The sequence below is a fragment of the Rana temporaria genome, chromosome 5, assembly GCF_905171775.1.
Source record: "Rana temporaria chromosome 5, aRanTem1.1, whole genome shotgun sequence".
Classification (NCBI taxonomy): domain Eukaryota; kingdom Metazoa; phylum Chordata; class Amphibia; order Anura; family Ranidae; genus Rana; species Rana temporaria.
Window position 1 is genome coordinate 48,742,592 of NC_053493.1, and position 58,019 is coordinate 48,800,610.

Sequence of the window (58,019 nt, forward strand, 5' to 3'; positions counted from 1 at the left end):
TCATATATGTGTGATTATTTATATATTTTACTGACTGGCCATACAAGGATCAATTGCTTGGTAATCAACGAATATTTGATACATAAACTGATACATTATATATAGCTATAGATAGATATACCTTTCTATCTATCTATCTATCTATCTATCTATCTATCTATCTATCTATCTATCTATCTATATATATATATATATATATATATATATATATATACATATCTTTATAGATAGATAGATACATAGATAGATAGATAGATATCTTTATATATATATATATATATATATATATATATATATATATATATATATATATATATATATATATATTTATATATAAAATAAATGTAATAAATATAATAAATGATATATAGATAGATAGATATTTTTATATGTATATATATATATATATATATATATATATATATATATATATACATATAAAAATATCTATCTATCTATCTATCTATATCTATATCTATCTATATATATATCTATCTATATATATATATCTATATATATATATATATATATATATATATATATATATATATATATATATATATATATAAAAACGTCATAAAATGTCATATATGTGTGATTATTTATATATGTTACTGACTGGCCATACAAGGATCAATTGCTTGGTAATCAACGAATATTTGATACATAAACTGATACATTATATATAGCTATATATAGATAGCTATACCTTTCTTTCTATCTATATATCTATCTATCTATATATATATACATATCTTTATAGATAGATAGATATCTTTATATGTATATATATATAATAAATGATATATGATAGATAGATAGCTTTTTTAAGGCTAGTCTGTTACGTAGATATACATTGTATGAGAATAGAGAGAAGTATGTATGAAATTAGCGAATATTTCATATATATTATCTGTATTTATAATTCATGTACGATTTATTTATCAAAGACATATGAAGAAGCAATCATTTTAAAACACACACACACAGTATAAATAGCCATATTCTGGGCCATAGAGAAGCTTCTAAAGTGTTGCTGTGTGTTTTTCAGGCACTAATAGGGTGAATAAAATTATTAAAATAGTAAACAATATTCACATAATTCAGCTAATAAAAAGAAGCAACTCTCCCTCTGAATACAAAACAATACAATCTGATAGGGCAATCGCCTTTAGATTTACTATCAGCTGTGTAGTGCAAGAGCCTGTCTGATTTAATACAAATTGGGGTGTTATTAGTAAAGGCAAATAGTCTGTGCACTTTGCAAGAGGTCTTTGAAAATAGAGCAATCTCTGCTGACTTCCATCATCCAATCATGTGCAAGCAAAAATGCTGTTTTTTGTTTTTATTATTTATTCTTCTTGCATGTGATTGGGTATTCTTTGCAAAGTGAAGCTTCACCTCATTTACTAAGCTCTGGTGCAGAATGCACAGTCTATTTGCCTTTAGTAAATGAACCCTATTGAATAGATTTTTTTTAGGAGTATCCTATTGGCATCTCTATAGATATTGTACAGTCAGACAGTGTATGGGCAGCTTTGAATGATTTTTGGATACATGTGACTGGATGATAGAAGTGATGATAGCATCACCTATTCATAGGGTTCCATACTCTGCTTCTACAGGTCTGGAATTACTTTGGGTATAGGCAAAGGTTTTAGTAAATCAATGGGGTAAATTCACTAAAGGCAAATAGACTGTACACTTTGCAAAGCTCTACAGCTTAGTAAGTGAGCATTTTTTTTTCGTTGCACGTGATTGGGTATTCTTTGCAAAGTAAAGTTTTACCTTATTTACTAAGCTGTGGAGCAAATGCCCTTTGCAAAGATTTTGGGGAACTGGAGAAAGTGCAGAGAAGGGCAACCAAAGTGATAAGAGGCATGGAGGAGCTCAGCTATGAGGAAATATTAGAGGAATGGAATTCATTTATATAAGGTGTCCATATAGGGAACTTGATGTTGAGTTATTCACTTTACAATCATCACAGAGGACAAGGGGGCACTCTTTACACCTAGCGGAAAATAGATTTAGGGCCGAATTCATGAAGACTTACGACGGGCGTATCAGTAGATACGCCGTTGTAAGTCCGAAACCCCGCCATCGTATATTTAAGCGTATTCTCAAGCTGAGATACGCTTAAATATTGCTAAGATATGACCGGCGTAAGTCTCCTACGCCGTTGTATCTTAACTGCATATTAACGCTGGCCACTAGGGGCGTGTACGCTGATTTACGCCTAGAATATGTAAATCAGCTAGATACGCCTATTCACGAACGTACGCCCGGCCGTCGCAGTACAGATACGCCGTTTCCGTAAGGCTTTTTCCGGCGTAAAGTTACCCCTGCTATATGAGGCGCAGCCAATGTTAAGTATGGACGTCGGGACCGCGTCAAATTTTCCGTCGATTACGTCGTTTGCGTAAGTCGTTCGCGAATAGGGCTGTGCGTAATTTACGTTCACGTCGAAAGCATTGAAATTTTGCGGGTTAATTTGGAGCATGCGCACTGGGATACTTTCACGGACGGCATGCGCCGTTCGTAAAAAGCGTCATTTACGTGGGGCCACGATGATTTTGCATAAAACACGCCCACATCTTACAGATTTGAATTAGGCGGGCTTACGCCGGCCAATTTACGCAACGCCGCCGCAACTTATGGACCAAGTGCTTTGTGAAAAATGTACTTGCCTGTCAAAGTTGCGGAGGCGTAGCGTAAATAGGATACGTTACGCCCGCAAACAAATACGCGCTCCCTACCTGAATCTACCCCTTAATCTCCAAATACGGAAAGGTTTCTTCACAGTAAGAGCTGTGGAAATGTGGAAATGTAGAATAGACTCCCCCAAGAGCTGCTTCTGGTCAGTTTAGTAGATTGCAATAAAATATGTGTCTGGAATATTTCCTAAATGTACATAATATAACTGGGTACTATTATTTATAGTTTACGTTGATCCAGGGAATGTCTAATTGCCTCTTGGGGGATCAGGAAGGATTCTTCTCCTGCTGGAGGAAATTGGATCATGCTCTGCTGTTTTTTTTTTGCCTTCCTCTGGATCAACTAGGCATAGGATTGTGTATATAAGATTGTAAATTGTTTCCCCATTTTAATGGTTGCACTAGATCAGGGGTCTCCAAACTTTCTAAACAAAGGGCCGTATTGACTGTCTTTCAGACTTTAGGGGGGCCAGACTGTGGCCATCAGGAGTAGAAAAAGTCTTCAACATCAGTGGGAAAGAACAATGCCCCATCTAAGGTGTCAGTGCAAGGAATTGTGCCCCATCGTTGGTGTCATTGGGAGAAATTGTTCCCCATCATTGGGGCCATTGGGGCAAAATTGTGCCCATCATTGGTGTCATTGGGTTTACTTGTCGGTGTTACTGGGAGAAATGGTGCCCCATCATTGGTGTTATTGGGCCCCATTGTTGGCATAATTGGGAGAAAATGTGCCTGACATTGGTGTCATTGTGAGAAATTGTGCCCCATTGTTGGTGTCAGGTGGAGGAATTGTGCCCCTTAATTGGTGTCAGTGTGGGGTAATTATGCCCCATTGCTGGTATCAGTGGATGAAACAGTGCTCCAAGGGCCGGATAAAAGCAAGCATAGGGCCTGCATCTGGCCCCCGGGCCGTAGTTTGGAGACCACTGCACTAGATGGACTTGTGTCTTTTTTGAACCAGACTATGTAACTATATATTTGCGTTTAGTAAATGAACCCCTATGTATTATATATTTGTTATGAAAGGAAATTAGGGGGTCAGCAGTACTAATGGAAGGTTTCCTGTGATTAATCACTATACAGATGTCGGGGTACTAGTAGAATAAGCGTGTTATGGGACTCAGAAGGGGACTTGCTGTGACATTGCATTGTCTCTGGCTGTGTCTATGCAGTGTGCTGTAGGCTGCTGTCCACATGGAGTGTCCTGATTATGGGCGGCTGACACCATGATTTGTGCCCATTGTCCCCCTACAAGCCCATGCTGGCCGCCCCCCTTGTGCTGGTCGCCCCCCCCTTGCGCTGGGAAGACTTGGCAGCTGGGCGACCCATTACCTGTGTGAGAAGCAGCGAGGGGGCGTGTCTGCCCGCCTGGCACCTGTAGGTGTTTGCAGGGAGGGGAGCGAGGAGCGAGGAGCTCGCTGATTGGCGGAGGGCTGACGGTCCAGGCACGCGTCTCTGGATGTTCTTATAAGAATCCCGGCGAGTCCCCATCTAGCAGTATTGCAGGGACCCCCGACATGGACACAGTGCTGGAACAGTTTACAGGGCTGGAGTCCTTCCCATCCCCTTACTTCGATGAGGAAGACTTCTTCACCGACCAGTCCTCCAGGGACCACCTGGACGCCGAGGACTTCCTGGAGGACGACGTTGACTTCTTGACCGGCCAGATCCAGGACTATTACAAGGACAGCCGCATCCTGCACGGGGAAGACTACTGCGACGCCGGTAACTTCTCCTTCTCGTCCACCTCGTCCTCCGGGGGCTTCCACTATGACTGCGGGGAGGTCGGCTGCGACCTGTCCCCGGGTATGAAGGGCTCCAGCTGTGGGGCGATGAAGAGGAGGAGGAGGATGAGGTCTGATACTGAGATGCAGCAACTCAGGCAGGCGGCCAATGTCCGGGAGCGCAGGAGGATGCAGTCCATCAATGATGCCTTCGAGGGGCTCCGGACCCACATCCCCACCCTGCCCTATGAGAAGAGGCTCTCCAAGGTGGACACCCTGAGGCTGGCCATAGGCTACATCAACTTCCTCAGCGAGCTGGTGCAGTCTGATCTTCCCCTGAGGAACCAAAATAATGAGAGCTCCATGCAACCCAAGAAGGTCATCATCTGCCACAGAGGAACAAGTGAGTGCTCACCTGGGGATGGGAGACCTCAACTTCTGGGGACATGGAGGCTGTAGACCTAAACTTCTGCACATGGGGGTTGTAGACCAAAACTTCTGCACATAGGGGTTGTAGACCTAAACTTCTGCACATGGGGGTTGTAGACCTACACTTCTGCACATGGGGGTTGTAGACCTACACTTCTGCACATGGGGGTTGTAGACCTACACTTCTGCACAAGGGGGATGTAGACCTACACTTCTGCACATGGGGGTGGTAGACCTACACTTCTGCACAAGGGGGATGTAGACCTACACTTCTGCACAAGGGGGTTGTACACCTACACTTCTGCACAAGGGGGTTGTAGACCTACACTTCTGCACATGGAGGTTGTAGACCTACACTTCTGCACAAGGGGGATGTAGACCTACACTTCTGCACAAGGGGGTTGTACACCTACACTTCTGCACAAGGGGGTTGTACACCTACACTTCTCCACATGGGGGTGGTAGACCTACACTTCTGCACATGGGGGTTGTAGACCAAAACTTCTGCACATAGGGGTTGTAGACCTAAACTTCTGCACATGGGGGTTGTAGACCTACACTTCTGCACATGGGGGTTGTAGACCTACACTTCTGCACATGGGGGTTGTAGACCTACACTTCTGCACAAGGGGGATGTAGACCTACACTTCTGCACATGGGGGTGGTAGACCTACACTTCTGCACAAGGGGGATGTAGACCTACACTTCTGCACAAGGGGGTTGTACACCTACACTTCTGCACAAGGGGGTTGTAGACCTACACTTCTGCACATGGAGGTTGTAGACCTACACTTCTGCACAAGGGGGATGTAGACCTACACTTCTGCACAAGGGGGTTGTACACCTACACTTCTGCACAAGGGGGTTGTACACCTACACTTCTCCACATGGGGGTGGTAGACCTACACTTCTGCACATGGGGGTTGTAGACCTACACTTCTGCACATGGGGGTTGTAGACCTACACTTCTGCACATGGGGGTTGTAGACCTACACTTCTGCACATAGGGGCTGTAGACCTAAACTTCTGCACATGGGGGTTGTAGACCTAAACTTCTGCACATGGGGGTTGTAGACCTACACTTCTGCACATGGGGGTTGTAGACCTAAACTTCTGCACATGGGGGTTGTAGACCTAAACTTCTGCACATAGGGGTTGTAGACCTAAACTTCTGCACATGGGGGTTGTAGACCTACACTTCTGCACATGGGGGCTGTAGACCTAAACTTCTGCACAAGGGGGTTGTAGACCTAAACTTCTGCACATGGGGGTTGTAGACCTACACTTCTGCACACATGGGGGTTGTAGACCTATACTTCTGCACATGGGGGTTGTAGACCTACACTTCTGCACACATGGGGGCTGTAGACCTAAACTTCTGCACATAGGGGTTGTAGACCTTAACTTCCAGGGACCTGAGGGTTGTAGACCTAAACTTCTGCACACCTGGGGGTTGTAGACCTAAACTTCCAGGGACCTGAGGGTTGTAGACCTAAACTTCTGTACACCTGGGTACCTGGGGGTTATAGACCTACACTTCTCCAGGTGATGGAGGGCAGCAGGTGCTAAAGGGACCTTAAGCTAGATACTGAACTCTGTAGTTGCAGAAGAACCGTTCCAGCATTAGTTCAAATCTGGGCACAGAGAGGGGACAACGAATCTGAGATGGTCTACATCAGTGGTTCACAGCCTCAGTCCCTAAATACCCCCAACAGACCATGTATTAGAAATTTCACTTAGATAAATAGTTGTCATAAATAGCAAGCCATTGACATTGATTTAAAGCAAACGTGCATGAAAACATGACCTGTTGGGGGTACTTGAGGACTGAGGTTGGGAACCATTGGTCTACACCAGCAGACATTAAAGTCCTGGTACAGATTTGGAAAGTGACATGGAGAGGAGTGGGGCTTTGCTCTCTGGTTAGATGTTACAAGTAGTAGGTGTTCAGGAGTCAGGACTTAGGAAGGACCTTGGAGTCGCTTTAATGTCCTTAACTGGAGTCTGTTGGGTTGATTTACTAAAACTTGGGGAGTTTTGTCAAAGCTTAATTGAACAAGCTGAAGTTAGAAGCTGATTGGTTACCATGCACAGATGCACCAGATTTTGAACTCTCCAGTTTTAGTAAATCAACCCCTGTGAGTTTGTCCAATAAGCCCCAAATGGTGGTCACCCCAGCATGTACAGAAGTTTACATTTCCACAGCAGATGTAGGGCAACTATCTGTCAGAGTTATGTGCACCTGCTCGCTCCTAGTTCTTGTGGCACTACTGGTCCCAGCTTGCCCTGAAGGAGCATGTTTGGATTAATAGTTCCCCATCATTTTGTATAAAATCCTTATTAGTGAATATTCTGTTCAGTCTGATCAACTCTGCTAGTTCAGTCATTGTAGCTGAAATTATTGTTTCCAATCAATGATTCCAATTGTGTCAAATCGTTGGCTGCCCGAGGCTAGTGTCACCCCAGCTAAAGAATAGAAACGTCAATGTAGTGGGACTGATTTACTAAAGGAAAGAATGTACATTATGCAAAGTAATTGTTTACTTATCTTAGTAGATCAGATGAAGCTGTGTTCACTTTAATCATCTGATCATGTCAAGAACATATTTCCATTGTATACGATTGGTTGTTCAAACCTAACGCAACTTAGTAAACCATCCACAATGAGTGGAAACAGATTGTAGAAAATACATAGTTGTCCAGCTAGTTATTCCCCTAGGAAGGGACAACAACCCGGGACATTTGTGAGACAATTCCCAATGACATTGATCCATTTTGCATATAAAAAAAATCTCCATATTTCCTATTATATGATAAATTACATGTAGTAGCAAAAGGGAAACATTAAACATAAAGGAAAACAGTACAATAGTTTCTACATTGTAATGAAAATAGTTACAGTTCAATAGTTGTAGAAAAAAGGAGGGTTGCCATCCGGGACCCTGGGGACCTCTGGGCCCTTTAATAATAATAATAATAATAATAATAATAATAATAATAATAATAATAAATATATATATATATATATATATATATATATATATATATATATATATATATATATATATATATATATATATATATAAATAACATTTTATAAAAAAATAAATAAAAAAAGAGGGGGGTTGTCATCCGGGCCTCTGGGGACCTCCAGGCCCCTTACAGGTGTACTGCCTGTACCCCCATGATGACGGCCCTGCCTGCAGACAAGTTTTGCTGACCGTAACTGAGTTTTTCTTGCAATGTGATTGATAGCTTCACTACCACTAATTAGGCTATTTTGACAGTGACCAGCTTTAAGGGATTTTCCACCATGCTGGATGGTCATTATGATTTATCATAGACCATTCTTCATTTTGATTATGGTCAGCTCCTGTAGTTACTTATAGGGTTTGCCCAAGTGGTGCCAAAATTAAAGGAACCCTGTTTGTAATAAAAATGTGGAGACTGCCACTGCTAACCACCAAAATACAAGCTCCCTGCCTGTCAGGATGACCCTCTTACTTCAATCATTTGAGTCACTGACCTGGAGCAAGTTTTCAGATCTGCATTTTCAACTTACTGCATGCTGGTTTCTGGTTAGTAAATTAAAGTACTGAATCCAGAAACCAGGCAGCTTGCATTCTCAGTGCTCAGCATTATCAGCATATATATTGTTTCAGTGCAGGTTTTTCTTATAGTACCCAAAAACATTCAATTATTATTAGGGTCCATTCATGCTTAAGGGTTTCATTGTGGTGTGTTAATGCACATGTGTTTTAGCATGCCTCACAGCAATGCATAGGTGTGAATGGGCACTATTTCTCCTGAGTGTGGGCATCGATACATACATATCTTACTGAGAAAAATGGGTGTGGAGATGGAGATGGAAATGATGACATTGGCACTAATCATACCTTGAGCTTTCATTCTTCTATAGAATGATGGATATAGCCTGTTCCATCATGATGGCAAATCTCCTGGTGGTGCCAAGCACCTTCAACCACCAAAGATTTTTTTGGATTCCCATTGTATCCTATGGTCTGAGAACTGTATAACTTGAAGCTTGTCATGTGCTTATTTGTGACAGAGTTGTGCATTTTTGTGATCTATAGACTTCAATGGAAGCCCCTGAAAAACATATTTTTAGGGAAATTTCTTGCCTCTCCTTTTCCTAGTCATTAGCTTTCCATTGGCTAAAACAAAAATGCTGATGCCTAAAGTCATGTGTACTAATGTGCATAAAAAATGCTTGAAAAACACCTAAAAAAGCTTAAGTGCGAACCTATGGGGCAATAATTACAGCCTAGGGATGATTCTCCTATTCTATAGAATGTTGTATGACCAGCAATAACTAGGAGAAACAAGCCTATCTCTCCCTAACCTATATCTTTTTGTCTCTTCTTTAGGATCTCCATCTCCAAGTGACCCAGATTATGGTCTTCCCCCTCTAGCCGGCCATTCGTTATCCTGGACTGATGAGAAACAACTCCGGGACCAGAACATTGTCCGGACAGCAAAAGTCTGGACCCCGGAAGACCCCAGAAAACTAAACAAATCATCTCTTAACAACATTGAAAATGAGCCACCCCTGACACTGTGTCTGGACATTTGAAGTGGACTTGCACTTTATTGACACTTTTGTAAATATTTATTTGTGTGTGTGTGTATATATTTGTACATAGCTCACTCTGTGCAATGTAATTTATCATATCTGTACAAATCCAATGGCAATCAAGTTAATATTTATATATTTATTACAATTTGTTTCGGTAAACCTGGAAATTGAATGTATAATTTATATTTAATTTAATCTGATATATGCAAAAAATGATGAAACACTTGTTAATAATTTGGAGAAAAGTGAATATAATTTATTTTTTAATATTTCTCCTTTTTGAATAAAAGTTTTTTATACAGTATCCTGGTTTGTGTTGGAAGTAAACCATACTTACTAAAGTAATATGGCAGAGAATAGGCTTGCTGAGTGTGAGTTTATACAGCTGTAGTCAGGCAGGATATAGGCCTTCTGGGTCAGTGTATTATTCATGCCCACCCCCACCCCCACCCCCCCCTCTTCCTATGTGGGAGTCCTGGTAGTATGAGGACATGTCAACTCTTAGACCCCATACACACTATTAGATTTTCTGCCAATTTTCGTCTTCAGATTTACCAAAACCATGTAGTGCAAGGGCCTGCCTGATTGCATACACATTGAAACGCTTAAGGTTTGGTCTCATATTATATGGTTTTGGTAAATCTGAAGCCAAAAAACTGCAGAAAATCAAATAGTGTCTATGGGGTCTTAGGCTTGGTTCACATATGTGCGAATTGGATGCATTTGAAACTGGCTCACATGCATAGGCATGCGCACAGGGTGTGCCAGGTGTGAATGTGCACACCCTAATCACCCTTCGCTGCTTAGCTGCAAGGAAAAGGGATCGGGAATTTCTGTCCTCAAGTCCCTTTCTTTTTCTCCAAAGTGAGACGTCATGGGTCTGTTTAGACTCCTGATATTTCACCAAAGCCCCCCCGATGGGGCTCAGAAAAAATAAATAAAAAAATATTGTAAAAAAAATTGCAAAAAAAGTAATAAAAAAAAGAAACTACCGACACCAACCTTTGCCCTACTGACACTGTACATTGCCCTGCTGCCCTAATTATATTTACACACATGCACGTATGTTTGAGCTTTGGTGTGCACACCCTAATGCAATAGACTGCGCACACCTTTGCTCACATGGTTCACACATGTCCGTGGCGGCTGCGGTGCAGTTTAAAAAAAGGGTCCTGTGCCTTTTTGGGTCTGGTTCAGTTTAAAATTTAGGTAAAAATTTGCACCTGAATCTCACCTGAAACGGTGAACAGGAACGTACCGGACAGAACCCCAGACTGCAAACCGCAGCCGCACATATAAGAACCCAGCCTAAGACACTAGTCACAAGAACAGGTGACCCATTGGAACATTTCCACTCTTTTCCTGTTTTTGTGATGATTCAAAATTTTGTGTGCAGTGGGTAGGATTGTGGTCAGGGTGCTGTGTGCAGTGGGTAGGATTGTGGTCAGGGTGCTGTTTGCGGTGGGTAGGATGGTGGTCAGGGTGCTGTGTGCCGTGGGTAGATTTGTCGCCAGGGTGCTGTGTGCGGTGGGAAGGATGGTGGTCAGGGTGCTGTGTGCGGTGGGTAGGATTGTGGTCAGGGTGCTGTGTGCAGTGGGTAGGATTGTGGTCAGGGTGCTGTTTGCGGTGGGTAGGATGGTGGTCAGGGTGCTGTGTGCCGTGGGTAGATTTGTCGCCAGGGTGCTGTGTGCGGTGGGAAGGATGGTGGTCAGGGTGCTGTGTGCGGTGGGTAGGATTGTGGTCAGGGTGGGTAGGATTGTGGTCAGGGTACTGTGTGCAGTGGGTAGGATTGTGGTCAGGGTGCTGTGTGCGGTGGTTAGGATGGTGGTGAGGGTGCTGTGTGCGGTGGGTAGGATTGTGGTCAGGGTGCTGTGTGCGGTGGGTAGGATGGTGGTCGGAGTGCTGTGTGCGGTGGGTAGGATTGTGGTCAGGGTGCTGTGTGCGGTGGGTAGGATGGTGGTCAGGGTGCTGTGTGCGGTGGGTAGGATTGTGGTCAGGGTGCTGTGTGCGGTGGGTAGGATTGTGGTCAGGGTGCTGTGTGCGGTGGGTAGGATTGTGGTCAGGGTGCTGTGTGCGGTGGGTAGGATGGTGGTCAGGGTGCTGTATGCGGTGGGCAGCAGGGCTGATCCTAGGCAGGGTGCGCAGGGTGCTTTGCACCCAGGCGCCTGCAGAGGTTGGGGAGCCAAGGGCCCAGATTCACAAAGAGCAAGGCGCACATTACACCGCCGTAGAGTAACCACTGTACGCTACGCCAACGCAGCGCAGAGAGGCAAGCATTGCATTCAGCAAGCCAGTGCTCCCAACGCTGCGCCAGCATGGCGTGGGTTTCGAAGGCGCACGTCGGCGTAGGTGGAAGTGGGCGTGAACCCATGCAAATGATGAGCCAACCGCTCTAGCGCACAGATACGAAGGCGCACATTTGCACTTACGTCTGCGTGACTTGTTATACGTCGGCGTAAGTGCTTTGTGAATCTGGGCCAATGTGTATACACACGCTAAAGTGCCTCAAAAGAAGCTACTTGCAGGACATTTTTGGACATCCTGCCAGCGCATCACTCCAGTGTGAAAGCATCTCCTGTACTATGTCTGCAGTCTCTGACCATCTCCTGTACTATGTCTGCAGTCTCTGATCATCTCCTGTACTATGTCTGCAGTCTCTGACCATATTGTGTATCATGTCTGCAGTCTCTGACCATCTCTTGTATCATGTCTGCAGTCTCTGACCATCTCTTGTATCATGTCTGCAGTTTCTAACCATCTCCTATATCACGTCTGCAGTCTCTGACCATCTCCTGTACTATGTCTGTAGTCTCCAATCATCTCCTGTACTATGTCAGCAGTCTCTAGTCATCTCCTATATCATGTCTGCAGTCTCTAATCATCTCCTATATCATGTCTGCAGTCTCTGACCACCTCCTATATCATGTCTGCAGTCTCTGATCATCTCCTGTACAGGGCCGGACTGGGATACCGGGAGATATCCCGGTAGGCTGCCTGTTCTGAGGCCGGATTGAGCTAAGTCACGGCTGCCCCACTCCTCTCCCGCCTCCTGTCACACACTGCTGGCACTGAGGCGCGGGGTTCATTGTGAAAAGTTCGGCCGTGCTGCCTGTGACAAAAGTCCCGCCCTCCTCCTAGACCAGCTCATGTCATAGACGCAGTGTTCTGTCAATCACAAGAGCTGGTCTAGAAGGAGGGCGGGACTTTTGTCGAGAAGGGAGAAGGTCGAGATAGCGGCATAGTCGCCGGGAGACGGTCAGAGGTAGGTCCCTATCCCTCGGCAACAGGCCACTTTCCTAAGTGGCAGCAACAACTTTAAACCGAGGGAGAGGCATCCGCGGGTCAGAGCACCAGCAAAGCCCGCCCCCTCCCTCCCTGCACACAGACTCGCCCACCTATGTGTCTACACTGCCACCTTCACCTGCTTCCCATCACTGCAGCAGAGCGCCCTCATAGGCAGTGGCGGTGCAGCGCATGGAGGAGAGGGTGGGGGCAATATTAACTTGCCAAAGGTGGAAGATCTGTTGTGACAGCAAGTCATTCAGAGAGTGGCTTGTTTATGAGATATTTGGATTTTTTATTTTTTATTATTATATATTTATGCGTGTATTTATTTATTTTTGTATATATTTATTTGGATTTATTTATGTGTGACTTTTATTTATTTATGTGTGTATTTATTTATTTTTGTATATATTTATTTGGATTTATTTATGTGTGACTTTTATTTATTTATGTGTGTATTTATTTATTTTTGTATATATTTATTTGGATTTATTTATGTGTGACTTTTATTTATTTATGTGTGTATTTATTTATTTTTGTATGTATTTATTTTTATTTATTTATGTATTTATTTATTTTTCTAAGGACAAACCCAACTGTCTGTGTAGTACACCGATGAAAAGAACTTGGGGTGTCCTCACACACAATTTAATAAACAATTAATTTATTTACTGTACAGGATTTATAATTTCATCAACAGTTTGCGCAGCACTTTACACCAATGAGGGCAGACAGGACAATCATTATACAATTCGACCCAGATTCACAGCGAGCGGGCGCACATTACGCCGCCGTAGTGCAAATAATATATGCTACGCCGACGTAGCTGGGTTTCGAAGGCGTAAGTCGGCGTAGGTGGAAGTGGGCGTGAGCCATGCAAATGAGGCGTGACCCCATGCAAATGATGGGCCGAGCACCAGACAGATACGTATCACCAAATGCGCATGCGCCAAGACGAGGACGCATCCCTCTGCGCATGCTCATAACCACGTCGGAACAACTGCCTAAAATACGCCGGATCACTGCCTACGGCGTGAACGCAACCTACGCCCAGCCACACACACGTCCAACGTAAACTCCGTGAAATACGCCGGCTTGTGTTCCCTGGTGCAGACCTTTGCATGTCTGCTGCTGGGTTACACCTCCTTAATGGGGCTTAACTTTACGCCGGACGTACAACTTACGCGCACATCGCGTAGCCTGCGTAGGGCGCACATACATTCGTGAATCGCCGTATTTGCCTCATTTGCATATTTGAATAGAAAATCAATGGGAGCGCCACATGCGCCACATGCGTCCAGCCCAAATATGCGCCCACGCTACGCCGGCATAGGCAAGTTACGTTGGCGGGATGAAGCCTGTTTTTAGGCGTATCTTAGTCTTAGACGGCGCACATTTGCACTTTCACGGCGTATCTTGAGATACGTTGGCGCAGGTGCTTTGTGAATCCGGGCCTTCATGCGCAGCACCGCCACTGCCTATGTGGGCACTCCAGTGATGGGAAGCAGGTGAAGGTGGCTGTGTAGACACATAGGTGGGCGAGTCTGTGTGCAGGGAGGGAGGGGGCAGGGCTTTGCAGGTGCTTTGACCCGCGGACGCGTTCAGGTGGTACAAAAGGTAATTACTGGGGAATGAACTGATGGAGAAAATGGAATTGAGTGATCGTGCGACTCTGTTCCCAAACAAAATGTATGCCCTTTTTTTGCAAAAATAGAGCTTTCTTTTGGTGGTATTTGATCACCACTACGTTTTTTATTTTTTGCGCTATAAGCAAAAAAAGAGCGACAATTTTGTAAAAAAACATAATTTTTTACTTTCTGCTATAAAACATACCAACAAAAAATGTCTTCATCAATTTAGGCCAATATGTATTCTGCTACATATTTTTGGTAAAAAATAAAATACAAAAAGCATAAATTGATTGGTTTGCGCATAAGTTATAGTGTCTACAAACTATGGGATATTTATTTTTTGTTGCCAATTGTTTTTGCTGCAATTGTGGACACGGTAAGGCTGCAATGGGCATGGTAAACGCCCCTGAACACATTTAATGTTATCCTATGTGTCCATGCACACAGTCACGTTTTTCTGCGTTTTTCGGCAGTCGTGTTTATTCTCGTTTTTTCAGAAGCAAACAAATTGGTTCAGACGCAAAAGTTTTCGTGTTTCAGACGCAAAACGCAGCTAAACACGGCAAAACGCAGTACCGGCGTTTTGCTGCGATTTCGTTTATAGGTGTTTTTAAAGGTGACCTATTTTTTTACATTAGAAATCTCAAAAACGATGGCAAATGATGTAAAACCATTAAAAAAACATAAAAAATGTAATTGCTTGCATTGCATTGTGGACAATCCACAACTTGTGGCAGGTGATGTGGCCAGGTGATGTGGAAAGTGGACAATCCACAACTTGTGGTAGGTGACATGGCCAGGTGATGTGGCAGGTGACGTGGCCAGGTCACGTGGCCAGTGGACAATCCACAACTTGTGGCAGGTGACATGGCCAGGTCACGTGGCAGGTGATGTGGCCAGTGGACAATCCACAACTTGTGGCAGGTGACGTGGCAAGTAACGTGGCCAGGTGATGTGGCAAGTGAACAATCCACAACTTGTGGCAGGTGACGTGGCCAGTGGACAATCCACAACTTGTGGCCAGGTGACGTGCCAGGTGATGTGAACAGGTGACGTGGCAGGTGACATGGCCAGGTAACATGGCCAGGTGACATGGCAAGTGGACAATCTGCAACTTGTGGCAGGTGACGTGGCAAGTGGACAATCCACAACTTGTGGCAGGTGACGTGGCCAGATGACATTGCCAGGTGATGTGGCCAATGGACAATCAACAACTTGTGGCCAGGTGACGTGGCCAGGTGATGTGGCAAGTGGACAATCCACAACTTGTGGCCAGGTGATGTGGCTAGGTGATGTGGCCAGGTGATGTGGCCAGTGGACAATCCACAACTTGTGGCAGGTGACATGGCCAGGTGACATAGCAGGTGACATGGCCAGGTGATGTGGCAAGTGAACAATCCACAACTTGTGGCAGGTGACGTGGCCAGGTGAAGTGGCAGGTGATGTGGCCAGGTGACATGGTCTGGTGACGTGGCAAGTGGACAATCCACAACTTGTGGCAGGTGATGTGGCAAGTGACGTGCCAGGTGCTGTGGAAAGTGAACAATCCACAACTTGTGGCAGGTGATGTGCCAGGTGATGTGAACAGGTGATGTGGCAGGTGACGCGGCCAGGTGACATGGCCAGGTGATGTGGCAAGTGAACAATCCGCAACTTGTGGCAGGTGACGTGGCCAGGTGATTTGGCAAGTGGATAATCCACAACTTGTGGCAGGTGACGTGGCCAGGTGACATGGCCAGGTGACGTGGCAAGTGGACAATCCACAACTTATGGCAGGTGCCGTGGTCAGGTGACGTGGCAAGTGGACAATCCACAACTTGTGGCAGGTGACATGGACAATCCACAATCTGTGGCAGGTGATGTGGCCAGGTGATGTGGCAGGTGGACAATCCACAACTTGTGGCAGGTGACGTGGCCAGGTGACGTGGCCAGGTGACATGGCAGGTGACGTGGCCAATGGACAATCCACAACTTGTGGCAGGTGACGTGGCCAGGTGATTTGGCAAGTGGATAATCCACTTGTGGCAGGTGACGTGGCAAGTGGACAATCCACAACTTGTGGCAGGTGTCGTGGTCAGGTGACGTGGCAAGTGGACAATCCACAACTTGTGGCAGGTGACGTGGCCAGTTGACGTGGCAGGTTACGTGGCCAGTGGACAATCCACAACTTGTGGCAGGTGACGTGGCCAGTTGACGTGGCAGGTGACGTGGCCAGTGGACAATCCACAACTTGTGGCAGGTGACGTGGCCAGGTGACGTGGCAGGTGACGTGGCAAGTGGACAATCCACAACTTGTGGCAGGTGACGTGGCCAGTTGACGTGGCAGGTTACGTGGCCAGTGGACAATCCACAACTTGCGGCAGGTGACGTGGCCAGTTGACGTGGCCAGGTGACGTGGCAGGTGACGTGGCAAGTGGACAATCCACAACTTGTGGCAGGTGACGTGGCCAGGTGACGTGGCAGGTGACATGGCCAGGTGACGTGGCAGGTGCTGTGGCAAGTGGACAATCCACAACTTGTGGCAGGTGACGTGGCCAGGTGACATGGCAGGTGACGTGGCCAGTGGACAATCCACAACTTGTGGCAGGTGGCGTGGCCAGGTGACGTGGCGGATAATGTGGCAAGTGGACAATTCACAACTTGTGGCAGGTGACCTGGCAAGTGGACAATCCGCAGCTTGTGGCAGATGATGTGGCAAGTGACATGCTAAATACAAGTACACTGCTGCTCTCTCAGCTGCTACTCACTCTGGTCTCCCAAAATGGCTGAAATGGTTAAATAATACTGTTTTTTGAGCTTAGGGAGGGTCTTATGATGTTTCTTAACTAAACGCTTATAAACGCAAACGCGGTAAAACGCAGCAAAATTCGCAGCAAAACGGGTGTTTTAAACACCGGTCTTTGCGTTTGAAAACGTGTATTTAGATGAGTTTTCATCTGCGCCTCGTGTGCATGGGGCCTAAGGCTGCAATTATGGGCACGGCGAGGCTTCAATGATGATGGACATGGTGAGGCTGCAATTATGGGCACGGTGGGGCTGCAATGATGGGCACAGTAAGGCTGCAATGATGGGCATAGTGAGGCTGCAATGATGGGCACTGCGAGGCTGCATTAATGGGTAAAGTGAGACTGCAATGATGGGCACAGTAAGGCTGCAATGGTGGGCACAGTGAGGCTGCAATGGTGAGCACAGTGAGGCTGCATTGATGGGCACAGTGAGGCTGCAATGATCAGCACAGTGAGGCTGCATTGATGAGCACAGTGAGGCTGCAATGATGGGTACAGTGAGGCTACATTGTTGGGCACAGTGAGGCTGCCATGATGGGCACATTGAGATTGCCATGATGGGCACAGTGAGGCTGCATTGATGGGTACAGTGAGGCTGCATTGATGGGCACAGTGAGGCTGCATTGATGAGCACAGTGAGACTGCGTGGACTGGCAGAGAGGCTGCATTGATGGGCACAGTGAGGCTGCATTGATGGGCACTGGTGAAGCTGAATTGATCTACTGTACCATGCCCGCAGTCTCCGACATCTCCTGTACCATGTCCGCAGCCTCTGACATCTTGACATCTCCAGTACCATGCCTGCAGCCTCTGACATCTGTACCATGCCCACAGCCTCTGACATCTGTACCATGCCCGCAGCCTCCGACATCTCCTGTACCATGCCCGCAGCCTCCGACATCTCCTGTACCATGCCCGCAGCCTCCGACATCTCCTGTACCATGCCCGCAGCCTCTGACATCTTGACATCTCCTGTACTATGCCCGCAGCCTCTAACCATCTCTTGTATCATGTCCGGTACCTCTGACCATCTTGTCTTATATCATGTCTGCAGTCTCTGAGGGAGTCTGGGGTGGGTAGGATGGTGGTCAGGGTGCTGTGTGCGGTGGGTAGGATGGTGGTCAGGGTGCTGTGAGCGGTGGGTAGAATGGTGGTCAGGGTGCTGTGTGCTGTGGGCAGGATGGTGGTCAGGGTGCTGTGTGCGTTGGGTAGGATGGTGGTCAGTGTGCTGTGTGCGGTGGGTAGGATGGTGGTCAGGGTGCTGTGTGCGGTGGGTAGGATTGTGGTCAGGGTGCTGTATGCGGTGGGCAAGATGGTGGTCAGGGTGCTGTGTGCGGTGGGTAGGATGGTGGTCAGGGTGCTGTGTGCGGTGGGTAGGATTGTGGTCAGGGCGCTGTGTGCGGTGGTTAGGATTGTGGTCAGGGTGCTGTGTGCGGTGGGTAGGATGGTTGGTGGGTAGGATGGTGGTCAGGGTGCTGTGTGCGGTGGGTAGGATTGTGGTCAGGGTGCTGTGTGCGTTGGGTAGGATGGTTGTCAGGGTGCTGTGTGCGGTGGGTAGGATTGTGGTCAGGGTGCTGTGTGCGGTGGGTAGGATGGTGGTCAGGGTGCTGTGTGCGGTGGGTGGAATGGTGGTCAGGGTGCTGTGTGCGGTGGGTAGAATGGTGGTCAGGGTGCTGTGTGCAGTGGGTGAAATGGTGGTCAGGGTGCTGTGTGCGGTGGGTGGGATGGTGGTCAGGGTGCTATGTGCGGTGGTTAGGATTGTGGTCAGGGTGCTGTGTGCGGTGGGTAGGATGGTGGTCAGGGTGCTGTGTACGGTGGGTAGGATGGTTGGTGGGTAGGATGGTGGTCAGGGTGCTGTGTGCGGTGGGTAGGATGGTGGTCAGGGTGCTGTGTGCGGTGGGTGGAATGGTGGTCAGGGTGCTGTGTACGGTGGGTAGGATGGTTGGTGGGTAGGATGGTGGTCAGGGTGCTGTGTGCGGTGGGTGGAATGGTGGTCAGGGTGCTGTGTGCGGTGGGTAGGATGGTGGTCAGGGTGCAGTCTGCGGTGGGTAGGATGGTTGGTGGGTAGGATTGTGGTCAGGGTGCTGTGTGCGGTGGGTAGGATGGTGGTCAGGGTGCTGTGTGCGGTGGGTGGAATGGTGGTCAGGGTGCTGTGTGCGGTGGGTAGGATTGTGGTCAGGGTGCTGTGTGCGGTGGGTAGGATAGTTGGTGGGTAGGATGGTGGTCAGGGTGCTGTGTGCGGTGGGTACTGGGTAGGATTGTGGTCAGGGTGCTGTGTGCAGTGGGTAGGATGGTTGGTGGGTAGGATTGTAGTCAGGGTGCTGTGTGCGGTGGGTAGGATGGTGGTCAGGGTGCTGTGTGCGTTGGGTAGGATGGTGGTCAGGGTGCTGTGTGCGGTGGGTAGGATGGTGGTCAGGGTGCTGTGTGCGGTGGGTAGGATTGTGGTCAGGGTGCTGTGTGCGGTGGGTAGGATGGTGGTCAGGGTGCTGTGTGCAGTGGGTAGGATGGTGGTCAGGGTGCTGTGTGCGGTGGGTAGGATTGTGGTCAGGGTGCTGTGTGCAGAGGGTAGGATTGTGGTCAGGGTGCTGTGTGCGGTGGGTAGGATGGTGGTCAGGGTGCTGTGTGCGGTGGTTAGGATTGTGGTCAGGGTGCTGTGTGCGGTGGGTAGGATGGTTGGTGGGCAGGATTATGGTCAGGGTGCTGTGTGCGGTGGGTAGGATGGTGGTCAGGGTGCAGTCTGCGGTGGGTAGGATGGTTGGTAGGTAGGATGGTGGTCAGGGTGCTGTTTGCGGTGGGTAGGATGGTGGTCAGGGTGCTGTGTACGGTGGGTGGAATGGTGGTCAGGGTGCTGTGTGCGGTGGGTAGGATTGTGGTCAGGGTGCTGTGTGCGGTGGGTAGGATGGTTGGTGGGCAGGATTATGGTCAGGGTGCTGTGTGCGGTGGGTAGGATGGTGGTCAGGGTGCAGTCCGCGGTGGGTAGGATGGTTGGTAGGTAGGATGGTGGTCAGGGTGCTGTTTGCGGTGGGTAGGATGGTGGTCAGGGTGCTGTGTGCGGTGGGTGGAATGGTGGTCAGGGTGCTGTGTGCGGTGGGTAGGATGGTTGGTGGGTAGGATTGTGGTCAGGGTGCTGTGTGCGGTGGGTAGAATGGTGGTCAGGGTGCTGTGTGCGGTGGGTAGGATGGTGGTCAGGGTGCTGTGTGCGGTGGGTGGAATGGTGGTCAGGGTACTGTGTGCGGTGGGTGGAATGGTGGTCAGGGTGCTGTGTGCGGTGGGTGGAATGGTGGTCAGGGTGCTGTGTGCGGTGGGTGGAATGGTGGTCAGGGTGCTGTGTGCGGTGGGTAGGATGGTTGGTGGGTAGGGTTGTGGTCAGGGTGCTGTGTGCGGTGGGTAGGATGGTGGTCAGGGTGCTGTGTGCGGTGGGTAGGATGGTGGTCAGGGTGCTGTGTGCGGTGGGTGGAATGGTGGTCAGGGTGCTGTGTGCGGTGGGTAGGATGGTGGTCAGGGTGCTGTGTGCGGTGGGTGGAATGGTGGTCAGGGTGCTGTGTGCGGTGGGTAGGATGGTTGGTGGGTAGGATTGTGGTCAGGGTGCTGTGTGCGGTGGGTAGAATGGTGGTCAGGGTGCTGTGTGCGGTGGGTAGAATGGTGGTCAGAGTGCTGTGTGCGGTGGGTAGAATGGTGGTCAGAGTGCTGTGTGCGGTGGGTAGGATGGTGGTCAGGGTGCTGTGTGCGGTGGGTGGAATGGTGGTCAGGGTGCGGTGGGTGGAATGGTGGTCAGGGTGCTGTGTGCGGTGGGTAGGATGGTTGGTGGGTAGGATGGTGGTCAGGGTGCTGTGTGCGGTGGGTAGGATGGTTGGTGGGTAGGATGGTGGTCAGGGTTCTGTGTGCGGTGGATAGGATGGTTGGTGGGTAGGATGGTGGTCAGGGTGCTGTGTGCGGTGGGTAGGATGGTTGGTGGGTAGGATGGTGGTCAGGGTGCTGTGTGCGGTGGGTAGGATGGTGGTCAGGGTGCTGTGTGCGGTGGGTAGGATGGTGGTCAGGGTGCTGTGTGCGGTGGGTGGAATGGTGGTCAGGGTACTGTGTGCGGTGGGTGGAATGGTGGTCAGGGTGCTGTGTGCGGTGGGTGGAATGGTGGTCAGGGTGCTGTGTGCGGTGGGTGGAATGGTGGTCAGGGTGCTGTGTGCGGTGGGTAGGATGGTTGGTGGGTAGGATTGTGGTCAGGGTGCTGTGTGCGGTGGGTAGGATGGTGGTCAGGGTGCTGTGTGCGGTGGGTAGGATGGTGGTCAGGGTGCTGTGTGCGGTGGGTGGAATGGTGGTCAGGGTGCTGTGTGCGGTGGGTAGGATGGTGGTCAGGGTGCTGTGTGCGGTGGGTGGAATGGTGGTCAGGGTGCTGTGTGCGGTGGGTAGGATGGTTGGTGGGTAGGATGGTGGTCAGGGTGCTGTGTGCGGTGGGTAGGATGGTTGGTGGGTAGGATGGTGGTCAGGGTTCTGTGTGCGGTGGATAGGATGGTGGTCAGGGTGCTGTGTGCGGTGGGTAGGATGGTGGTCAGGGTGCTGTGTGCGGTGGGTGGAATGGTGGTCAGGGTACTGTGTGCGGTGGGTGGAATGGTGGTCAGGGTGCTGTGTGCGGTGGGTGGAATGGTGGTCAGGGTGCTGTGTGCGGTGGGTGGAATGGTGGTCAGGGTGCTGTGTGCGGTGGGTAGGATGGTTGGTGGGTAGGATTGTGGTCAGGGTGCTGTGTGCGGTGGGTAGGATGGTGGTCAGGGTGCTGTGTGCGGTGGGTAGGATGGTGGTCAGGGTGCTGTGGGCGGTGGGTGGAATGGTGGTCAGGGTGCTGTGTGCGGTGGGTAGGATGGTGGTCAGGGTGCTGTGTGCGGTGGGTGGAATGGTGGTCAGGGTGCTGTGTGCGGTGGGTAGGATGGTTGGTGGGTAGGATTGTGGTCAGGGTGCTGTGTGCGGTGGGTAGAATGGTGGTCAGGGTGCTGTGTGCGGTGGGTAGAATGGTGGTCAGAGTGCTGTGTGCGGTGGGTAGAATGGTGGTCAGAGTGCTGTGTGCGGTGGGTAGGATGGTGGTCAGGGTGCTGTGTGCGGTGGGTGGAATGGTGGTCAGGGTGCTGTGTGCGGTGGGTAGGATGGTTGGTGGGTAGGATTGTGGTCAGGGTGCTGTGTGCGGTGGGTAGGATGGTGGTCAGGGTGCTGTGTGCGGTGGGTAGGATGGTGGTCAGGGTGCTGTGTGCGGTGGGTGGAATGGTGGTCAGGGTGCTGTGTGCGGTGGGTAGGATGGTGGTCAGGGTGCTGTGTGCGGTGGGTGGAATGGTGGTCAGGGTGCTGTGTGCGGTGGGTAGGATGGTTGGTGGGTAGGATTGTGGTCAGGGTGCTGTGTGCGGTGGGTAGAATGGTGGTCAGGGTGCTGTGTGCGGTGGGTAGAATGGTGGTCAGAGTGCTGTGTGCGGTGGGTAGAATGGTGGTCAGAGTGCTGTGTGCGGTGGGTAGGATGGTGGTCAGGGTGCTGTGTGCGGTGGGTGGAATGGTGGTCAGGGTGCTGTGTGCGGTGGGTGGAATGGTGGTCAGGGTGCTGTGTGCGGTGGGTAGGATGGTTGGTGGGTAGGATGGTGGTCAGGGTGCTGTGTGTGGTGGGTGGAATGGTTGGTGGGTAGGATTATGGTCAGGCTGCTCTGCTTTGTAAATATAGGCTATTGATCGCTATAAGAAGAGATTACTGGGAAACATGTGAAGATGCTATAAGATTTGGCAGAGTGTGAGGTCGGTGCTCTCAGATCCCACACACTAGCTAAGAGGAAAGAAGAATCTGAAATAACAGTTCGTGATGCAGTTGTTGCTTGTGCATCCCATGTGTACTGTGTGCACTATGCCAGCCTCATAGCCCAGCACTAAAGCCGGCCATATCTCAGCACTGATCTCAGCCCCAGCCGAGTCTCGCACGACCCCTCCGCTTCCCCCGCTAATTGAGACCAAGTTCAACTGTGACTTCTTGGAGTTGAGCTAAACTCTAATTCGATTGCTCCATACATTAGGCGCTCATTAAACACAGTAAGCCGCTTCTGTACAACTGCTTCCATCAGGCATGAAATCTCATTACACTCATTACAAAGTCAAATGTTACTTAGTCGGAGTTCATCACACTACATGGAGGTGTTCCCTGGGTATAAATCAGCTGGCTGGACCTCCCTTTCCCCAGCTGGCCTGAATAGTGGCCATTTAACTCCCAATACAATGGTGCTGCAATCCCAGTATATCAGCAGCAGCACACAGACTTATATTGTACGACTATAGATTTAGGGGTGCCTTGCATGCTGATATTTATAGTTCCCCAGCAGCTGGACAGCTACAGATTCACCTTCTTAAAGTGATTGTAAACGATTACCGTGTAAAACAACCCATTGAGTTTACAATTGAAATGAAAGGCAAACTTTTGTGTATAGATATAAAAAAAATTATAAAATCTTTTTGTCCCCCTTTTTTTAATAAGTGATCACATACTCTCTGTTTCCGCTGATCTCAGCCACATGAGAGATGGGGGAGGAGAAGCAACAGTACACTGATCTGCACAGTGAAAGGTCTGATCATTGGAGGACAGTACACTGAGGGCCAGATTCACAAAAGGGATACGACGGCGTATCTGCTGATACGCCGTCGTATCTCTGTTTCTATCTATGCGGCTGATTCATAGAATCAGTTACGCATAGATATCCCTAAGATCCGACAGGTGTAATAGTTTTACACTGTCGAATCTTAGGATGCAGTACCGCGGCCGCCGCTGGGGGGAGTTTGCGTCGTAAACCAGCGTCGGGTATGCAAATTAGCAGTTACGGCGATCCACAAAACTTTTTCCCGTCGTTACGTCGCCACAAGTGTTAGTTTGCCGTCGCAAAGATAGGGCACCTTTTACAAAGTGTAAAATTACTACACCATGTAAAAGTATACCCGTCTTTCCCGCGTCGCTTTTGAATTTTTTTTTAAAAATTTTTTTTCCAGACGCAAGTCTTTTTTTCACGTCGCGATTCACAAAACGTTGGCGCGTCGTAATTTCGCGCAAAGCACGTCGGGAAATTTGCGTCAGGCGCACACGCAGTATGTCCGGCGCGGGAGTGCGCCTAATTTAAATGGTACCCGCCCCATTCGAATTGGCCCGCCTTGCACGGACGGATTTAGGATACACCGCCGCAAATTTCCAGGTAAGTGCTTTGTGGATCGGGCACTTAGACAGAAAATTTGCGGCGGTGTAACCTAAATCGGTTACGTTATGCTGCGCCCGGGCTACGTGAATCTGGCCCTGAGTTCCCAGCACAGCTAGGGAATGGACCACAGTGAGCTCTCCTGCCTAGTGTGGTCAGTTTCGAACAGGAAAGCAGGGGGACTGACAGGAACACCGGGGATTTCACATAATGGAAGAAAAAAAAAACAGGATATTTTTTCATACAAGTACAGCAGAAAAATGAAATGCTGGGGCAACAAACACTTTAGGACAACAGCTGTACAACTTTACAGAAAAGTTTGCCTATTTTTATTTTTTTATAGAACATTTTCACAATTTACTTTCCTGCTGAGCCATATTATAAAGATAGATTTCCTATACAAATATGTAGGCCAGACAGTACAATCAGCATCCTTGTTGAACAACTGCTGGGATTAAATCAATTACAGATAAGACACATATGGATTGATTTAGTAAAACTGGAGAGTGCAAAAACTGGTGGAGCTGTGCATGGTGGCCAATCAGCTTCTAACTTCAGCTTGTTCAATTAAAGCGGAGTTCCACCCTAAAGTGGAACTTCCACTCATCTGATTCCCCCCTCCCCTCCGGTGCCACAATCGGCACCTTTCGGGGGGAGGGGGACAGGATACCTGTCTTTGACAGGTACTTTGACAGGTATCCTTTCCCACTTCCGGGAGCCTCAACCGCGGATATTGACGTCACGGCTGGGGCTCGCTCCTCCTCCCTCCCCCGGCCGCCGGGCCAGTAGGAGAGAGGAGCAGGCCTCACACATGCGCAGTAGGGTTCCCGGCGTGAAGCCGAAAGGCTATACTGCCGGGTACCCCTATTCGCAATGGCGGCGGCAGCACCCGACAGCTGGTGGAAACATTGGCTGCGGGTGCCAACATCGCTGGACTCCAGGAGAGGTAAGTGTCTTATTATTAGTGTGTCTTATTATTAAATGCCAGCAGTATGTGTAGCTGCTGGTTTTTATTATTATTTTTTTGACAATAAAACCTGGAGGCTGATTGGTTTATTTGCAGAGCTGCACCAGATTTTGCACTCTTCAGTTTTAGTAAATCAACCCCATTGCAGCATTAGTATTAAATCATTTTGGCTCTATGTAGCCATGAACTGGCCAATATAAAAATATAAATGCACATTTATAAGACCATTTGCATTGGGCTGGTCACATGTACATACACCTCACTCACTATCTCACCACATTTTAGAAAGCTATAGATAGATTCCCTTTAAATAGAGTAAGCTGGGAATTAAAATGTGACTACTCTGCCCCCCAATTGTGCTCCCTGCCCTGCTCCCGGCAAGGGAAGCCAGCTAGCTCTGCAGCATATGTCAAGGCTTGCTATGTGCCAGTTGGTATGTTCTTCTGGGCACAGCCAGACAGGGCTTGGGTGTCAACACTACGCTATTCAATTATCCCTAATCACACTGCCCATTCTTCTGCCAACACCAAATATTCCTCTACCAGGCTATGAAAAGATCAGTGTCAGGGCACTCTGCTGTAAGACACCAACCACTGTGCAGAGGCATGGGGTACAAAACACATGATGACATTACAAGTAGAACATCATTAAACGGTTTTGTATATAAATACATTGGACATTCTTATGGTTTATTTGTCGCATTTATCATCTCCTCTATAGGAAACCTAATAATAACAATTTTGTTAAAACATATTTTGTATCAGTTTATGCATTCTATATAAGTAAATATTATGATAAAAAGTGTAGAAATCAAAACAATAATAAAAGGTATTGAAAGCATCCGTGCACTAACTTGCAACATTCATTATCCTAATGGCATAGTAAAAAATAAATACAATTATATATATGTGTGTAAAGTATGTATGTGTGTGTGTATATATATATATATATATATATATATATATATATATATATATATATTATATATATATATATATAGTTATAGTTATAGTTGTAGTTATATATTGTTAAAAGCATCCATGCACTAACTTGCAACATTCATTATCCTAATGGCATAGTAAAAAATAAATACAAATAATAATAATAATAATAATAATAATAATAATAATAATAATAACAATATATATGTGTGTATATATATATATAGTTATATATTGTTAAAATCATCCATGCACTAACTTGCAACATTCATTATCCTAATGGCATAGTAACAATAAAAATAATATATATATATATATATATATATATATATATATATATATATATATATATATATATATATATATATATATATATGTGTGTGTGTGTGTATATATAGATAGATAGATCTATCTATCGATATATATATATATATATATATATATATATATATATATATATATATATATATATATATATATATATATATATATATATTTTTTTTTTTTTTTTGCACAGGGCATCTTCAGCTATGCTACAAAACTTGTCACTGCCTGCTATGACTGATGACCTCCAAATCGCCTGATTCTTCCAATTTACACTTATAAAGTCAACTGCTATGTATGAATAGGATATATTCCTATAGACAATCAATGTGAATTTGAGTAATAGCTGAATCATGGATCCCCCCCCCCCTTCTATCCCTATCCTAATTAAAATAAAGATCCTGCTAATAGCAACCAATCAGGTCATAGCTAGCATTCTGTAAAGCCCATTGGAAAAATGACAGATGGCACCTCATTGGATGCTGCTGGCAATGCACTCAGCACCAACAGCTCCAGTGAGCTTTATAACCTAAAGTAGTCATGAAATGCAGGAACCCTTGGATGCCAAAAGTCATCACCTTAAAGGGCTCTCAGTGACTTTTTGCTATAGGTGGATATTATTGAGTTGAGTTTATTGAGCCAGTCCTAATGCTGAAAGATAATAATCTTTTATTAAGTTGAGTTTATTGAGCCAGTCCTAGTGCTGAAAGATGATACAGACTTCACCATTTTAACACCATTCCATAAATGTTTCCTTCAATGACACAAGGTCAATTGATCATCCATGACCTGTAAGGCCACCTATGGGGCGCAGAGACCTACAGCATTTACAAACCTGCTGCATCCTCAGGACATAAGGTGACCCAGTATGTCGCCGACAACAGCAGAAGCGGTGTACAGTACATGAGCCTTTTGGCGCAGAGCTGTCAGAGTGAGAAGCTGCCCCATTCTGCTTCCCATGCCTTCTAATCTGCCAATAGTGGAGGATTAATCATATAGGGTGTGAAACCTGCTAATTCCATGAACTCATCCTATTTTCATTAATGTATCCTTGTGTGCCACCGACTACCAGCTGCCAACTTGAACAAACACCAGTTGAATCCACTCTAGGAAAAAGAGAGAGGGAGAGAGAGAGAGGACAACAAGCTTTGGAGGGTAAATCTCTTCTATCCAAATGGCTTTTTTTTTTTTTTTTTTTCCTGCTGGGGGGGGCTCTAAATAATTCCACTCTGGATATCTGGAATCAGAGGGGGTGAACGATTCCCACGGCGGTTTGTGATGTCTGGCCAACAGGTGTTAGGATCTGGCTGAGCAAGATTGAGTCTTGTAGGGGCAGAGCCAAGGGCTAGGGCTTTGCCAGAGTCACCCTACCCAGGCGCCTGTGTGCTCTTTACATGGCGTGCAATCCCTACACAATCAAAATGATATCTTTATAGCTAGGTTCATGTCCTGGGCTATAACATATCAATCCCTGTCTTTGCTGCTCTGGGATGCACCTGGTATTCACCAACTTGTCCTTTTTGTTTTATTTTTCTGCAGCTGCCCTAATAGAAAAGGGGGCCCTTACAATGTCTCCAAGAAGTGTTGGCATGGGCTGCCACCTCTTTAATGTACCATCCACCATTGTCCTGGACACAATATGGGAACTGTAAAGCATTATAATAAAACACATTTTCAATGATACACTTTAGACTGGGAGCCTGGGTAGCAAGTAAACAACAAAAAAAAGCCAATGGTTTTTGTTGTTTTTTTTTTTGTCTGGCTTGCAGCAATTAAACTTCAGCCAATTAAATTTTATGTGCCTTTTAATTTTTTTTTTTTTTTTAAAGTCTGGGGTGTTTTGGAAATAGAGACACATTGATTTTCCTCTGCTATCACCTGCCGTTCAGAATGTACTTCCATTTATCAAGAGCAGCTAAGTCAGACGTTACTTGGAGGGACTCAACAGCAAACATAAGGCTCTCTCCATTGTCTGGCCTTGTTAATAACTCATTACCAGGATTTAACAAATCAACCATTACATATGTTTTCTGTCTCCATATTTTGATCCGTACGATTAAGCAGATGTTACGATTGAGATTTGTGAAAAGTCCAAGGCTGTTCCAAGCTTAAAGAAGAAAAGGGAGGGCAAGGCTTAATGACAGCCAAGGGAACATTTACAACCCAAAAAAAAAAAAAGACTCCAACCTGCTCCATTTCAAGCATTGTGTTGTTTTTGAATAATTAAGTTTAATAGGGGACTTAAAAAAAAAAAAAAAAAAAAGAGGTGGGTAGACTTTTCAATGTCAAGACCACAGGTGCAGGGTTGACATGCTGAATGGTTCTCTTGATTTTTGCCAAGCTCAAGGGTCCTTCTCTTGGACTTTCAAGCAGATAGAAAATATTGTCATTTCTCTAATTCACGGCATTACTTTCAGCCAGAACAAAGGCAGCCGATGAAAAGCTGATGCTGTAATGAAACACACTATGTGGTGGCTGGTGGGGGCTTCCCCCCCGAATAGAAAGAGCCAACTCAATGGCGCAATGCGTTCATGCGCAAGTGCTCTCCCTCTTCTAACCACACAAAAGTCCCCTTTCTGGGCTATAATGACTTCATTTTTTATCTTTTCAAGCCCATACAGCTTTATTCAGGGAGCATACGGTGCTCCAGCAGCTTTCATTTGCATTGCCGAAGGCTGCAGACCTGCCTGGTGTCGGGGGAAAAACTTGCTTGACTTTGGCAAACTTTTCGCACCTTCTTCTGGCACTGGAGGACAAGAGTGCGCACGCGTAAGGCACTGCTTTGACAGCCAAAAAAAGTCTGATTTGGGCATTTTATGGCTCTGACAAGGGCTCCTGCTGGTGCTTTTGGCCCCTGGGGAAATTTAGATTTGGCCACTGAAGGGTTAACAGCGATGTGATCCTTGCAGTGGAGGGACACAATGGTCTTGTGCAAAGAGTGCTGATTACGCATGAATAGGCTACAGGCACTTGTGGCTGCAGAGGCTGGAGAGCACTGGGGGAGTGACAGGTAATGCTGGCACTTAAAGGGTTACCTGTAGTTCTATGCCTCTCATGTATCATTGGGGCTCCAAAACGTCATACAGCTTTCAATGAACTCTGGCATGCAAGATGTGACCTGCTGATGGAATGGCTTGTCACGCAAAGATGACAATTAAACCTGGAGATTTTAGTTTTGCTTCCAATAAAAAAAATAAACTTTTTATTTAGTCTGATGTACAGTGTGTCGTTTTCTTTTATCCTCCAGCAGGTATAAATGTATTACAAAGCTGCATGAGAAGTCATAGCTCATTTGGAGGGACTGTTCTTTTTTTGGAAGACTCTGTCCTTTTTTTTCTTCTTTAGTTGTCCCTGTTTTAGCTTGAAGCTTGTCATGCAAAGATCATTGATCAAATCTGGAGATTTTAGTTTTGCTTCCAATTAAAAAAAATAAACTTTTTATTTATTCTGGTGTACAGTGTGGCTTTGTTTTACCCTCCAGCAGGTATGAATGCATTACAAAGGCTGCATGAGAAGTCATAGTTCATTTGGAGGGACTGTTCTTTTTTTTTTTACTACTCTGTCCTTTTTTTTCTTCTGTTGTCCCTGTTTTTAGCTTGAAGCTTGTCATGCAAATATCATTGATCAAATCTGGAGATTTTAGTTTTGCTTCCAATAAAATAAATAAACTTCTGCTTAGTCTGGTGTACAGTGTGGCTTTGTTTTATCCTCCAGCAGGTATGAATGCATTACAAAGCCTGCATGAGAAGCCATAGCTAATTTGGAGGGACTATTCTTTTTTTTTTTTTTTACTACTCTGTCCTTTTCTTTCTTCTGTTGTCCATGTTTTTAGCTTGAAGCTTGTCATGCAAAGATCATTGATCAAATCTGGAGATTTTAGTTTTGCTTCTAATTAAAAAAAATAGTCTGATGTACAGTGTGTCTTTGTTTTACCCTCCAGCAGGCATGAATGCATTACAAAGGCTGCATGAGAAGTCATAGCTCATTTGGAGGGACTGTTGCTCTTTTGGAAGGAAATCCCTCTGTCCCACTTTCTTGTTTAGTTGTCCCTGTTTTTTTAGCATCCATAAAAAAAACCTCTATAAAAATGTTTTAACCTCCAGCAGGCATGCATGCATTTCAAAGGCTGCATGAGAAGCCATAGCTCATTTGGAGGGACTGTTCTTTCTTTGGAAGACCCTCTGTCCTTTTTTCTTCTTTAGTTGTCCCTGTTTTAGCTTGAAGCTTGTCATGCAAAGATCATTGATCAAATCTGGAGATTTTAGTTTTGCTTCCAATTAAAAAAAAAATAAACTTCTGCTTTAGTCTGGTGTACAGTGTGGCTTTGTTTTACCCTCCAGCAGATATGATTGCATTACAAAGCTGCATGAGAAGTCATAGCTCATTTGGAGGGACTGTTCTTTTTTTGGAAGACTCTGTCCTTTTTTTTTCTTCTGTTGTCCCTGTTTTAGCTTGAAGCTTGTCATGCAAAGATCATTGATCAAATCTGGAGATTTTAGTTTTGCTTCCAATTAAAAAATAAACTTCTGCTTTAGTCTGATGTACAGTGTGGCTTTGTTTCAACCTCCAGCAGGTATGAATGCACTACAAAGCTGCATGAGAAGTCATAGCTCATTTGGAGGGACTGTTCTTTTTTTTTTTTTTTTACTACTTTTTTCTTCTGTTGTCCCTGTTTTTAGCTTGAAGCTTGTCATGCAAAGATTATTGATCAAATCTGGAGATTTTAGTTTTGCTTCTAATTAAAAAAATAAACTTTTTATTTAGTCTGGTGTACAGTGTGGCTTTGTTTTACCCTCCAGCAGGTATGAATGCATTACAAAGCTGCATGAAAAGTCATAGCTCATTTGAAGGGACTGTTGCTCTTTTGGAAGGAAATCCCTCTGTCCCACTTTCTAGCTCAGTTGTCCCTGTTTTTTTTAGCATCCATAAAAAAACCTCTATAAAAATGTTTTAACCTCCAGCAGGCATGATTGCATTACAAATGCTGCATGAGAAGCCATAGCTCATTTAGAGGGACTGTTATTCTTTTGGAAGACCCTCTGTCTTTCTTTCTTCTTCAGTTGTCCCTGTTTTAGCCTTATGCCGCGTACACACGATCGGTCAAACCGATGAGAACGGTCTGATGGACCGTTTTCTTTAGACCAAACCGATCGTGTGGGGGGCCCCATCGGTTATTTATCCATAGGTTAAAAAAAGCAATCTTGTTTTAAATTTAACCGATGGATACCTAACCGAAGAAAAAAAACGATCGTTAGTAGGCACAACCATCGGTTAAAAATCCATGCATTCTCAGAATCAAGTCGGCGCAGCATTGAACTTCGTTTTTTTAAAGCGTCGTCGTTGTGTTTTACGTCACCGCGTTCTGACACAATCGTTTTTTAACCGATGGTGTGTGGGCACGACTGACCATCAGTCAGCTTCATCGGTTAACCGATGAAAACTGTCCATCAGACCGTTCTCATCGGATGGACCGATCGTGTGCATTAGGCTTGTCACACAAAGATCATTGATCAAACCTGGAGATTTAGTTTTGCTTAAAATTAAAAAAAAAACTTCTGCTTTAGTCTGGTGTACAGTGTGGCTTTGTTTTAACCTCCAGCAGATATGATTGCATTACAAAGACTGGATGAGAAGCCATAGCTCATTTGGAGAGACTGTGTGGTTGACTTACTAAGGCTGGGTTCACACTTGTGCGATCATAGACATCGCATGTGATTTGCATTGCATTGCTGTGAAGATCACATGTGATGTCTGTGCGATGCAAATTCAGCCATACAAACTGTATGGCTGAAATCGCATCGCATTTGCACCAAAATGATGCAGGACCCTTTTTTAGATGCACTGGAACCAGTTTACATGGATGTTCACATCTATGCCATCCAATTCCTGCACCATTTTACAGTTTGCGCTACGATCTGCAATCCGATTTTGGGGTGTCATTAACCTTACATTGATACCCGCTGCGTTTCGCAGATGTCAGTGTGAACCGCTGGAGATTCAGGTGCGATGCGGGAACCCGCACAGGATTTGCAGAGTTTCCCGCATCTCACCAGTGTGAACCCAGCCTTAAACTGTAGTGTGCAAAATCTGGTGCAGCTGTGGCTGGTAGCCAATCAGCTTCTAATTTCAGTTAGTTCAATTAAAGGGACACTAAAGGTTCATTTTTTTTTATAAATAACAAACATGTCATACTTACCTCCACTGTGCAGTTTGTTTTGCACAGAGTGGCCCTGAATGTCCTCTTCTGGGGTCCCACGGTGGCTGTCTCGGCTCCTCCCCGCAAGAGCTAACCCTCTCTTGGAAGCTCGCTCCCGAGGGGGTTACCTTGCGGGTGCACTCCCATGTTATACACCTGTCGTGCATAGCCGCTGAGTGTATAACTCGGCGCCGCCCCCTGATGGTCATGTCATTGGATTTGGCCATTCAGACATTGAGAGAACGAAGCGGGATCGCCCCCATGGAGATTCAGGGCTCTGGCAAGTAAAATGGGGGCTTGGGGTGGCCGGAGAGTGCAAGGTATTTCTTCACCTTAATGGATAGGATCCATTAAGGTGAAAAAACACAAAGCTTTACAACCCCTTTAACTCCCTGAGCGGTAATCCCCAGTCTGGCTCGGGGTGAAATTTCAGGACCAAAAGCGGTAACCCCGAGCCAGACTCGGGATCGCCTCGCAGTGTCCACAGGCACAAGTTACTTACCTTGTCTCTGGATCCTGCGATGCCTCCCCGCTGTGTGATCGAGCGGTGTCCTCCTCGCTCGATTCACAGTGCCTGTGTGCCACCGATCTCCGCTCCCTGCGATGTTACGACGCACGGGGGCGGAGATCGGCGCCAAATTTTAAAAAGTAAATAAACACAGTACATACAGTATACTGTAATCTTATACATTACCTTGGGTACATAGCCGCTGAGTGTATGACTCGGCCCCACCCCCTGGCTGCCATGTCATTGGATTTGATTGACAGCAGCGGGAGCCAATGGCTGCGCTGCTATCAATCTATCCAATGAAGAGCCGAGAAGCCATGGGGAGAATGACGCGGGATCATGCCCATGGAAGTTTGGGGCTCAGGTAAGTAAAACGGGGGCGGACAATGCAACGTGTTTTTTCACTTTAATTCATAGGATGCATTAAGGTAAAAAAACGCGAGGCTTTACAACCTCTTTCAGCTGAAACATAACACATGTGTCAGGTGCAAAAACAAAAAAGTGATATATAAAACATTGTTTTAACAAAAGTGAAAAAAGTGCAGACAGAAAAATGGCTTTCAAAAAGTATTCTTGATAACTACCAGTACCTCCTACCAAGGGTAAAGTAATAAATTAAAACATTAGTTCAGTTTTTTTAGTAGTTATGCGGCATTTGTGCTTCAAGTGCAACAGGTCCAATTTTAGATACAAGTAACTTTTCTGTGATTCAATATATATATTTGCGCAACACTATAAAAACCATAAAACCATAATATCCAGAACCTAAAAGGGTGAAATCACTAGTCATCGATGCACCCTAGTTTTGCCAGTATCCTTAATGCCACGATTTTTTTTGCTTGCTCATACTTGTCAGTTAGAATGAGTTTGTCACCAATCAACCAGGTATATCCAGTAAATGGCTCTTGATTTGGTAAACTGGCTGACCTTGGCCGAGTTGGTCACAGATGAGGCAAAGGCACTCCACACCACTGGGTGCAGGCTCCACATTCAAGCTCATTTGAGGAACACTGAAATAAAGCCCTGTACACACGGGCCAGAATCTCGTCAGGAAAAAAAAACGTTGTTTTCCCTGACGAGATTCTTGGCAAGAATCTCTTGCCGCCCGAGTGTACAGACTCTCTTTTCAAAAGAACCGCGGTTCTCTTGAAAGGCAAGAATGCAGTGACGTTATCGCGTTCAACGAGCATGCGCTCGTCACATTTGATGCCGTCGTCGCCATCTTGCTGCACCCTACCTATGCCTAGGAAGCTACCGCGCTATCGAGAATGCGTGGGTTTCCACTGCGACAGGTAAGTATACACACTCTCGGGTTTCTCGGCAGGAAAACTGCAGAGAATCTGACGACGAGAAAAATAGAGAACATGTTCTCTATTTTTCTCGTCTAGATTCTGGGCAGTTTTAATGCCGAGAAACCTGAAAGCCTCGTACACACGCACGGTATACTCAGCAAGAAAGCTCTGCCAGCAATTTTCTTGCTGGTTCTTGCCGAGTAAACCAAGCGTGTGTACGAGGCTTAAAGGATCACTAAAGGAAAAAAAAATTTTTGCTGAAATGACTGTTTACAGGGTATAGAGACATTAAAGTTAACTGATTCCATTTAAAAATGATTAAAAATAGATAAAAATCAACCATATAATGTGCCTGTAGTATCATCGTTTTTAAACTGGTTTCATGTTTATGTGAAGTAAAGAGACACACAGAACAAAAACAAACAAATCCAGGGCAGTGTTTTGTTTTTAAAATGAATCTGATTGGTTCTGTTAAGTTTTAGACACACAGTAATGACAGCTTAGACCACCGTGAGAAAGCTCCCAGTACTGTGGTTATAAGGAGCCAGACAAGCAGGAAGTGTGGAGATCAGAGCAGTTTTACAGCAACTTCAAAGCAAAAACGAGCAATGAGGACATGAAACCAGGACTGCAGTAAGGTAAAGGAAGCTATTTAGCTAAAAATTCCTTTAGTGACCCTTTAAGGCTTTAAAAGGGTCCTGAAATACAATTTTTTCTTTATTAAGTTCTTTATCAAGTTTACCTGGATATGACAACCAAAGAGTAAATGGGAACACACAATTCTATTTGCTATGGTGGCAGCTCGGTGGGAACTGTATTTCAAGATTGCAAGATTTTTCATGTTAGGGCTAGCGAAGAGAGATACTTTCTCCAGGTCAACAGTCAGGCCTCGTACACACGACCGAGTTTCTCGGCAAAAACCAGCAAGAAACCTGCTGGGAGGTATTTTTTTGCAGAGGAAACCGGTCGTGTGTACATTTTCGTCGAGGAAACTGTCGAGAAACTCGACGAGCCAAAAAGAGAGCATGTTCTCTATTTCCTTGATGGGAATGGAGAAAATTGGCTTGTCGAGGTCCTCGACAGCCTAACAAGGAACTCGACGAGGAAAATGATGTGTTTCGCCCGTCGAGTTTCTCGGTCGTGTGTACGAGGCTTCACTTCATTCAGGACACTGGTAAAGAAGACTTTGTCTGAGGCACATGGCAAACCATCCAGCTCCAGATTACATTTTTCAATGCTTTTGCAGACTCCAATCTTGCACCCAAGTAGAATTTCATATTCATGAAACATGGAGACCGGTAGCTCTGTATGGTGCACGGTGGTATATGGGGCAAAACCAAACCCTCGATTAAGTCCACTAAAAGTCATCATAAGACGAAACCCATACAATATTCCAGCAGTCTGAAAAAGTTGAATTATTTTATCTTCATAGATTTGAGGTAGATTGTTAAAAAAAAATTCTGTCCCAAATGGAGGAGCTTTTCCAACCCAGCCTGCAGGATGGTCGCCATATTTCCTCTGACCATTAACCTGCACAAGATTAAAGGGGTTGTAAATTTTTTTTTTTAAATAACAAACATGTTATACTTACCTCCACTGTGCAGCTCGTTTTGCACAGAGTGGCCCCGAACCTGGTCTTCTGGGGTCCCTCGGCTTCTGTCTCGTGTCCTCCCCGCAGGAACTAACCCCCTTCATGCAAGCTCTCTTCCATGGGGGTTAGTTCTTGTGGGCTCGCTCCCGTGATACAGCCGGCGGCCATAGCCGCAGACTGTATCACTTGGCCCCGCCGCGCCATTGAAGCCAGCACGTTCACGGCACAGGACTTTCGAGGGGTCAGGTAAGTAAACGGGGGGGCTGGGGGGCCACTAATCCTCAGATGTTTTTTCACCTTAATGCATAGAATGCATTAAAGCGGATGTCCGGCCAAAAAAAAATATTAAAAGCCAGCAGCTACAAATACTGCAGCTGCTGACTTTTAATATTAGGACACTTACCTGTCCTGGAGTCCAGCGGCGTCCGCAGCAGAGGACGAGCGATCGCTCGTCACTCTGCTGCCCCCCCCCCCGACATTCACTGTGAGGGAACCAGGAAGTGAAGCGCTCCGGCTTCACTGCCTGGTTCCCTACGGCGCATGCGCGAGTCGCGCTGTGCCCGCCGATTGGCTCCCGCTGTGTGCTGGGAGCCGAGTGTTCCCAGCACACAACGGGGGGGGGGGGCGACGGGATGTGATGCACCCCCCTCCCCCCTGAAAGGTGTCAAATGTGAGACCGGAGAGGGGGAGGGTTCCAATCAGCGCAAGTTCCACTTTAGGGTGGAGCTCCGCTTTAAGGTGAAAAAACATGTGTCTTTACAACCACTTTAATACTACACTTTTCCATCCACTCCAGAAGGGAAGCTTTATTGTCTTTATTCAGAGAATTAATCCAAGCCTTGCTGTCAGTGTTCATCATGTTGTTGTCCATCATAGACAAATCTGCTCTTTCCATGTGACTGAGCTCTGCTAGCTCTTTGGAGCTTATTTATCAAAGGAATTCTAATTGTCATGGGGCATGCCATGAACACAGGTATTGTGCAAACCATAAATGATGCCCTCAATTTAAAGCATCACTTGTGATTATTGGGTTATTGTGAGTTACCTAAGTGGCAAAAGTGATCACTTGTGGTGGTTGGAGGGGCTTATTATCACAATCGGATGGTGTATAACCTGTTTAAAAACCTCACATAAGTGTGGCCACGGTTTTCAGCCTGAGGTCCAGTGTGTTCCTATTCACCGGTTCAGGTTGCGATTTAGATCTGAATTTTGCCTGAATTCGCACCTGAACCAGACCCAAAAATGCACAGGACCCTTTTGGAATTCGCACCACGGCCACTCTGGACATGCGTGTGAACCGGAGAGTCGATCACACTCGCATGTCATGAGAATTGGATGCAGTGAAAACAGCATCTAAGGCCCCATGCACACAGGACGCCGGTGCAAACTCTACTAAACACACGTTTTTAAAGGCTAAAACCGGCGTGTAAAAACGCCCATTTTGCCGCGTTTGCGTTTATAAGCGTTTATAAGCGTTTAGTTAAGAAACATCATAAGACCCTCCCTAAGCTCATAAAACAGTATTATTTAACCATTTCAGCCATTTTGTGAGACCAGAGTGAGTAGCAGCTGAGAGAGCAGCAGTGTACTTGTATTTAGTGTGTCACTTGCCACAAGCTGCGGATTGTCCACTTGCCACGTCACCTGCCACAAGTTGTGAATTGTCCACTTGTCACGTCACCTGGCCACGCCACCTGCCACAAGTTGTGGATTGTCCACTGGCCACGTCACCTGGCCACGTCACCTGCCATGTCACCTGGCCACGTCACCTGCCACAAGTTGTGGATTGTCCACTTGCCATGTTACCTGGCCATGTCACCTGGCATGTCACCTGGCACGTCACCTGGCAACGTCACCTGGTCACGTCACCTGCCACAAGTTGTGGATTGTCCACTGGCCACGTCACCTTTCACGTCAACTGGCCACGTCACCTGCCACAAGTTGTGGATTGTCCACTTGCCACGTCACCTGACCACGTCACCTGCCACAAGTTGTGGATTGTCCACTTGCCACGTCACCTGACCACGACATCTGCCACAAGTTGTGGATTGTCCACTTGCCAAATCACCTGGCCACGTCACCTGCCACAAGTTGTGGATTGTCCACTTGCCACGTCATCTGTCACAAGTTGCGGATTGTCCACTTGCCACGTCACCTGGCCACGTCATCTGCCACGTCACCTGTTCACATCACCTGGCACGTCACCTGGCCACAAGTTGTGGATTGTCCACTGACCACATCACCTGGCCACGTCACCTGCCACAAGTTGTGGATTGTTTACTTGCCACAACACCTGGCCACGTCACCTGCCATGTCACCTGGCCATGTCACCTGCCACAAGTTGTGGATTTTCCACTTGCCACGTCACCTGGCCACAAGTTGTGGATTGTCCTCTGGCCACATGACCTGGCAATGTCATCTGGCCACATCACCTGCCACAAGTTGTGGATTGTCCACTTGCCACGTCACCTGGCCATGTGACCTGGCCACGTCACCTCTTCACATCACCTGGCACATCACCTGGCCACAGGTTGTGGATTGTTCACTTGCCACATCACCTGGCCACGTTACTTGCCACGTCACCTGCCACAAGTTGTATATTGTCCACTTGCCACGTCACCAGGACATGTCACCTGGCCACATCACCTGCCACAAGTTGTGGATTGTCCACTTGCCACATAACCTGGCCGCGTCACCTGCCACATCACCTGGCCATGTCACCTGCCACAAGTTGTGGATTGTCCACTTGCCACGTCACCTGGCCATGTCACCTGCCACAAGTTGTGGATTATCCACTTGCCACATCACCTGGCAATGTCATCTGGCCACGTCACCTGCCACAAGTTACGGATTGTTCACTTGCCACATCACCTGGCCACTTCACCTGCCATGTCACCTGGCCATGTCACCTGCCACAAGTTGTGGATTTTCCACTTGCCACGTCACCTGGCCACAAGTTGTGGATTGTCCTCTGGCCATATCACCTGGCAATGTCATCTGGCCACGTCACCTGCCACATTACCTGCCACAAGTTGTGGATTGTCCACTTGCCACGTCACCTGGCCATGTCACCTGGCCACGTCACCTGCCACGTCACCTCTTCACATCACCTGGCACATCACCTGGCCACAAGTTGTGGATTGTCCACTGGCCACGTCAACTGCCAAACGTTGTCGATTGTTCACTTGCCACATCACCTGGCCATGTTACTTGCCACGTCACCTGCCACAAGTTGTGGATTGTCCACTTGCCACGTCACCTGGCCATGTCACCTGCCACAAGTTGTGGATTATCCACCTGGCACATCACGTCGGAACAAGCGTATATTTTTTCGCCGTTTACGTAAGTCGTACGTGAATGGGGCTGGACGTAGGTCACGTTCGCGTCGTTACCATTGAGCCGTCGTATTTTAGGGCGTAAATTCGACATGATTCTGAGCATGCGCAAGCATTCGCCGTTCGATCGGCGCATAATTTACATGGGGTCACGATTCATTTCAATACAACATGCCCACTGCCAGTCTACTTTGAATTAGGCAGGCTTACGCCGGCCCATTTATGCTACGCCGCCGTAACTTAGGGAGCAATTGCTTTGTGAGAACTGTACTTGCCTCTCTCTGTTACGTCGGCATAGCGCATATGAGATGCGCTACACCCGCACAGAGATACGCCGATCTCTGTGAATCTGGCCCCTCGGTTTTTTCTTTTCCTATACATTTTGATCATCATCATCATATAGGAACAGCCTAAACATATATATTAAGTTTACATCTTCCAGACCTAAATATTGAATTTTCAATTGATAGGGTAAAATACTAGTGATGACGAAAAACTCTGTACAAGGCATACCCCACTTTTAAGTACACAATGGGGTTTATTTACTAAGGTCCCTTTCACACTGAGGAGTTTTTCAGGCGGTACAGCGTTAAAAATAGCGCCTAAATACCGCCTGAAAAACTCCTGCCAGGCTTCTCAATGTAAAAGCCCGAGGGCTTTCACACTGAGGTGATGCGCTGGCAGGAGAGAAAAAAATCTCCTGTCAGCAGCATCTTTGGAGCGGTGAGAGGAGCGGTATGTATACTGCTCCTTCACCGCTCCTTCCCGTTTAAAACAATGGGAAACCGCGGTAATACCGCCTGCAATGTGCCTCTGTAGAGGCGCATTACAGGCGGTATTAACCCTTTATCGGCCGCTAGCGGGGGGTAATACCGCACCGCTAGCGGCCGAATCCCGTGGCAATTCCAACAGTATAGCGCCGCCCCAGTGTGAAAGGGGCCTAAAGCTGGAAAGTGCAAAATCAGATTCACTTCTGCACAGAAACCAATGAGCTTCCAGGTTTTATTACCAAAGCTTTATTGAACAAGCTGAGGTTAAAGCTCATTGGTTTCTATACAGAAGTGAGACAGATTGTGCACTTTCCCATCACTCTCTAGATAATTGTCTCATTCATTAGATAAAAAAACTAGGCTAATGCTCAAATCTTTCAGGTGACCACGTCACTGCCTGGTGACATGGACACCTCCCATTGGGTACACTGATGGGGGACATTAAAAAGTCCCTGAAGACTTCATGATGTCACAAAGAGGGGTGGTGCCAAGTGGACTGCAGCAATGGAACACTATTTTCCTGGTTCCCAGAGGAGGCATCATGGAGGTTGATGTGACAGCAGATTTAGGTAAGCGAAAAAAATCCTAGGAAAGTTTATTTTTTTTAAGAAATTGCCAAAGAGTGGGAGAGGTTTAAGTACATGAGTTGTAATGAGGCTGCCACTTTTGCCCAGGGATGTCTGCCGGTTACACTGATCCTCTGGCTTCAGTTCTGCAGTGAACAAGTATACAAATCAGTAAAGTCAGAAGTCCTTTTCTGCATACTTATTCCAGATTAGTGACTCAAAGCCCTGAAAGAAGAGGGGAAAAGCATGACAGTCAGGCATCTGGTATTTTGCAGTGCACCATGGTTTTCTCATGGTTTCTTTTACACAAATTTTTCATGTAGTTTTTCGCTAGCAGAATTGTATAGCTTTCTAAATAAATTATTTATCGCTAAATTTCCTGAAGTAAGCCTATAATTAAAATGTAACATATGGCTGTGTAATGGGAATTAAACCTTACAATTTAATGTGATAAAGCAATTAATAAAAATGTGTCTTCAGCATTATTCCTGATTAGAAACAGAAAAGCACATATCACCGTACCTAGGCCCCCTCCATTTGTCCAGCCCTGTAGGTACCTGGGAGGCCTTGGACATCATATCCCATTCACTCAAGTCGATGATTACTGTATCACACAATGGTATCGTCGGGAGGTGGATCTAAAAACAGGAGAGCTGCCCAGTGATAATACTCACAGCAAGTCAGCAACAAAAAAAAAAGTTGTGGAATAGATAAAAAAGTGTGCCTAGGCAAAAGAAGAGTTCTTTGTCTCTTCCAAGTGATCTGTCTTACACAGTTGAAGGCAGGGCCGCCATCAGGGGGGTACAGGCAGTACACCTGTAAGGGGCCCGGAGGTCCCCAGGGGCCCGGATGGCAACCCCCTTTTTTTTAGGGGTTCGCAGGTTCCCAGGGGCCCGGAGGCCCACAGGGCCCCAGATGGCAACCCCCCTTTTTTTTATAAAAAAAAAAATATTTTTTTTTATATATTTTTATTTTATTTTTTATTAAAGGGCAATTTTTTTTTTTAGGGGTCTGGAGGTCCCCAGGGGCCCGGAGATCCCCAGGGCCCTAGATGACAACCCCCCTTTTTTCTAAAAAAAATATATTTTTTTATATATTTTATTTCTTTTATTTTTTATATATATTATAATATTATTATTATTATTATTATTATTATTATTATTATTATTATTATTAATAAAGGGCCCAGAGGGCCCCGGATGGCAACCCCCCTTTTTTTATAAAAAAAATGTATTTATTTTTTATATTATTTTATTTCTTTTATATATATATATATATATATATATATATATATATATATATATATATATATATATATTTTTTTTTTAATTAAAGGGCTCAGAGGTCCCCAGGGCCCCATGTGGCAAACCCCCCTTTTTTTTTTTTTTTTTATTAAAGGGCCCAGAGGTCCCCAGGGCCCTGGATGGCAACCCCCCCTTTTTTTTAATAAATGTTTATTTTTATTTTTTTTTTATATTTTTTATTAAAGGGCCCAGAGGTTTCTTTTTTTTATTAAAGGACCCAGAGGTCCCGGATGGCAACCCCCCTTTTTTTTGTAATTTTGCAATTTTGTAATGGGGAAATCTTTTTTATGTATATTCACATATGGTTGCTAGAAGTTGGGGTAGATGTTTGTAGATGACCGGTATATACAAGCAATGCCATATTCAAGTATTATTAATGCATGGGTTATGCATGATCATCAGAGAATATCGAACGCTAAAGAGCATTGGAAGGTTTTGGTATTGCATTAAGAGATGCAAGAGATTTTCATTAATTGTTGGAGAACCTCTGCACAGACGAGAACTGGTCATTCTATTCTCTTTGAAAGCAAGGGAATGACCTGCTCTACACCTACTCCTGGCTAGGTTGAAGAAAGGATTGAGGTGGATCCTCACAGTTCAGTGTGAGGATAGACAGATCCCACCAACCATGTGGCCTATTTCTAAAAAAAAAATATTAAAAGGTTAGAGTAAAATAACAAGAGTAAGTTATCAGTTGGCAATATTAAAGTCTACCATCTTGGAGGCAACTAGATTATATGTCTATAGAATGGAATAACACATATATTTGAGCTGCTGGTGCTGCACACCCTAAAATGTTATACAAAATGGAAAATTCCCTCACAGGGTTTTTTTTAGCAGCCAAGAAAAGTATTCAATAATTTTTCAATTCAAATTCTTTTATTTTATCAAAAGGCAATTTACAATTTCATTAAAGTTGTAAAAAATGAGCGCTGGCATTTACATGAAAATAACATTACCTACCCATCAATCATGATAAAACTACACATTTATATGGAATATGTTATCAGTATTCCACTGCAACGTGGTCATCCACATGAAACCCCAACACGCTTCGACCCTTCTTATTATGGTCTTCTTCAAGGGGGATTTGTGTTCTATGCGGGGAAGGAAAAATAAAATTTTCATATTAAATCATCATTTTAGATTATATTATACTATATTAAATGTCAGGCAAGTTAGTAAGAATAAATGAAAAAAAATAGCATATAGAAGATTCCAGGAAAAGGGATCCATAGCTGACAGAGAAGAGTATAAAAATAGACAAAAGGAGGCCAAACACATTATCAGTGTTGCCAAAGCACAGAAAGAGGAAGAAATTGCTAAATCTATTAAGAAAGGAGATAAAACCTTTTTTTATGTACATTAGTGATAGTAGGAAAAAATACAATGGGGTCACTAAAATGAAAACTGGGCACAACAGATTTCTTGAGGGAGACCTGGATGTAGCAAACCATGTAAACAATAACTTCTGTTCACTCTTCTCAGAAATAAATTGCACTAATAATAACAAGTTGGGGAATCATATTGGTTCTAGTAATGATGGTCCATTTTTAGGATTTCTGGAGACAAAGGTAGCAGGGGAACTGTCTCAGTTAAAGCTCAATAAAGCAATGGGCCCTGATGGTATTCATCACAGAGTTCTAAGAGAACTCTTGTTGTATAGTAGAGTATAGAGTATAGTTGTTGGAATATTATCGGATCTTTTTAATCAATCGCTTTTAACAGGAGAAGTTCCCCATGACTGTCGCACAGTTAATATTGTACCTATCCACAGAAAGGACAGCAAGGTAGAAGCTGGCAATTACAGACCAGTCAGTTTAACATCAGTTGTAGTCAAGTTAATGGAATCACTCCTGAAAAGAACGACCATTGATCCCCTAAAAATACACAACTTTCTGGACCCAAGGCTTTACTGACTATATTACCAATGTTTTGGACCAGGGTCGTACTGTGGACATAGCATATCTTGATTTCAGCAAGGCATTTGATACAGTTCCACATCATGATATAATGCAAAAGTTGTACTTCACCCATGGGTGGTTCAGTGGATATGCAGTTGGTTAAATGATAGATACCAGAGTGTGGTTGTAAATGGGGTTCACTCACAACAGAGACCCGTCACTAGTGGGGTACCACAGGGCTCTGCACTGGGCCCTGTTCTATTTAAAGGAGTTGTAAAGGAAAATGTTTTTTCCCCTTAATGCAATCTATGCATTAAGGTGAAAAAACATCTGCTGCTGCCGGCCCCCCCTGAGCCGCCGTTATACTTACCTGACCCCTCAAAAGTCCTGCGCGGTCCCGATATCCTCTTCGTCGCTCAGCCTGGCCGCTGATTGGCTAGAGCGGATGGATTGAGAGCAGCGCAGCCATTGGCTGGCGCTGCTGTCAATCACATCCAGTGACGCGGAGCGCCGAGGGGCGGGGCCGAGTGACCACCATGCGAGCTCTCGCATGACTGTGGTGACTAATTGCGGGGAGGACCAGAGACAGCCGCCGAGGGACCCCAGAAGACATGGATCGGGGCCACTCTGTGCAAAACGAACTGCACAGTGGAGGCAAGTATAACATGTTTTTTTTTTTTTTAAAAAAAACGTTTTTTTCCTTCAGTGACCCTTTAATCCATATGTAAGTGATATAACTAACGGTTTGTTGGGTAAGGTATGTCTTTTTGCTGATAACACAAAGGTGTGTAATAGAGTTGATATCCCTGGAGGTGTCTGTAACATGGAACATGATTTGGCATTGCTGGAAGATTGGTCAAAGCAGTGGAGACTGCAGCTCAATGTTCCTAAATGTAAAAAAATGCACCTAGGGAAAAGGAATCCTTGAGGAATCCTTGAGAGAGTACAACATTGGGTGTACAGTGTTGGCCAGCACTACATAAGAAAAAGATTTGGGGGCAGGGCTCAAGTCCTGCAGGAACGCGGAGTTCCTGCACTTTTTTCACAGCAGAAACTCAGTTCCCTTTGCAGCACTAGAGCAGTCGAGAGCAGCCGAGGCGCCCGAGCCAATCCTTCACTAAGCGTCGATGCCCTGCTTGAGTCACTGTCAGGGGCAGGCGAACCTTAGTAATCCTTTATGTTACTGGCCACTTCCTGTATATGGATTCATCAGATAGTGTGCGGGTTTTCCGTCACTTCCTCGATGCCGCAATGTCTCCTGGGAGCTTTTGTCATTGTTCCCAGGAGACATTGCGGAGGTCTGCCGTGAGTTATCGCGGGATTTAGAAAGAACTTGTGGTTTAGTAATTATGCATATGGATCTTGGGTGGGAGTTCCCACACGTTTTTCCCTGGGACTTGACCCCTGTTTGGGGGTACTTATTTCAGATGATTGCAAAATGAGCACACAGTGTAATCAGGCAATGGAAAAGCGAATAGCAATTTAGGATGCATCACTAGAGGGATCACCAGCAGGAGGAAGGAGGTTCTGATTCCCCTGTATAGATCTTTAGTGAGACTTCATTTAGAATACTGTGTCCAGTTCTGGAGACCTCACTTACAGAAAGATATTGATAAGATAGAACGAGTTCAGAGACAAGTGACAAAAAGGGTCTGGGGGAAAAAAACATATGAAGAGCGACTTCATGAACTTAATATGTACAGTCTGGAGGAAAGAAGGGAATAGGGATACATGATTAAAATCTTTAAATACATCAAGGGGGTGAATAAGGTTCAGGAAGGCAGTTTTTTCAACATGAAACCAAAATCAAGAACACAGGGCCTAATCCTCAAAAACCTGGCACAACGTAACTTTTTCCATTTAAGTTACACCGCCGCAAAATCTCGAACTAAGTGCCCGATCCACAAAGCACTTACCTAGAAATTTTGAGCGGTGTAACTTAAATCCGGCCGGCGCAAGGGGGCGATTACCATTTAAATGAGGCGCGCTCCTGCGCCGGCCGTACTGCGCATGCTTGTGACGTCATTTTCCCGACGTGCATAGCGCGAAATTACATTATGTCGGGCTTTGTGGATTGCGACGGGACAATAAAGTTGCGTCGGGTAAAAAAAAAGATACGGCGGCAAATTTTTTTTTTTTTCATTTTAAAAAAATCGCGTCACGAGCAAGAAAGGTCTGTTTTTACAAGGTGTAAACAGTTTACACCTTGTAAAAGCAGCCCTAATTTTGCGTTTGCAAAATAAAACTTACGGAGAAAAAAAGAAGCTGAAAAGCTTCGTGGATCTCCGGAAGTCCTAATTTGCATACCCGAGACGGCATTTCGACGCGAAATGCCCCCAGCGGCGGATGCGGTACTGCATCCTAAGATCCGACAGTGTAATTCAATTACACATGTCGGATCTTCGTCCTAACTATGGGAAACTGATTCTGTGGATCAGTTCCATAGTTAGGACCAGGGATACGACGGAGTAACAGCAGTTACTTCGTCGTATCTCTTTTGAGGATTTGGCCCACAGAGACTAACTGGAGGAAAGTTAAAAACTAATCTTACAAAGTTTTATTTTACTGAATGGGTAGTTGATACTTGGAATAAACCACCAACAGAGGTAGTGAGGCAGTCAACAGTAAATGGCTTAAAACATGCTTGGGATAAACATAGATCTACAGGTGATACTCGAAAAATTTGAATATCGTGCAAAAGTTCATTTATTTCACTAATGCAACTTAAAAGGTGAGACTAATATATGAGATAGACTCATTACATGCAAAGCAAGATAGTTCAAGCTGTGATGTGTCATAATTGTGATGATTATGCCTTACAGCTCATGAAAACCCCAAATCCACAATCTCAGAAAATTAGAATATTGTGAAAAGGTGGAATATTCTAGGCTCAAAGTGTCCCACTCTAATCAGCTAATTAAGCCATAACACATGCAAAGGGTTCCTGAGCCTTTAAGGGCTCTTTCACACGTCCGTTCAGTTCGTCCGTTTTTTGGACGTCCGTTAACGGACCGCAATGCTTCCCTATGGGCTAGCGTCCGTTAGCGGATGAGCATCCGCTAACGTCCGTTAGCATCCGTCTGCGTTCAGTTCCGTTTTTTTGGACGGAAGAAAACCCTATTTTTCTTCCGTCTAAAAAACGGAACGGACGAAAAACGGACGTTAACGGATGATCCGTTTATCATCCGTTCCGCTAACATCCGTTTTTCTATGTAAAAAGCCCCCCCAAAAAAAAAAAAAAAACGGATGGAAAAACTGATGCAAAAACTGATGCAAAAACGGATGAAAAACGGATGAAAAACTGACGAAAAACTGACGAAAAACTGATGGAAAAACGGATCAACTGATGAAAAAAAAACTGATCTGAAAAACTGAACGGATGTGTGAAAGAGCCCTTAATGGTCTCTCAGTCTGGTTCAGTAGGAATCACAATCAAGGGAAAGACTGCTCACCTGACAGTTGTGCAGAAAACCATCAATGACACCCTCCATAAGGAGGGAAAGCCTCAAAAGGTAATTGCAGAAGAAGTTGGATGTTCCCAAAGTGCTGTATGAAAGCACATTATTAGAAAGTTATGTGGAAGGGAAAACTGTGGAAGTAAAAGGTGCACAAGCAGCAGGGATGACCGCAGCTTGGAGAGGATTGTCAGGAAAAGGTCATTCAAAAGTGATGGGGACTTTCACACGGAGTGGACTGAGGCTGGAGTCAGTGCATCAAAAGCCACCACACACAGACGGATTCGGGACATGGGCTTCAAATGTCGTATTCCTCTTGTCAAGCCTCTCCTGAACAACAAACGTCAGAAGCGTCTTACCTGGGCTAAAGAAAAACAGACCTGGTCTGTTGCTCAGTGGTCCAAAGTCCTCTTTTCTGATTAGAGCAAATTTTGCATCTCATTTGGAAACCAAGGACCCAGAGTATGGAGAAAGAATGGAGAGGCACACACTGCAAGATGCTTGAAGTCCAGTGTGAAGTTTCCACAGTATGTGATGATTTGGGGAACCATGTCATCTGCTGGTGTTGGTCCACTGTGCTTCATAGTCCAGGGTCACCGCAGCCGTCTACCGAGAGATTTCAGAGCACTTCATGCTTCCTTCCGCAGACGAGCTCTATGGGGATGCTGACTTCATTTTCCAGCAGGACTTGCCACCTCCCCCACACTGCCAAAAGCACCAAAACCTGGTTCAATAAAACCAAAACCTGTTTTTTTCGTTCAACCCAATAGTGGTGTGTACCAGGCTTAACCTCCCTAGCGGTATGATTATTTCAGATTTTAGGTGCTGAAAGCGGTACAATTATTTTGCAAGGGAATTTGGTGTTTTACATTGTAGGCCTGTAATTCTTAGGAATAACTCACTTAAATCTGTCCAAACAAGAGTCTAGTAGGCATCCCGGGTATGATAAAGTTTGAAAAACAAAATCATAAATTATAATATAATAAATAATTATAAATAATTATAACAAATAATAATATAATTATAATAAAAATTATTCAATAATGTAATCAACTCAAAATCACTGAAATTTGCTCAGTTTCAGAATTGTCGCTGTCATTACTTTTATTTTTTTATGACGAATTTCCCCACAAATCGCTATCGCTCAATTCTGCAAGTGATCATAATTTATTATCACTGTTTTCTAGCTGCTCTAAAACCTTTTTTGACATAAAGGGACACTTTTGGTTACTATGGACAATCTACAGTTTGCAGGCAGAAAGAACAGTTTTTATTATATAAATGTACATGTAGGGCACTGGACAGACCACTAGGGACAAGGGAGGGGGTGTGTATTTTTTACATACAGTACTGTAATCTATAAGATTACAGTATACTGTATGTATAGTGTTTGTTTACTTTTTTGAATTTGGCGCCGTTCTCCGCCCCCGTACGTCGTAACGTTGTAGGGAATGGAGATCGGCGGCACACAGGGACACTGTGTGAATCGAGCGAGGAGACACCGCTCGCTCACACAGCGGGGAGGCATCGCAGGATCCAGGGACAAGGTAAGTAACTTTGTCTGTGGCTGCAGCGAGGCGAGCCCGAGTCTGGCTCGGGGATACCGGTTTTGGTACAAAAATCTCACCCCGAGCCAGACTCGGGAATACCGCCAGGGGGGTTAAGGTTCGACTTAGCTAAGAAAACACCTCCTCCCCTCCTCCAGATGAAATAAAAAAAATGCTCCAGACTCCTGGGATGTATGACATTATTTTGGCCTAAGCCAGAAACCAGGAAGCAACTGAAGAAATGTAAATAAAAAGGGTAAAACAAGTAAATATAATATACCTTCCTATCTGTTTACTAGGGCTAGCAGCATAAGGATTAAACATAGTTGATTGAGAGTGTTTAGATCAGCTTTAACTAAGCAAGGATTATCTTCTCTTTTAGTAAATAATCACTGGGGATAAGTGAAATTATTTGGCAACGTTGATCTTAGCACCATAATGACCAATTTTGGCTTTCTTTTTATTCTGGGAGGAGGGGTTGGTTGGTGAGCATATAGTTAGGGTAGTTTAGCTTATTTGATTTAAAGTTCTTTGTAGTGCCCCCTTTGTTGTGTATTTGATCATTATTTGTACAAGGAATTAATATTAAAATACTGCGCTATACACATAAATAAACAATAGCCGCCAGCACTAGAATCTTAACAAAAATTGTGTGAATGAATAAAGTGAAAACAGTGCAGCACTAAGAGCCGGTTCACACACAGGGGCGTCACAACTTTGGGGGCGACTCGGCAAGGCGATCTCAAGACGACTTGAGAGGCAACTAGCAAAATTACTTCTGTATTGAAGTCAATGCAGGTCGCCCCGCGTTGCCCCCAAAGTCGTACAAGAACCTTTTTCTAAGTCGGAGCGACTTGCGTCCCTCCTATTAGAACGGTTCCATTGAAGAGAGCGGTCCGCGATTTGTCAGGCGGGTGAGTCGCCTGACAGGTTGCCCCTGTGAGAACCGGCTCTGAGAATCTAATATTGATAATTGACATATCAACATACTGTGATATACAAAATAAATTGTGATTATCATATACAAAAAACTCTAATGCCGTTTTTCGGGTTGTAAAAACTATCATGTGTGGGCTCCAGAGCATTTTTCACGATGTAAAAAATGGGCATTAAAAATTTAGAACATGCTCAAATTTTTCACGACTTTTTTAACGTTGTCGTTTTTAACGTCGTAAAAAATGGTCATGTGTGGGCTTTAACCTCCCTGGCGGTATCCCCGAGCGTGACTCGGGGTGGGTTTTTCTTGCTGCGATCGGTATCCCCGAGTCACGCTCGGGGAAGACATGCAGAGCCTGCAGCGTGCGCTGGCTTACCTTCTCCTGGATCCTGCGATGCCTCCCCGCTGTGTGAGCGAGCGGGACCTCGCTCGATTCACACAGCGTCCTCCTGTGCCGCCGATCTCCGTTCCCTGCGACGTTACGACGCACGGGAGCGGAGATCGGCGCCAAATTCAAAAAAGTAAACAAACACTATACATACAGTATACTGTAATCTTATAGATTACAGTACTGTATGTACAAAAAACACACACCCCCTTGTCCCTAGTGGTCTGCCCAGTGTCCTACATGTTCTTTTATATGATAAAAACCTTTCTTTCTGCCTGAAAACTGTAGATTGTCCATAGCAACCAAAAGTGTCTTTTTATGTCAAAAATGGTTTTAGATCAGCTAGAAAACAGCGATAATAAATTATAATCACTTGCAGAATTGTGCGATAGCGATTTGCGGGGAAATTCGTCATAAAAAAAATAAAATAATGACAGCGACAATTCTGCAACTGAGCAAATTTCAGTGATTTTGATTTGATTACATTATTGAATAATTTTTATTTTAATTATATTATTACTTGCTATAATTATTTATAGTTATTTATTATATTATAATTTAAAATTTTGTTTTTAAAAAAATGTCATACCCGGGATGCCTATTAGATTCTTGCTTGGTCAGATTTAAGTGAGTTATTCCTAAAAATCACAGGCCTACAGTATAAAACGCCAAATTTCCTTGCAAATAATGGTACCGCTTTCAGCATGTTTTTTCAGACAGAATCATACCGGCAGGGAGGTTAACGACGTGAAAAAAACGCGCATGCTCAGAAGCAAGTTATGATACAGGAGCGCTCGTTCTGGTAAAACTAGCGTTCGTAATGGAGTAAGCACATTCATCACGCAGTAACAGACTAAAAAGCGCAAATCGTCTTTTACTAACACGAAATCAGCAAAAGCAGCCCAAAGGGTGGCGCCATCCGAATGGAACTTCCCCTTTATAGTGCCGTTGTACGTGTTGTACTTCACCGCGCTTTGCTAGAGCATTTTTTTCACGATCGTGTGTAGGCAAGGCCGTTTTAAAGATCGGGTTGAAAAAAACATCATTCAACTTACCAATTCTTGTATGTGATGGCTGCATTCGTTTTATTTTTTAGGTGTTCTTTCCTTTAGATCCTCTGGTGATCCAGTCAGTAAGTCTGTTGTTTTTCAAAGAACAAGCTCTCCTCCAAATGAAGGATTTTACAGTTTTAGACAAATCATTTACCACTAAGGCCCCGTACACACGACCGAACATGTCTGCTGAAACTGGTCTGGTTGACGCATGCGTGGAAGCATTGACCTTTCAGCGTCGCGCACGTTGCTGCGTCATCGTCGCGGCGACGGCGCGAACACGTCACCGCGCTGTCTGTCCGCGCGGATTGTCTCTCATTTCTGTATGATGGTGTGTACAGCCATCATACAGAAATCTCTGGGCGGGCATGTCCGCTGAAAACGGTACGGCGGACCGTTTTCAGCCGACATGTTTGCCCGTGTGTACAAGGCCTAACAGGGGTGCTTACATTGATCAGCTTTATTTTATCAATGTAAAGCCTTTATCCAAAAATAAAAAAAAATGTTGCTAGTACATCTATCTAACACTCCCTTCCCCCATGCTGACAATGCTGCTGTCCAAAGATGCCCATATGCTCCTTCATCCAGAGTGGAGTCATTACACAGTAGGTGTGTTACTAGCCAGATCACTAGGTGAAAACAGAGAGGGGGGAAAGCCGATGAAAAGGAAAATGAATGCAGCCACCGCATCTAATGATTAGTAAGCTGCGATATATAAAATTGTGTTGGTTTAATAACTCTTTAGGAGACTGCAGATAACACAGCAGTGTAAAATTGGTCAGCAGCAGGACAATTTTACATGGCAAGGCAAAGCCTAAATTTAATAGAGATAAAGAGCACAGGCTGGGGCTTTATTACAAGAATTACAATACTGCAGAGGATACAGCAGTATAAAATTGGCCAGCAGCAGGACAGTTCTTTTCAGAGATGAATGACCTTACTGGTGTATGCCTAACTTTTATTTTATCCATAATGATGGGGTGGGGGGGGGGGTGCAGGACGATTTGAGTGATATAATTTAAAGCAGTTTAGGTGCACACTGTCCTTGCATTTTTCTTTCGAAAGATGCAGCGGCAGTGGCGGTGTGTCCATAAGGGCGCACAGATGCTGCCCCCTCTCTCCAGCCACCCCCTCTATGACTAATGGATAGATTCATCCATGGCCGCCCCTGTCACCACCTATTGAGGTGCCTGGCCCCTTTTTGGGGGCTGGGCATCTGAGTTACAGCGGCGGGGGGTGTTTTTGAAGCACCTAATTAGAGCCATAGGCTAAGCACAATGCTTGGCGCTCGCAGTCCACCCAGGTGTGTTAGAAAAGCAAATGAATATTTGCTTTCCTAACACTGAACCACCTCTCCTCCAATCAGGTGCTCGGGGAGGATGGGAGGAGACACATGAAGGACACCGCTCACCGCCGCCACCTGCGACCAAGACTGGGTAAGTGCCGTGCAGACGGCGAGCGGCCGTGGGGGAGTCACAGTGGTGGCATTTGATGGCACAGTGGCGGCATTCAATGGGCACAGTGGCAGCATTTGATGGCACAGTGGCGGCATTCGATGGGCGCAGTGGCAGCATTATATGGCACAGTGGCGGCATTTGATGAGCACAGTGGCGGCATTCGATGAGCACAGTGGCAGCGTTTGATGGGTACAGTGGCAGCATTTGATGGGCACAGTGGCAGCATTTGATGGCACAGTGACAGCATTTGATGGGCACAGTGGCAGCATTTGATGGGCACAGTGGCAGCATATGCTGGCACAGTGGTTGTGTTCGATGGGCACAGTGGCGGCATTTGATCTGCACATTGGCAGCGTTTGATGGGCACAGTGGCTGCGTTTGATGGCACAGTGGCTGAAATTGATGGACACAGTGATGGAATTTGATCAAACAGTGGCGGCATTCGATGGGCACAGTGGCAGCATTATATGGCACAGTGGTGGCATTTGATGGCACAGTGGTGGCATTCGAAGAGCACAGTGGCAGCGTTTGATGGGCACAGTGGCTGCATTTGATGGCACAGTGGCAGCATTTGATGGCACAGTGGCGGCATTTGATGGGCACAGTGGCAGCGTTTGATGGGCACAGTGGCTGCGTTTGATGGCACAGTGGCTGCATTTGATAGCACAGTGGCTGCAATTGATGGGCACAGTGAGGCTGCAAATTATGTTTTTTTTTTCAGAATTTTTGTTTGCTTCCCCCCCAATTTTTTTTAGCACCAGCCGCCACATTGCAGCGGTGTGCTGTGAACAAAAGGCAGCAAAAGAACAGATGGTCAGTAACAAGTGAATGTCCTGATTTGAGCCCCCCCCCCCAAAACTTAAAAAAGCCCTTATCAACATAAAATAAATAAATACTCAAATAATAAAATACATTCCCCGAACATACCAACCGTGAAACTAAAGCTTGTTTTGCAAAGGAAAGCTTTGCAGCAAAAAATAAAAAATAAAACCTTGCCAAGGACCACTAATCTCAAATCAATCATATAATAAAGTTAAAGAAAAAAAAAATCCCTCAATAATAAAAACAAGAAGGAAATTCCAGTTTCCCAATTGTCCTTATTCTTCCCATATGCAGTTTGTCCGTTTCCCTATACTTCCAATCCCTGGCATTATAACTGTTATTTGCCCCCCTTTTTATACTGAAGGGGGATTAACCAAAAGCCATAAGCCTCCTTATTGGCTCTTCTAAGCTGTTGGCCATCGTCCAAAGCCCATGTCATTTAAAAACATTCTCCGGCGTGTATCTGCACATAAATTCTCTAGGGCTGTGACCCTGAAATGCACATTTATGGCCCTAAACCTCGTCCCTAACTCTGTATTTCCTAAAGACTTTGCAGGCAGTTCCAGTCGCTTTGCTGTGGGACGCGATACTGGCTGCAGAGGGGGGAACTTTTAGAAACTGGTATTATTTGCAGGTGTAAAGAGCAAGTTAACAGGCATTGAGAGCCTGTGCCCCCAATGGTGACAGTGTGACAGGGACAGCTGGCTGAAGGATTTCTGTGAAAACCCCCCCTTGGTGGACCAAACATAACGACACTGACCTTTCTGCAGGGGAATGAGGGATGTGCTGTGGACTGAATTAGGCACAAAGACGTCTTGCTATGACTTTTGTTCCTCTCTAAAGTGAAGAAATATTGCGTTTAATATGAGAAGTATTGTTCCCAGCCTTGCGGTGCCCTCTAAGAAATATTACAGTGGCCATGCTTCACAGTCACTTGTCTACAGCACTGGCTCTTATCCTAGACGCAGCTTTGGTGGTTAAAGTGTACGTGAAACTTAAAGCGGGGGTTCACCCTATGAACGGAATTTTTTTTTTTTTTTTTCTACTACCATAAAATCAGGCATTGTAGCGCGAGCTACAGTATGCCTGTCCCGATTTTTTTACCCCCGTACTCACCTTGTACTCGTACATCGAAGATACCGGGGAATGGGCGTGCCTATGGAGACGGAGGATGATTGACGGCCGGCTCTGGCGCGTCACGCTTCTCCGGAAATAGCCGAAATAGGCTTGGCTCTTCACGGCGCCTGCGCATAGCCTGTGCGCAGGCGCCGTGAAGAGCCGAGACCTACTTCGGCTGTCTTCGGGGAGAGTGACGTGCCAGGGCCGGCCGTCAATCATCCTCCCTCTCCATAGGCACGCCCATTCCCCGCGGGAGCCGAAATCTACAATGTACGATTACAAGGTGAGTCCGGGGTTAAAAAAACCGGGACAGGCATACTGTAGCTCGCGCTACAATGCCTGTCTCGATGGTAAAATCATGTGGGTGAGGGTGAACTACCGCTTTAACAACAAACTTCTCTTATTTGCTTTTTTTTGGTCCGTAAAATATACAATTGGAATCAGTTTGTTATATCCGTTCCGCTCGCTGCATTCTTATTATTTATATTTTTCCTGGATATTTCTGAGGATTACATAACTCCTCCCCTCTATGTTATGGATAAGAAAAGAGAGTAAGGTGATTGTAGTTCTGAAAAAAAGCCTGAAAATAAATAATGACTGCATCCACCAAATCTAAACACCCATACACACAATCGGACTTTTCGACAACAACGGTCCGACGGACGTGTTTTATCGGACAAACCGTCCGTCTGTATGCTCCATCGGGCAATTGTTGTCGGTTTTTCAACGGGCACATTTTCGCTGTGCGTGCTCTAACTCAGGGGTGCCCAACCTTTTGAAGGCCGAGGGCCACTTAAGCGACTTAGAAACCAGTCACGGGCCACAATGAGCGGAGTGGGCAGATGACAGGTCTGTGTCCTGTCTGCCTATGCAAAGCAGACAAAGACACAGCCCAATCTAATCTATGGGACCTCCGATCCAATCAGATAGAAGGGGGCAGATCCCTGCAGGTGTAAACGGACAAAAGTCTGTTTACATCTGCCGCTCCATAGAGGCGATTAGAGGTTCCGATTGGGTTGGATCAATCATGTGAAAGGGGCCTAAGGCTGCTTTTACACTGATGGTCTGCAGTCAATTGCGGTGCAGTGTACCTGTGGGTTTCCCGCCGGTTAGCTGCACTTTGCCATAGACGTCTATTATATCCTGCAAGTGTGGTGCGCTTTCTGAAAAGCCGATTGCTACCTCTACCACTGGCTTCAATTACAACACTGATGCTCTTGGATGGCAGGTCAGCAACCTGCAATCTGGGCTTGCCAACCATTGATCCCAGAGCAGGAGGTCGCGGGCCACATCAGAGGGCTCCGCGGGCCACTGGTTGGGCACTCCTGCTCTAACTCCTAAATAATACTACTCCTAATATAAATAAATAGAAAGTAAATATATACTAGTGCTCTGTTGCAATGAAAATTCCTCTAAGTGATACCAATTACATTTATGCCAAACTTAAAAAACAACTATGCGACAAACTGTTATCAATTTTCAAAGTGCATGTGCCAAACATAAATAAAGTGCAAATGCTACTGTGTGCATCTCAATTCATTCAATCCTTCAATCAACAATAAAGCGCAATGAATGTCCTCAGTAAATGATCAATTCCTTTTAATGGTGACGTTCCTTGTCTGTATTCGAGTGCTTCTACTTCCACCGCTATAATGACTATACCATCACCTAATGAAATGGCCACTCACCAGATAGGAAAAATATGCACCTTTGGTTCACAAGGATTACCACTCCGTTTAAAATGGATTCGTCAATGGTCCTTCCCAGTAATAAGTTAATATTCCTTGCTCTATAAATTCTCATGGAACACATAAAAGGCCATCAAAGTGTAGTATATAACTGAAGTTTTATTAAAAAGTAGATTAGGGGGAGCTGTGGTGGCTCAACGCGATTGGCACTGCGCTGACAAGCCATTCACCTCTGCAGCTAGAGGTTCGGATCCCGGTCTCGGCTTCATGTGAATTGAGTTTGGTGGTCTCAGCCCGGCTCCCGGTGGGTGTGCTATGCAAGGTAAGCCTGTGCTTAGTACGCCCACCCCCCTCCCACAAAAACCACCACACTTACACGCACTCTAAATTGGGTTAACATACTCACATTGACCACACGGTCTCTAAAAGAGAGGCGAAGGACTAATGGGGCTGGTTGAGCGGGCTAATCCTCTCACTCCCTTATAGGGAGTCCCTCTGCCCCGTTGGGCTTCAAAGCGGAGCAGGTAGGGCGGGCTGTGTGGGAGGACCCCCTCACACACCCGCCATTGCCACCCGGGGCATGGAGAAAGGTGGCAGATTGCCTCTGGGGGAGGCCTGCCTACTCCCAACTCCTGCAGTCCGGCTCCTCTCTCGAGTACACGAAAAAAAAAAAAAAAAATACAAAAAAAAAAAAAAAAAAAAAGTAGATCATTACACTCACATATTAATGTGCCTCTGAGCCGGCACTAAGCTGATCCTGCCGTGTATGTGGAGTATTGGATGTCGGCATGTCTACCCCTGTGTTTCCTCAAAGAGCGGCGTGCGTTAAGATAATTCCCAGCAGCCTCTGTGCGTTTTTCATTTGCATATGCGTCATCAGGAAGCATATATGGCAGCGTATTGTGTCACCAATGGTTTGGTGACTGTGGTTACAACTGCCTTCAGATCATTCACAAGCTCCTCCTCTGCAGTTCTTAGCTGATCCCTCACATTCTTATTGAACATTCTTACTACTTACCTGGCAGGGGAGACACCATGATCATGAAGGTGGTTTTCCCAGGGCGAGGCTCGGCTATTGCACTCTGGCCGTGCTGATCGTGGTGTCTTCCCTGTCGCTTCTAGGCTTTTTGGCTAGGACTAGGTGTGGTATCTGTCCTTATCAGTTGTCAGTGGAGCGCTGAAGCACCTCCTACATGGGGAGGGTGGATGCAATCCAATGACGTCATTGCACCTGGAAGGATGGTTTCAGCAGGGACTACGCTGTTCTGCCCGACAGTTACTGGGGGCCGGCCCATGGTTGAGTCTGAGCCATCTGGAAGGGTGCTCCTGGTGAGGATGGGTGCTGCGCTTGGTCTTGGTCTTTTTGCCGAGTTCTAGTCTGGCCTTCTGGCTGGCTGGTGTAAGTGCTATCTCTGTCAGCGATTCGGTAGGAGGAGCTGGTGATGCCCTGTGGTGGAGGGGGTAGGACCGTGCGAATCCGCCGGGTTGCTGGCAGGG

The 58,019-nt window shown here is 45.7% G+C and overlaps 1 protein-coding gene and 1 pseudogene across 1 annotated transcript; both read left to right on the forward strand.

The window, feature by feature from the left end:
• Nucleotides 1-4,199: 4,199 nt before the first annotated feature.
• Nucleotides 4,200-9,768, forward strand: PTF1A (pancreas associated transcription factor 1a). The gene is made up of 2 exons (XM_040352513.1): nucleotides 4,200-4,841; nucleotides 9,256-9,768. The coding sequence occupies exons 1-2, from the start codon at nucleotides 4,232-4,234 to the stop codon at nucleotides 9,459-9,461; spliced, it is 816 nt and encodes a 271-aa protein (XP_040208447.1). The 5' UTR covers nucleotides 4,200-4,231; the 3' UTR covers nucleotides 9,462-9,768.
• Nucleotides 9,769-57,532: 47,764 nt separating this feature from the next.
• Nucleotides 57,533-57,681, forward strand: LOC120942157 (annotated as a pseudogene).
• The last annotated feature ends 338 nt before the right edge of the window (nucleotides 57,682-58,019 follow it).

Excerpts from the sequence above, each read along its gene's own strand:
- PTF1A (XM_040352513.1), top strand. The coding sequence starts at position 4,232 with ATGGACACAGTGCTGGAACAGTTTACAGGGCTGGAGTCCTTCCCATCC. Across the intron at positions 4,842-9,255 it reads CATCTGCCACAGAGGAACAA|GATCTCCATCTCCAAGTGAC; the intron begins GTGAGTGCTCAC and ends TCTCTTCTTTAG.